This window comes from Homalodisca vitripennis, chromosome 5 (genome assembly GCF_021130785.1).
Source record: "Homalodisca vitripennis isolate AUS2020 chromosome 5, UT_GWSS_2.1, whole genome shotgun sequence".
In the NCBI taxonomy this organism is placed as follows: Eukaryota; Metazoa; Arthropoda; class Insecta; order Hemiptera; family Cicadellidae; genus Homalodisca; species Homalodisca vitripennis.
In genome coordinates this window covers 169,936,997-169,996,624 of record NC_060211.1, presented here as the reverse complement: position 1 = coordinate 169,996,624, position 59,628 = coordinate 169,936,997, and the positions used below count along the sequence as shown (strand labels likewise).

The following is a 59,628-nucleotide window of genomic DNA, read 5'->3' as shown; positions in this document are numbered from 1 at the left end:
ATTGTATTGTTGTCTGAGCATAGTATATGTTTCATTTTATATTGTTGCTGGATAGAATAGAATATATGTGATATTTACTATTTCCAGCTGCAGTAGAGCAGGTACTTCAAGAATAATTTTAAATTTTCTTAAAATTGTAAACACAAATGAAATATTGTTCCTCTGTATTACAAGAATTGAAATAATTACTCATATTAGGCCATATGATGTTCGAAACCATTTCACTTAATCATGAAATTGTATACAACGAGAAGTTACATTAATTTATAATAATACTTCTTTCCGATGCTTCTCCGACTCTGCGCAAGTTTACTAATACCCCACATTACCAGTTTAATAAACATAATTATAGAACAATAATAACATTTATTGGTTGTTGGCTGAGCGTTTTCGAAGCCTATCCACTCGAGAGCAGACAAAATTTCAATTATGTCTGTCCGTCCACACGATATCTCGAGAACTTATTAACATACGTACTTGAAACTTGGCTGAGCGTTAGTTACGTAACGAGAAAATCGCAAAAAATATATTCTTTTTTTGTAAACAAGTCGATATGACATGTAGCCTAATGAAATATCAATAGACCTCTGAAATTCTGCATACAACCTCATCGAAGCTCATTATGCGACACGTGGTGTGGCTTACTACTAGTCTACCTTGTGTATAAATTGACTCGTAAAAACAGTTACGAAAACTTTATTTATACCTTTAACCTCCTATATAAAGATTAAAATTTACATATTTTTACAAAGGGACAGTTTTAGCGTCAGTGAGATACATTCTCCTATGAAGCAAAAATATAATAGTAGTCTATTAAATATTTATTGTATAATAAATATGAAAAGTATCATACGTAAATACCAAAGTATGTGAATGTTACAGCACTCTGTACAATATAAATTGCACATAAATATATGACATTTTGACCTAAGACAATCACTATGTTAACGCGTTCACGACGAAGGCTTATTTCCGGACTTTTTATATTTGCCGTTGAATTTTTTAATAATGATGCCTAAAAACTGCAATAGTTTTTTACGTTAAATGTCTAAGTATAACGAGAAATTTGTGTCGGCTTCGAAATTTTGGACAAACAAATTTATTTCACTATATATTTGCAATGTTTTTTCGTGTATCACGAGTGGTTCCTAAACAAATCAATTAACCTTCAAAAGTAAGCAATCGTGCATCCGACGGTGTACACGAGGTAGGGAGCGTGATCGCATTTAAATAACTCCAATTCTGTTTGATTGTGAATTGTAATTTATACAATTAATTTATACCGTTATAATACCCAAAAACGTCTGTTGGTGGGTACTAACAAGGGTCGTATACAGGAAGAGTGGCCCCACTGTATGGAAAAATAATAAAATAATCATCCGTCAAATTTTACTTAACTTATTATTTAAAAACTGTACTAAATTAAATTCGGTATTTTACACATTTAGTTCAAAAATTAAACGTTTTTAAAAATATCTATTTTGGACTAAAGTGCTTCATCGATACCAATAATTACAATTAATTTTTATTGTTGTTATTTATTAGTTTTGATTGTATTAGTTACACAAGAGAGATAACTCATCTAATGCTATAAATTGAGGTAGGGAGAAGTTAGCGCTCGGACTGCCATCTGTGAAGTGAGAGGTCAGTTACCAAATATTTGAACGGTACCTAACAATCAAAGTTACGTGGCGCAGCTCTAGCGTCGGACCTCAGAACCCACTGAAATAGTACCCGGACCTCAGCACACCGCGTCCGTATGAATTTGTCATCACCTGTGTAACTAATACAATCAAAATTACTTCTGAACATTGAAACTCAATATGTGAACAATATGTTGGTGGCTCCAAAACTTGTATTTATTCACAGAATTTCTGCGCTAATGGCAACCTAATTTATTTTATTATGTACTCTTAGGATAAGAAGCTGAAATTGCATTTAGTCCTAAAAGGACTTTGCGCTGCTTCCGGAGTGACAAGATGTTCTGAAAGGGTAATGTTGGGGGTAGGGGCTTCCTTTCTTTTCAAGATCCATGAGGACGGATTTTTGGCATTAATTTCAGTCAAGTCTTTGAAGAAGGGGAGATCAGCTCTGTACCAGCCTCTCCAGTCAAAGCAGACAGGGGGTGGCAAGGTCTTGTGTCTAGGCTAGCAATATATTTAATATTTAAAAACCCCACCAACTCCAACAGTCATCCCCCGCAGTAGATCTATCGATCTACCCTTCTACCACAATAACTTGACCTTGCGGTTGGTGATGTGCTGCTCCCGAATATCCATAGGGTTGCCCAGATACTACAAGTGGTACGTAAATTTTTGTTGTACTCAGTGTAGGTTCAACTGGAAGATATAAACCAGGAAGTGAATGAACCCTCTTGGAGAATCTACACGTTCTCCGGTAAAAAAGGCCCAAAAGCCCTTTTGAAACTTATTGGTCTTTTCAGGAATCAAACTCGCGACTCTCGGTTTAGAGAGCCCTTGCCCTTCTCCGTGTTTCATAAACAGTCACGAGAACTCGCGAACTGGCAATGTCGCTCATTTTAATGGCAATCTTGATATCCTTGCTGACATTATTTTCACGGCGTCAATACGAAATTTCGTCAAAGAAAGCTAGAAAAACTTATTTTAAGTAGCTTTAGAATAAAAAAATGAATAGTCACATTGTGTACTTATGCACGCACTAATCATTTTCTCGTCATATTCAAATAATTATGTTTTTTTCATTTAAAGCAATGCAGATGTAATAAAATCATCTTTCACAATAATTCCATATTTATTCTTTCTGTCGCCATTTATTTCAACAACTTTACAAAACTCACAAATACGTTTTTGAGGGAGCGCAAACATTCTTGGCCCAAAAAGGTGATATATTCCACTGCTTCACCAGCAGAATATGTTTTATGAAAATTTTCATTTTCAGAGGTCTTCAAACATAACTCTATATTAGTATAGAGGTCTTATATAATTCTAACAGGTACTTTCATGATAAATGTTTTGCCATGCCTTTATAACCAATCACGTAAATTCGGGGAAACCCTTTGGTTCACTTTCGTGAAACCATTCGTGACTGCATTTTATCATTAATTCATCACTTGTCTATAAGTGAATTACATTCAGGTTCGAAAGTGGGACTTAGTTCTTCACAGGGGTGTAAGTGCTCGGTAAGAAACGAGTTCTAAAATCAACTTAACCGCAGAAACCCGAATACTGCTGACACTTTAAGTTAAAATGTTTTTCATATTCAGAATTCTTAAAATTTTACATCTTAACGGTTCAGTCCCACGTTATTCTTAGAGATCTGCAATGAATTTTTATTACTTTAAATAATGAATAATGATACTTTCTGGAAAACCCCTGTGATTATATTCAGATTGTAATCACATTTCACTAGATATCAGGTAAGTATTTTGAGGTTAATGCTTTGATTCTCTTATTGTTGCGTAATCTTGAACCAGCCGTGCTGAGGAAGAAGCAATTTTAAAACTTACACAAGCTCACTGTTCAACGAGTAGCACAATTGTTCATGACAGATTGCGTCAGATTGGAGCGTTTTACATTAGAATTAATCTCACATATCGGTTAAGAAAATAAATGTGGTTATATGATGAGATCATGTGCCTGCTGCTTTCATGTCCAATTGCGGTAGCTAATTTGTGTGTCAGATGGTTATGTCTCAACATCTTGCTACATTACACAATCTACTGTCACTACGAAACCTATTAACAGAAAATGTTATATTATGGGTACGTTTCACTAAACATGAAACTTGAAGCCTTTAAAGTATATAATAATAATAATAATACAGTAATACTATATAGGGTGTCCCGTAACTCTCTGGACAAAGGTATACCACATTATTGCTCGGGTCAAAACTAACATATTTCATCGTTTGTAAATGGGTTTCTGATGCATATTTTCCCATCTGTCTGTCTGTATATGCTTTTTTTAATTAATATCTTAAAAACTAATAAGTTCAATTATACCAAATTTGGTTCAAATGTTTATAATAAGGCTAATTACCCAAAAAAGTATTGTGAAATTATCTTTAGTATTTTCAAAATAGCCATTAAAACGTTTAAACTTTGAATATCTTCAAAACTAGCACTTTTTCTCAAACTTACATGGACAACAGATTGTACGGGATAATATCACAAATCTAATGATACCAACATTATTTAAATCGAATAATATATAACTGATTTAGAGCAGATTCACTGTGACGAGACAATGGCCCACATTGAGGTTCTCAGCGAATAGCCAACAATACAAAAACTGAATAAACGGCAGCTCTCAATGTGGACCATGTCTTGTCACAGTACACTCTTGTACATTTCTTGTTTGAAGGCATGCTTAATCACGAGTTGAACCTCTTGAAGGAGACAAATACATATAATGGGCGTATATAAGAAGGGGCTCATGGGTGCTCAAGTTCCTCCTACATTTTGAAAGACATACATTGAATTCGCACTAAGTCTAGTGGTTTTTTGTAAGCTAGAACACAACGGTTAAAATATTTACTGTGAAGCTTTTCTGAGCCTTTATTTGTTTATGTACATCTTAAACCACGCATTGAATAAGCCCTCTCCTCTCCTCGAAATAATTCTGTATGTACGCCATTGTTTCGTATAAAGAAGTTTCCCCTTATCCAATTTTAAGGGCTTTGCTATTATTTGAACGATAATTTTAATTTACTGGCTGTACCCTATTCGGACGTGCGTTTTTGCAACATACTCAGGGCGATCTGAGATGTAGGCCTATAGGTTATTTGGCAGTTCATGACAGTGCTAAGAAAGAAACATGATTTTTCCGGACATTTGCCATCGTTCAGTGATACAGATGTTACTGATTTTTTGTATCACTGAACGATGGCAAATGTCCGGACGAATCCTGTTTCCTTCACAATCCTTCCATCGTCAAAAACAATTTTCAAACAAAGAGTTCTAAGAAGTTTTGGTGGTGGACAGGGCTATAATCTTCAAATATTAACGTGTATTAAATAATTTCCAAATATGATGGAGATTTATATGTGATTTCATAATCTCCTAATATGAATGAGATCGATGTGTGATTTCATAATCTCCAAATATGAATGAGATCGATGTGTGATTTCATAATCTCCAAATATGAATGAGATCGATGTGTGATTTCATAAGGGTATTTCAAAATACTCATCACGCATGAACTGATCCGTCAGAATTGGACATAAATCCGACCTTGTAAGGAAGGTTAATGCTTAACAGTCGTACCGATACAAAATCCATTGGCAATACTATTAATAGCATAATCATAATAAATCCATAACCCGACGGGGCATAAATTTACTAAAAGGCTGGGAGAGGTTGTCAACGAAATTTACGACCAGTAGATCGATATACGTCATGACTGCAGTTACGCGTTGTGTGTTAAACTGGAAACCAACATTTATCCAAGTAATAAAACTGCTGCAGCATTCGGGAAAATTATGGCATTTTGGTTCCGCCCTTTGATCGGAAAAACGTGCTGAAAGAATGGATCCACAAGTTATAATACTTGCTATCTCGCCAAGAAAAGTTCTTAACTAGAACCGCTTGCCAATGGAATCATTCAAGAAGTTAACGTGTGTACTTTCATAAGTGGTTCACCTAACTATCGATGTATCGACTGGAACATCGATTCAGCCATCGGGCAAGACAGTATAGTGAGTATAAGTAAAGTATCAGTGAACTATCAGTATAAGAAAGTATAAATGTATTATGTTTTATTTAGTTGTAAACAAACTAAGTTATATTTAATACAAGGTACGTGTCGTAATAGGCTTCGCTTAGGTTGCATGGAAAATTCCAAATCTATACTCATTTTGTTCTTGATATTGCCTGCGGACAGATAGACAGACAGACAGTCATACAAAAAGAAGTTGATACAAAAACGACGCATCATAGGACTCAAGTTTCAGGAAAAAATATATATAACAAATATTTTTCGACAAATTGTAACATAATACATTCATATTTTTGTCCATTAAATTGGCTTTCATATAAGTGTTTAAATGATAAATATCAACACACCAAGTCACTATAAAATGATGTATGTGTTAGAATAGTTAGATTACATGTGTTATATAATATGTCACATGTTTGAATCTCTTATGGGAGTATTGAGTTTGTTTACAAATTTATTTATTCTACTAATTTCTCGTGGTCATCATGATTACCCATAAAAACAATGTAAAACTATTCGCTACCGCTCAGCCAAATCCCATGGAGTGACATGTATCATCATCGAACTCAGTATTCCTCGTATAGAAATGAAGCCTCATGCACAATTTCAAGTCTATAGATCAGCTCGATTTCGAGATTTCGAGCAAAGAAATTAATATTTTTCCAGCCTCACGAGTCATGGCTTCGCTAAAGCTCAGCCAATTGAGGTGTAAATGTACAATACAACTTTAAGAATGAATAATATTAAAGAATTTATACAAAAAAGAACTTCTGAAAAGAACTAATGGTACCTCAAAAAACTTACAACAATAAGAACAAACCAATGAATGGTTCTACTTGAAGCAGTTAATTGTTGCAACTCAATTTCATGACTAATTGTAGTGTAATGTATAGTTCTGGATAAAATATTACATTACAGTTGCAATGTTCCTTAACTCAAACGCCTCGCACTATGAAACATTGTTTCACGATCTTGAGGCCGATTTCACATCTTTTCGATGTATAGTGTGTAATTATGTAGGTCAGTTTCTCACAACCACTTGCCACAAGATTTATCATAATATTTTAATGAAACATAATTCTTAAACTAGTTTTATCGCCTAAACATTCGTTTTACACGGCCTAATTACCAATCGTAACACACTATTGATTCTAAAACTTTCTATCTAACCTAGAACATGATAAGTATTATTGTACATTGTACAGTATTTATTGTGTCAATAAATATAAAATGCATGTTTATCGCTTAACATTTATTTGAAGTGAATTTTGTATTTTGAATCAACGTATTATATACGATTTAATACATCGAAGAGGAAAAATCGATTGTTCATATCGGTTATATCGATTGTTACATGAACCACTCATGAAAATGTACCCAAATTGACTGGAAGAAACTTATTCTTCTTATGGAAAGAAGATAAGGATAATTTCAAAGACCAACAAAATATTTAACATCGACATGTATCGACACAGAACTACACAGGTCGTGTGTGAACGCTGAGCTTAGCTACCGTTAACCTCTCAGTGCATTGGAATATGATATGATATGACCTCTCACATAATGGAATATAATATAGACTTGACTCCTAAAATTTTGAGTCATATTCGTCTGAAGAAATTAAAAAGATCAGTGACGAAGAAGCTCAAAACGAACTCTTTACATCGTTTCGACATCAGAGACACATTTGTGTATGCGAGTAACGATCATTTGTCTTCCGATTGTATGTCGATAGTCCAAGTTATAACGCATCGATAGTAAAATGTATCGGTGTTTGCTGTCTTTTTAAGTCTAATGATGTGTGCTAGGTGACATACAGTTCGATAAGGAATCGTTTCTTTGACAAAACTATCAATCACCGACAGTTCGTCTTCTGCAGTTATCTTAAAAAGGACCAACGACCTTATAAAGTCAACCTCTATGGTAATCCCGTTACTAAATTTATATTGGAAGATGAACATTTAATTCTAAAAATGGCGTCGTTACGTGGATGACATAAATGGCATAAATAGCTCGCTGCATATTAATAGCTAAATATTTTATAGCTCGTTCATCAATACAGTACCCACAATAATTGATGTTTGGTTCTGAATGGTATGCGTTACATTCCTACATTCCATGATTACCATAAGTAATACGGTATTCCAGGAATGGTACCCATTGTGCTTGTCTCTAAACGAATTAATGGTAGTTACTTTTACCATTTTGAGAATGGCTTGGCTATTTATGGAAACCCGACCAGTAAGAAAATCTGTTTTATAAGAGAAGTTAAAGCTCCATTTGTTGGAAATTAGTCAAATTAGTTCGTGTAAGATTGTTTGGCTATAGTACGAGACATATTGAAAGCCTGAGACATATTGTTTAAACTTTGCATGAGTATAGAAGTTTAGTTTCTTTTAGTAACACTAGTATTAGAATTATTGAATGAGATCTCTTTACATTATTAATAAGTAATAAAGCCAAGCGGCCAGCTTGCAATGAAATGTCTCACACTATATAGTCTTGTGTACGTTCGCAGGCTACAGTGTGATAACAAATTGAAATATAAAAATAATATGTATCTAAAAATTAAATTAATCTATTAAATTATACGCATTACTATAACCTATAAACAAATTACACAATTCCTTATGTAAAATATGCGTGGGATGGCAAAAGGTGGGGTGTTACACCCCTTGACTGTGCAGAAGTAACTGACAATGCTACCACATACTTAAAACACGTGATTTAAATAAATACAAGGCAGGAGTACGCCACAACTCATGTCACACAGAAGTTGGATGCTGCAATGTTTCAAGTCTAAAGCTAATTTTATTCTCAATATGTCTTCTAGTAAGACAGACGATCATACAGAAAAAACTTTTTACAGCTCCTACGCAGACAAGAGAAAATTGTACCAGCCTACCACGTGAGACGCTTCAACGACGCTCAGCCACATCCTATGGAAGGACATGTATCATTATAGAACTCATTCTTGTTTATGTAGAAATAAAGTGGCTTGCAAAATGTAAAATCTAGTGATGAAATCGTATTGAGGATAGTAGTGAGAAGGTAGGCTAGTGGTTGTGGTTGTTTCATGTGATACTGCCATAATCATGCTAAAATATTAATTAATTGTACTCAGTTTGTTTAAATATTTGTTTACTCTATGATTGTCATTGTTGCCATCATGTTTACCCGTAAACTAATGTAAGAATTTTCGCTAACGCACAGCCAAGTCCTATGAAATTATATGCACTATCGACAAACTCGATGTTACCTAAAGCATTACCGCTTCATTCAAACATTCTATAGGTCAGTTCGGTCTCGGGATATCTTGTGGACAGACAGACAGAAATGCAGTGTTTGCCAGCCTCGCGAATGATAGGCTTTACTTACGCTCAGCCAACAACCATAATTTGTTTGTTACGGAACATTATCAACTGACGTCAAGGGAATAAAATGCAAAACGCTCTACCAGTTTTTTTTTTTGCTTGTGTCGTATCAAACTAACCTTGTCTCTTACGCTAATTTTGTAACTGATTTTCCCACTGACGAACAGCTCTATATTAGATTTATCGTAAACATTACAATACCACTGAAATACGATTTATACCAATGATTTATTACGCGTTTCACAATTGGCGCCAATCAGTCTGGTGTATAGTAACGTACATTCTTCTAAGAATGTATGTAGATAACGAATCAGTTAACCTTTTGACTGGCACTGGGTATTGCATTGATTATAAAAATAAAGTTACGATTGTCATGACACAATGTTCAGAGTTTTTATCTCAGTTCGGTACTGCTAAAGATTGTTAAGTATTATTGGCTGAGCGTCAGCGAAGCCTATAATTCAAGGGGTTAGAAAAATGTTTCAGTCTGTCTGTCTGTTCATATCTTGGAAACAAATTGACCTATACACCACTTGAAACTGATACGAAGCTTCATTTAGATACGTCCACCATTTAATTTGATTTAAATGTTGAATTTTGCTCTAGTCCACTTTCATTTTATTACAGCGTCTGGTATCCGACGCTGTCTCAAGCTTAACTCCTGGAGTCTGGAATCATGCTCGTCTGAAGAAATCCAAAGAACGTCGGCGAAAATAGACTCAAAGTGAACATTTACGTCGTTTCGACATCATATACACCTATAAAAAACGTGAGTTAGAAGTCCCATTGTCTCATCAGGTGCACAACTCATTTTGATAATGGTGCATGTCACTCCGTAGGATATGGCTGAGCGTTAGTTAAGATTTTTATACTGGTCTTATTTTGATGGCAAAGAGAAAATATTTTTAGTTTTCAAAAATTAGGTAATTTTTATATAAGTAAAATAAGAAATTTGTAATCGGTTTGAAAAATTCATAGATGTTGTTCTCGATTTAAGAGTGAGAAGTACTTGAATACAACATTTTATACAAATATATGTTCGGTGTTTTCACGAGATTTCATATTTCAAGTCTATGATTAAAAGGATTTGCAGTTTTGCGTATATTATTCCGCCTCCCTTAGCAGACACATAATAAGCAAGTCAAACCCGTGCACATAGTTTTATTTAAATCCCTTCAATGGTTAAAACTTAATATGGGTGAACTCAGCTTACGTTTTATACATATAGCCTAGCTATTACCCATACACATTCCAAAACATGATTCATTTTGTGGTGTATTGATAAGGTTCGATATTGGCCAAACTTCATTGTTTAAATTTTAGCTTCAACAGTGGCATCTTTGAGAACTTGCCCATACGCTAAGTCATCATATAGTACCTTCGAGGTCAGTGTAAGAAATCTTCTTGTACCAAACCTGGACGCACGCAGCCTCCAACAAGACCGCCATCGAAAATCTTTATAGGACACCGAGTTATCGTGCAGTATCTCTCAAAAGCAAAAAAATGTGTAATACATCTTGCCCACTGTACCTCTCAGGCCATAACAACTATTGTTCAATGTGGTTGAAAATACTAAAAAACTGTCCTACTTGTAAAAAGATTTGGTATCAACAGAATCATAAGTTTCCAAGTTATGAATTTTCAAAGCTGCAGTTTGGATGAAAAACGCCAAAACCTTTAGTCTTACCGACATAAAAACCTGAAGTCAGTGTTTGTAACTAGTCTCTTTAGATTTCTAAACCCAGATATAAACAAGGTAAATTTTAATGTAACTTCCATAATTTTAGCTCTTCAAGTTAGTTTGTGGTTAACGTTCAAATTCGATTATCTAGTCTTCTTTATTAGAGAGTAGAAGCTCAGCCGACAATAGAAAAACTACCGAAAACTTCCTCTGACCGGAGGTGAAAATCCCCTGAGTATAACAACCCATTAGCGTCCACGAGGTGATTTTCTTGTTTAAAAATCCTCATTAGCGAACTCATCTCTGAAACTTTCATCAGTATTAACTGAACAGGCCATGCAGTTAGTTATTCTAGCTTGATATTCAAAGGCGAAAGAGAAGGGATACTTTCGCAACGTGACAATTGTAATATATAAAGAATGGGATATTGCCAAACAGCATTAGGCCTAAACTGGTTATGTCAGTTATTCAATCATGATTTTGATAAAAATTTTTACTTTTACAATTTACACTAATGGTTTTCAATGATTTTGCGTCATTTTTAGAAACTGAACATTGTATCTGAAGTTTTATATTACTCAGGATTTTGCAGTGTATAAATAGAAATGATGATAGACTTCTAGGAATAATAATTAATAAACAAATACAATATGTTGACAAATAATCATATTCCAAGCATACGATGGTAAATTAAAATAAAGTTACTTAATAATACGCTAAATCCTAGAAATATTCCATTTCTGACAATATATAGATCCTCTATAGATGCCAGGATTGTTGAAACTAAGACTGTAGATTATTGTGATCAGAACTTGATACGAAAAGTCTTCTTTATTATGTAGCTCACACCAATAGCTAGTTGTTTCAAATGAGTCTAGACGACAATAAACAAACACAATCACTCATATGAGTCTTGGTGAACTGGAGAAAGTCTTCGTCCGGTTTCTCCCCAAAAATTCAAAACTTCTACAAACTGTCACCTTCCTTGCCAGGTTGCGATACGGGTTTGAGTCCCGACTGAGCGAGTACTTTTATCCTCTAAAATATACAAAAGGTACTAAAATATGTCTTTTAGGAAAATTGACTACTATTTAAAACATTATAATTATGGACATTGATTTGTTGCCAATTGTATCTATGGAGTAATAAGTTGGAGTCCGATGTGAAACTTATTCTGTTGGGACATACCTATATTCTCTTTACTATTTTGACAAAAATATTTCACTTCACAACCTATCCTAGTTCATGTCCGGGTATTTGCGATTTATCGCCAGAAAACGGTATTGTTAGCAGTGGACGTTGGAACGAGAGACTCCATTGTATTGTCCGTGTAATCCGAGACTGAAGATGTATGCGGGTACCCCCTGCTGCATATCATGCCTCTACTGACTACCTCTTCTCATTGTGTTAGATTATGCAGTTTTATTGTGAAGTATTTATTACATTAATCTTACATCCATTTTCTATAATCTATTTTCCAGAAATAATTAGACGTCTAAGATTACACTATTTTAGAGTGATATGTTACTAAATGTGAAACCCGTTACTTTTTATCTATACTTTATAATCGTAAGGTTTATGTTATTTGATATTTTAAAAGCTACTGCTGTACATTAAACATGTCATATTATATCAATTTGTATCTATATTTAAATTACTTATATAGTATATTAACTAGTATATATATTTTATTTTCACCTATCCACCACTATCTGCATTTAAAAATAAATGTTCAAATTATTATCGCCCATTTAAAAACCTATTCACAAATTTAATACATTTAATACGGTTGGCTATTTTAAATATTATTAGGTTTTTTTATCTTTTTGGGCTTGGTATTGGTACCATGAAGTCACAAAACTTTTATCTTAAAAATTGAATTATTGATTTCAGTTAATTGCCACATTTTCACTTAACTTTAGACCATAAATGATTAGTTAAAAAACATTTTATTTTAGGCCATTTCAATTTATATATTAAATATGTATCATTTTATATCTTTATATCCGCGTTTAATAGAAACTTCAAGATGTGTTCCTAAAGTTGATAATGATCCGTTTAAAGAACGGTTGGTAAATGTGGAGGAGTTCTGAATAGTATATTTTCTATCCATACGATTTTAATTTATAAGGAGTTGAAAGCTACTGCGCCTTGTTTAGATAAGCAGTTGCTAGTTTTGAAATTATGTGTCAATTTCCTTTGTGAAATAATATTTTATCACAACTATAGAATCACACAATTGTTAATATTTGATTATTTTTTAAATTGTACAGGCGTGATTGTCTTCTGGTTAAAATACAAGTTGTACTTACAATTATCTTTTTAATCGAAACTTAAGTTCTGAATGAAGTTGCCACAAATACAACTAAGATGCAAAATTTCGGAGACATAATGTATAGCCTTAGAAAACTCCATATTTGGTTGAAGGCTAACTTCATATCTCTAATTTTATTCACCTCCAGTATTGCATACTTTTAAAACACAAAACTATAGAACTATGTTTATTTGTATTATATAATGAACCGTAACTGGGCCTGGCGCATTTCACCAGTAAACTGGCATGCCTACATAATACAGAAACTTCACAGCTGTTCAAATGACGTTCATCTTTTTTTGTTGTTGTCAAGTTGTGGCGGTAAATTCGTTACACTGATTTATTCTGATATTTCTATTTCATGTAAACATTAAATGAGTTAGTTTTCTGTTATCAAAGGTAAAAGATTTATTCTCTTATTTTATTTTATATTTCTGTAACACAACAATGTTTGTAGAGCTGAAGTAAAATGTTTATTAAAATAACCTTGTACATTGCTAAATAGAGTTGTTAGTTTTAAAGGTTAGGCTATATACATTAGGAATTTCATCTTTGTAAAAAATCACTTTTACTAGATGTGTTTACAAAACTTAAAGTTTTTATAATTGATAAATATTTACTGTAGCCATTTCATATTACTTTTTTCTCTAAAAAGAAGAATGCTAAAAAGTAAATTAAATAAACTTCAGAAATAGATGGTAGAGTAACCTATAAGTTGATCCAGGGTTTTTATATCATATTATAAAGGAATAATATTAAATAATATAAATAACGGTATACATTAACTTAAATCAACTACACACATTCTCAGATTTTAACACCATTAGTGCATTCCATTGTTAAGTTACTAAAAGTGACTAAATAAAAAAAAGTAGTCAACTTTAAAAAACTAAAACGAGGCTGCAATATAATAAGCAGCCATCAACACAATCAAATCATGATTATCGATTATAAGTATCAAATAAAACATTTGACTTATAGATATTCATAATTTATCATTGCCAGCTGTTTTCATTTCATTTACTTACCGAGTAGGCTAGTGACACCGGCAAGAACAATGGCGATGAACATGTCTCAAAATGTATTTTTAAACACTGAATCATGTTTTAAATGGTTACAAGATAATGACCTGGCTCCTTTAAATCCGAAGTGTTGTTTGTAAAGAGGAAATGAAAACTAGAATAAAAGGTGAAAATCAAATATAGTGTTTTGCTGCAAAAAAAGTCAGAACTAACACAACGTGTCAAAAAACTCTCTAGAGAAGGCTTTTTTGAAGATTCTAAATTAGGTATATACAAAAAAATATATTGAAAATTGTGTACTGTTTTAAGTTGCAATCAAACTATGACTTTTTATTTAAGAAATGTAGTTTTGACGGCGTCAGTACCTGCAGAAATAGATTGGCTATCGTACTATCATTTTAGATTGGCTAAAGTAATAGTAAATACTATGCTGCTCAAATATCGTTTGAATAAAGTTTAGTTATTCTATTTAATCTGAAACATATACCTTTTACATACAAAAATAACAAAATTTGGGCAGACATTGTGTTTTTAGTATTTTTAGATGGTCATGAATAGTGATAATTCGATTGTGTTGGTGGTCACTTATTACACTGCAGCCCTAAACAAAATTGCATTAAAAGATTATTGAGTTTTCCTTTTGTTTATTATGGTAGGTTTTTGTTTTCTTTATTATTCAAATTACATTTTTCTTATAAAATTTCCTAATTGTTTAAATAGTTGAGGTTCCTTTATTATTCATGGTATTATATATTTGTACATGTTAAATTATTTCTTTTAATTTTAAACATATGACTTTTAGGTAGTATTTTAGATATCGATTTATAGATCTGTTTTATTTGCTGTATAAAGTACCTACGATTATATTAAGTGATGCAATAACTGGATCTATTTATGGTAGGCCTATTCTGTCTCAATTAAATTTCAGGAAATTTGAAAAATGTATTAAAATTTTGTAAAATTAACTATTAGTTGAACAGCCTGACAGTAATATCTCCAAATCCATGTTGATGGCCATGAACGAAAACATATTGTTTATATATGAGTTATGTGATAGGTACTATTGAATTGAATTGAAACATCTTTATTCATATAATATACAGTGGTATACATTGAATGGCATCGTTATGTTAAATTAAACTAGCTGCATCTAAGTAACAGTATTTACAGTTTTCTCCACAACAAATCAAACTACACCTAACTAACTACTACCAGATTCAACATAAATTAAGGATGGTTGTCAAAGTTCATCAAATTTATATCAAGGGTTGTTTATCAAATAACTTTTTCTTAAATAATTTAATATTGTCTACACTTCTTAATTCCACAGGTAGTCCACAGGTTAGTAGTCTTAGTAAAAACTTTGCACCTGCATACAATGTTTTTTTGGTATAAAATTCTAGCCTATGGGAATTAATAGCAATTTGATTTCGATTTCTTGTGAAATATGAATGACTGTCACCTAGTTTCGGAACCAATTTATTTATGCTTAGTTTTTTTTACATGGAGTATTGATCAGAAAACATATAAACTGTAAACAGTCATTATTCCTAAATCAGTAAAATGTTGACAAACAGAGTCGTCAAATTTTAGATTCAACATGGTTCGTATTGCCCTCTTTTGGAGAAGGAGAATTCTATCCAAATTCTGTTTTGACGTACCTCCATATATTTCAATACCAAAACTTATTGATGATTCTATAAGAGAGAAATAAATTATTTTTAAAGTATTTAATGAGCAAAATTTAGACATCCTATACAAAGCATACAATCCAGAAGTAACTTTATTAACTATGTGTTCAGTATGGAGATTCCATGTTAAATTTTCATCTAAGATTAAACCCAAAAATTTTGTGGAACTTACTTTTTCCAAAGAGTGGTTGTTTATTTTTATTCCCGGGTTTACTGAAGATTTCCTTTTTCCTGCATTAAAAACAATAAAATTAGTTTTGCTGGTATTTAATAATAGTTTATGATTATTAAAGAAATTATTTATGTCCAATAAACTAGAAGAAGCATTATTTTCCAAATTATTTAATGTACTGCTACTAATTTTTAAGCTTGCATCGTCAGCATACAGACAAAGTGTTTTTTTTGGACTGTTTTGAAAAGAGAGCGGAATACCTTTTACGTAACAGCAGTGGGCCAAGGATTGATCCTTGCGGAACACCATGTTGAATCTGTGCTAGTGAAGAATTATTGGTGACTATTTGATTCTTAATGCTACGTTTTATTTCAACAAATTGTTTTCTATTGATTAAGTATGAACTGAACCAATTTAGAGTAATGCCATTGATTTCCAGGCTTTCAATCTTGTTTAATATAATTTTGTGTGAAACGCTATCAAAAGGTGTGCTATCAAACTATATCAAGAGATGTTTTTTGTATGTCACCCGCAGTGTAGGCCACTACTGTAAGGTTCTGCCGAAGTCCGCAATGATGGTCAGAGGCATTTCTGATCAGAATTAAGATTTTTATATGCTACTTGATAGATACTACCTCAAGGTTTTTTATTCACTACCAATAGTATAGTACAACAGACTTCCAGAATTGTAATTTAATTACTGAAAGGCTCACTCACTCTTCCTATATGTGAACAATCATTATTTTTATATTAAAACAGCAAAACATTTAACTTGAACTGCAGCTTCTCAAAAGACATATTAAATCAAGCCTTCCCACCATGGTTACGTTACGTGTAAAAAACTCAGTTGCTCCACCGTGCTTAGAGATTGTCAGTAAGTGCTCTAAATTGTGCAGTTGATGAGACAATGAGAATGCCAATTCACCTGGATTACACTATTTTTGTAATTTAGGTCCCTCTGATGTCGAAACAGTATAATTTTTTTGTGCTTCTTCGTTCTCAACTGTTTTTTTATCTCTTCAGTCAAACATGGCACTAGATTCCAGGAGTCAACTCTGTAACAGCATCAGATTCCAGATGCTCCATTAAGAGGAAGGTGAACTGAAGCTAGACTCAGCATTCATAATAAAAGTATGTTCTGCTGAAAACAAAAGTGTCTTAAAATTGTCCTTTGAGTCAACAGATAAATAAAATTAGCATATTCAGAAATGCAAATCAGCAACTCTAGAACATTGCAAAACCTGATACACTTTGTTCAGCTTTTGATTGGCTTACACTTACATTTTTTAGTTTCGTAACCATTTGGATCAAACATAATTTTTGACAGTGATATATGACCTGGCAACTATTGATGGGAGTTTTATGCTAGAGGAACTGACCTAAAACAGGCTTAGGATGGAGCCAGTGCCCTATGACCAATATGTACAAATGGTTCAGATTGAATATCTCAGGTTTAATAAAGAAAAATGCAGTGGTTGTTTTATACCTTTAAATGTTCATTCCAGATTGATATAATCATCAATCCGTAGGCCTATAAGTCTTTTCATTGATCTCAAGGTACCCTGGGATAACAATGTCAAAGCTGTCAGTTAGATTGAATAGGAATGTCATTCTCTTTTGGAGACTTACAAGCATGCACACACAGTAGCTTACTTCTTTTCCAGTAAGAAACTCTACAGTGAATACTATACTCAGCAGGTAGACTGTATCATTGTAAGTTTCCTTTCAGTATGATTGATACTTTGACATATACAGTATTGCAGTTTATTTCCTCAGTTGCACATTTTACTTTAAAATACATTACAGTGAGGATACAGCTTTTCTCTTATTATGCATAAAGCAATGGACAACTCAATATGATAGGCTACTCACTCTCTAAGTCAAGGCACAGATTTCCTGTCCTAGGATTTTAACCAGCCAACTAGCGACTAGAACCGTTCTTCAGTCATTGCCCCATCACTCAGTCATTCTCTTCTCAGAACTTACTTGTTATGACTGACAGTTCTTCACTTACCCAGAGAAATGTTTTCTGTAATGACTGAGATGTTCTGCTTGATCTACTTTTCTCATCCGAATCCAATAAGAACGTTGTAATTTGGACACCCTGGTGGAAGAAGAGCATCACCATCCCACATTGACACATTATATAGACTTTGTCATCAACTCCTTTGGGCAACCAAGATCAGCATATGTAGCCTACCAAAAATAAACAAGTGTAAATCCTGCTAGAAGTTGATCACTGCTGGTTGATAGTCAATTTGTATGCAAGATTTGACAAACTGTCTAAAAGAGCCACTACTTCATGTTTTCCTGTGTGATTCCCCAAGGAGATAATTTAACTTAAATTCAAAATTTAGCCACCTTAAGAATAAGTGATATAATCTCGCTAAAACTCGCTGTCACAATTAAATCTGTAGTATCGACTCTGCTGTCATGTTAGCAATATAAGAAAACATCAAGCTACTCCATTTTCGTAATGCTAAATAACACAGAGGCTCTTAGCCACGGGATATGTTCCACTTGCTGCCTCTATACTTCTCTAATATCTAAGGTCCACTCTATCTCCATCTGTGATTTCTGCATAAACTTCTCATCATGTCAGGCTGGGAGATTATCCGGACTAAACAGGTCGAAGGGTTCCAGACGTGAAGAAGTCCCTCCACCGGTCCTCAAGTTCTGTGATGACATCTTAAAACCTAGCTTGATGCTCCTTTATATCACAAGAACTCTGAGTCTTTACCACTTAAAAAAGATTTTGTCATATAATTTCCCAATTTTTTTGGGCAAAAAGATTGTAGCCTACTGACCTAATGTTATACTTCCTTCTTTGGCCAAGATGTTTGAGGAGCTTGTACTCGACCAACTGGGACCTGTGTTTTTTAAGTATGGGATTTTTTAAGAGCTACATGGCTTTAGACAGGGACATTATTTGACTGACTCTGACAAACTCATTCTTTAACAAAGATACTTTCAGCTTTAATTCATGTGATACGATAAATCACTCTGTTTTACCCCAAAAAAATTATACTGAATATAAATTGTAAACTGTTACGGCCAGCAGCTGTCTAGCGTTCCCTCTAAAATGGTTAAAAATACAATTAATTTATAATACATAACAAAAATTATTTTTTTTTTATTTTTCCTTAATATTTAGGTTAATTGGATCAGTGAAACAGTAAATCAAATCAGAACAAATATATAAATCTCAATGGATTACAAAAATCTGTGTGATTAAAAAATATATATATAAGGTAGTATTGCTGAGTTTAAAACAACTGTAGTATTTTGACAAATCCATCAACCCAGAAGATCCTAAACACAAATTATTAAAAATTAAATGTTTTAGGAGCTAATAAATAATGCAACCATTTTTATTACACGTACTATGCAACATCTCTTCTACCCTCCCCGTTTAAGATGACAAAAATCATTTTTTAATTTTTTTTAATGTGTGTATCGTAACATAACAGTATATTGAAATAAAACAAATGAGGTAATTGTAAAACATTTATTATCTTAAAAAAAACTAAAATATAAATATTAAGCAGTCCATTTGAGACAGCGAGTATCAAGATGAGTACCCAAACACTTGACACTGCAGTAGCGAGCACCACACGGGATACAAGTGTAGTTGCTGGGGAACCCGCAGACTGCGCAGAAGTGTCTGTCCGGGAACTGTGAAGGCATCGCCTGCGCAGACATGTAGTTGGGTGGGTCAGGATGGTACGTGCGGTCTTCTTCTACTAACTGCATTAGTGTTTTTCTGAACCTGTTGACATCAAAAGCAATATATATTGGTACTGATTTTTAAAACGCAAAGAAAAGTTACAATACAGATGCAAAAAAATTCAATATGTGAATAGAATTTCAGGGATACAGTGAGGTTTACGGCCATCTTGATTTTAACTCTCAAGAACAATTTTAAACTTCTAACACTTTTAAAACCTTATTTCTAAGCTAAATACAGGAACACTACGTTTCGATACCAATCTGATTTCTTCTTCAGGTAGATAAATAACCTTACACTTAAAACCAAGCAATAATTCTGTAATGATTATCAAGAAAATCTGTCAATTTTTTGGGATACTAATGGTTCAGTATAAAATTTATACTCTTAACCTAATAAATACGTTTTTTAGCAACATTTGTTTATAATGAATGACTTTTGCAGAATTAACTATTGGCTATATATAGCAAAGAGGATAAAATAATAAAGATTCACGTTCAACCCTATTGATTTCTTTCAGACTTTTTTTGTAATTTAATGTAAATGTCTTTGCAGTATGTTACAAGTCTGATCTTCAATATTTAAGTCAAGATAAATAATGCTTTCCTAATAGCTTTAATGACTGTCTCTTCCCTTTTTGTGATACTGAAAAAGTATATTTAAGTAGATCACTTTTTACTTAACAGACCAATTCAAGAGCACATCAAGAGATTCCAGTAGTACATGTTTTTGTACTAACCTAATTACTCTTTATAATTTAACATTGATATGTGTATTTCAATCAACACTGAATTGGGTTTTCTTAATTGTATATTTATACTAGAAAAATTAAAAGTGGGGTGTAACAAGTAGTAATTTTATTTCAAATTTTTCTCTTGATTAAATTACAAATAAATTCATTGAAATAAACAAGGTTGAGTAATTATCAGACATAATCATGTGAAGCACTAGCTCATGAACACACAAACAGAAAAATAGTACTATAGTGAATTGAAGGGAGCATTTACCTTTGTTTGTAATACTCAGCACTTTTGGTCTTTTTCTTTCTCCCTCTTGATTCTAAAGTTTCTTGGAATTTTGGTGCTTTTTTGCTCATAACTGAAACCAACAAAGCGCAACTTCAGAACATGTCAATGTTGTGCCAACCAGAACTAAACTCATATTTACAATTTTGCTATCACTATGTACAATAATTATAATTTTTGTTAAGTCTAGTTACACATTTAATAATACTTACGTAAAAAAACTTGTTATAATCTAGATTTATTAAATGTAGACATTGTTAACAGTATATACAGGGCACTTCTAACTTACCCAGATCAGCATGAGGATCATCATGAAAATTGTCTTGCTCAAGAGCTTCTAAAGCTTTTCTAGCTCGTCTTCGCCGAGTAGCCTCATCGAGAACTCGCTTCTGATTGGCATCTTTGATACGGCCGGATTCTCGGCCAGCTGTTGTCGCCTTGCTTGCCATTGTTTACAATCCTTTCTCAGCCAATGGGAAACTGATCTGGTCCATCAAATCGTCCACTCGGGCTTGTAACACGTCCAATATATCGGCAGAGATGAACAAGTGTGTTTCGTCCAAATCTTGAATAATAAACTTTCTCCCAAGAGCAACTGTTTCGTCCAGATGAAGAAGGAATTGTTTCATTGCATGATCGCTGTAAATAAATGCAAAGAATTAAAAACATTACCCAGACAAAATATGTTATCTGGTTCTTACATTAAAGTTAACATTACATCTCAGTTCCAGGCCCTTATGTTGAGACAGCAACATCACCATCTACAACAGCACTCAGTGTGCGTATAATTACTTGTTATGTATAGTTAAAGAAAACAACTATAACATTTGGCCATAACCTGTACAAATTTAACTAATGTTTATTTTCCAGAACAAAATGTCGAAACGTAAAGGTGTCAGCGCAGATGAGAAAAGAACTAGAATGCTAAATTTATTTTATGAGAAAAAGGAGTTTTTCTCACTGAAGGTAATTACTATTATAGTGTTTGTCTATAACTTAATCTACAGAATCAGATTTAATACATATCTGTTACATATATTACAATAGTATTGATGGTTAATTTTCAATCAACTGTTATGTGTACATAGTTTTATGATAGTACAACGATATGTTTAATTAATTTAACCACAATTTTCAATTTGTTTACAATGATAGTCTTGAAAACGTAGAGTAAGCTTCATAATAACATCGCTTCTTATATCCAACATTTTTCCAACCGCTGTTTAGCATATAGTAAGAAAATATCCAGATAAGCAACCATTTTTACTGGAATATTTAAAATAGAAATAGTCCTGTTCCACACATATCCCAATTATACTGTTAGATACCACAATATCATTCAAAAGGCTTCAATTGCTAGTTTGATTAACATTTGTGATGACCATTAACAAATCTCAAGGCCAGACAGTGTCCATTTGCGGTTTAGATTTAGAAAATCCATGTTTCTCTCATGGTCAATTATATGTTGCATACTCAGTGTTAGTACACCAATTTATTTATATTAGCAAAAGACAGCTCAACTAAAAATATTGTGCACCAAATAGTGATTAATTGAATTTTAATTAATAGTTATAATTTAGAATAACATAATTGTTTGGAGTAATAATCAACCTTTTTCATACCAGATTGATAAAATTTAATTCATACATATATGTAAGAAAAAATAATTTTGATATTACTTATTATTTATTGTACTTGAATTTAATACAGCACATAATAATGCATAATTTGACATAATATTAATTGTATAATAACCAAGCCACAGCGAAGTGTGGCAGGGTCAGCTAATTTGATATAAAATGTTACCCATAGAAAAAAAATGTAACATCAATATGTAAATTGTAAGTTTTATTTATTCAATTATTACATTTGACTTTATCATTAAAATATTAGAAAGACAACTCTAATCCTAGTGTAAAACTGATATTGAAATAGCTAGTATTAGATCTGAGAAATTGAAGTGTTTACTACATATTTTTGTTACAAATATTCTAACTCACCTAATTTTTTATATAATAATTATGATTGTATATCAAATTGTTTAAAATATGATGGTTGATTTAATTTTCAACAACAGGTTTCGTTTAGCATTTAACATCATATATATTGATGTTTATACCTGATTTTGCAGTTTAAAGGCAAAGATAAACATTCCAACATAAGATGTTAGACACAGCTGTTTGCTACAAATGTTTGCTTAACTTTTGCTACAAACTCCTCTCTAATGCAATTAATGCAGTACAAACTAAGAAATAAGTCACGTATTCATATTTCCCAGTTACACGTTGTTCTTTTAATATGAATTTTCCTTTTGACTTAAAAAGTAATTTCTTTGAGATGCTTAAATAATTTACAAGGGAGAAAATGTCAGATTTTAAAGTATCTTACAAATTAGACCAGGTACCATAAATTGTTTACATAGAACTACCCGGGCACTGTATGAATTGCTTGCAGTAATGACACATACATTATCCATTAAATGCATGAGTATTAGATACAGTATCTCATATTAAATTTAAGATTGTTTTAATCTTATATATAAACACAATTATGTAGTTTTATGTATATATAGTGCAGATTATTTTCAAGGAGATCTATTGTTTCAGGAACTTGAAAAGATAGCACCTAAAGAAAAAGGAATAATTGCGCAGTCTGTTAAAGAAGTAGTCCAAAGTCTAGTCGATGATGGTTTAGTAGATACAGATAAGATAGGAACATCTATTTACTTCTGGGCTTTTCCTAGGTAAATTTGTTTTGTATTAATATTATTCATAATATATTTCCAAATAAAAGGGAATAATGACATTCTTTTTCTTTGAATCCTGATGTATTAATCATTATTGTTACAGCAAAGCCAAGCATACTAGGAAACGTAAATTTGATGAAGCCTCAGACAGATTGGAAGAAGCAGTAAAACGTTTGAAGAATGTAAAAGAACGCCTTATTGAAGCAAGGGTGTGTATATATCATTGAAATTTTATAGTATACCTTTTGTAGGAAACCTGTCATTGCACATGGTTTTAAAAGGACTTCTGCACTGCTTCCGAGTGGACACAGAATATTCAGGATGGGTAAGCTTGGTGTAAGAGTTGCCATTCAAGATTCCATGTTACACCCACAAAAAAGAGCAGGTTCTATCTTGTCATGGCACCTTAGAATTCTTCCTTGAATCCAGAGGGAACTAAATGCCAAGTTTCAAGTCTATAGAACCTTTTTATCAAGAGTTATCGCAGACAGACAGATGATGACACAATTTTAACCCCTTGTTCTAACCATACCTTTTTATTATTTGAAACCTAAGGTTTCCAATAAGTTAATTAAGGACCCATATTACTCAATTCATTTCATTTACTGCAGCATTCCAATCTTGTTACTTTGTTCGTTTAATTTTATTGATGTTCATAAAGTTTTGTAATTTGTAACATCTTTTTAAAATTACATTGTTTTACTTGTTACAAAACTAACAATATCAATAACAATAAATTTCTTGATTTTTGAGTTATCGTTCATTACGAAAAATTAAAATGTAGTTACCCTAACATAAAAGTACAATGGAATGATTAGAATTGGTGTATTACAAAAATTTATAATTTCATATGTTTTTGATAAATATATTATTTATGTTGCTCAATTATTTGGTTTGCCTCTTTCAAAAATGGTTAAAAACTTAGTTTTTTCACAAATACTTGATTTTTTTAATCATAAATTATTTCTGTCCGGTAAAATTTTACAGATGTGTGTTTCTTTTGTTTTTGTACTTACAAATTAAATTTAATGTTTAAATTTAGGAAGCAGTAGTAGTTGGCAGAATAAATACAATTTTTATCGATTTACGATTTTTGCTCTTTTTAGATTAGTTATGTTTTAATTAGTTACTGAGATAAAGTTTTAAGAAATCACAGTACTTTTTATGCTATATATAGTATTTGCCATGACTGTATTTTTTTAATTATGCCAGTTGGCATAAATTTTCTTTCAAGAGTATATAACTCAAACATTTTCTTTAGGTTGGTCGTGAAGACACAAATTCAAGACAGGAACTGTTGAAAAAACTTCAAGCAGCCAAATTGGAAGAAGGGAAGCTTTTACAAGAAATTCAGAAGTTCAAAGATTCAGACCCAGAAGTATTAGAACAAATGAAAAATGAAATGAAGGTAATTATTTACTTATAAGCTCAATATTAAAAGTTCAATACATCATTTATTAATGAGAAAACCTACAACTATAGCTGGTGATGTGAAATTACATATTCAATGTAGTCCACAACCACAGTGATCCATGGATATTTCACTTTTATTGCGAGTCACTAAAATCAAAGTTTCCTCTACTAATCAAAAGCATGATTCAGATCTCAGATTTTAAATCACTTAATAGAATGTTTGTTGTTTCTTACAAGACTGTATTGATTAAGTCATTACTATAATTGGACTGGAAAGATAAAGTTATATATGTGAAAATTGTAGAAAAATATGTTTAAACTGATTCTGATTTTCACAGGTGTTAAGAGAAGCAATCAACAGATGGACAGACAACATATTTTCACTCAAGTCCTGGTGCAAGAACAAATTTAACATAGAAGAAAACACGCTTAACAAACAATTTGGAATACCTCCTGATTTAGACTACCTTGATTAAGCTTGTAATTATTTATCACTTAATTGTACAGTTAATCATATTCATTACAGTTAGTTACGTATTCATAAATATTTTGTGACTGTAAATAAAGTTCAAGAGTTTGAAAAACTACTGGTTTGTATATTTTTTATACTTTAAATGTTGTAATAATATTTTAGTTATATCACAAAATATTTCAAAATTGCATAACTTCTAGTGTTGCTCATAAGATTGCTTTTAGATTTAAAATATTCTAATCTATATATATATATATTATATATATAAATGCGAATGTTTGTTTGTATGTTCCGTTATAACTCTGGAACCAATGCACGAAACATCGTGAAATTTTGTACAGTGATTCTACACGTGCCTGGAAGTAACATAGGCATACTTTTAGAGGGCATAGATATTGCGGATGTTTCAGATAGTATATATATATATGAATGTTTGTGTGTTTGTCTATTATGGAATCGTAAACTAATTAACCGATCATTATGAAAATTTGTATGTGTATGTATTTTTCTACGGTGAAGGTTTATATGCTATGCCCATTGATGTAACTCACCACCAGGTGGCGCTGCAAAAGATAAAAGTTTCCAAGTGCCTGTACATTATAAACTCCAATTACGTATATTAAATAGGCAAACACTATTTGAAGACGATAATTTTTTATGTATATTGGTCTTTAAAATCAATTTCTGGTTGAACTTAAAGCTTGAGTGTTAGACCACTTGATAATAAAGTACATGTACGTGTACAATGGCTATAAACACACACACACACACACACAGAGAGAGAGAGAGAATGAGAGAGGGGGGGAGATTCTGGTAATATGTACTTGAACCAGAAGTGCTCATAAACGGCAAGGCTTATGAGAAGCGTGCGAAGCCGCGGGAAACAGCTAGTTAAGTTATATTACAAAATAGAAGTAAGCCACACTGTGATGTCGAGTAACAGACTTTGGTCAAGTTTATAACTTATTTCATTCTCAAGATGCCCTGTGGATAGAATCTGACAGAAAAAAAATTTTAAGAGACCTCTGGCAGATAGGAGAACATCTATTGGCCTTCTGAATGAAATATTTCAATGACACACATTCAAATCCCATCTAATAGACATGCACCTTCATCAAAGTAATTCTTGTTTATGTAAAAACGAAATTTTATGTAAAATTTAAACTCTACAGAGGAAATTGTTCTAAACTGAAATTGTTATTCTGTGGTTTCAGTGTCCGTGAATATTCGGGGGGGGGGGGGGGTGGGGGGGGGAGACTACCTTTAAAACCACATGACCTCAGAGAGTCCGGTGTTTTATACCATTTAATCTATAGGAACTGAAAGTCAAAATCTCTAAATACTCTCCACATTTTGCACAACTTGGACTACCTTGCTGTCGGGAAGATGAGCCCTAGAAAATCTTTAGATCCCTCATCTGAGTATACTTGACTTGTTTGAGGTCTTTGGAAGTGTTTTTGTCTCTTGACTTAAGAGACAGGGCGTGCAGAAAATATTTCTACTCCTAACAATTCTTCCAATCCATATAGAAAGTTTCCCATGATCTTATAGTACATTACAGGTTAACTTTCACATAACAAACTTGTTTGTATAATATACAAACATATATTATATGTTCAAGCATACATTTTTTAAATTACAGTTACCTCTTTTAGTTTATAAATATATTATTTAAGTAAATGTTATGACGCTATTCGATGTTTACAAAATGTATATTCAATGAATAAAGAGATTTTCAATTAAATTCAGTACATCTACCCCAAACAGTATCTTGTGTTTATTTAAAAAATTTTACTTATATGAATTGTGAATTTTTTTAAAATTTGAGTTGGGTGTCAAAACCAAAATACTCTTAAAAGTAGTCATGTGGCATATAAAAATGAAGCTGTCTTGAGAGCAAGAAATAGGAATCAGAATAAACAAAGCTCAAATGGATAAAAAAATACAGAATGTTCCGTCTATTTCGACATTAAAAATCTCATTTAGAAACGGATAAGTGATATTGAAGAAGCCACTGACAATACGGGCACTCAGGCGATTGTTAATGCAGTCTCCAGACGCACTACTGATGATCAAATATGAGACTGGACAAGGGCCTTACTCACATACAGGGTGGTTGTTACCACTTATGAGAGCAAGTGTCAGTGCAAAGACTAAGAGGGGCTGTCCCCAGGGTGGTGTACTTTCTCCTCTCCTGCGAAACCTAGTTGTGGTGTCTCTGAACAGGGGTACGCAGATGAAATTGTGATTCTTGTGAGTGGCAAGCTCAACACAACATCACGGAACTGACCAATTATGGTGCTCTAAACATGGTGGGAAACTGGTGTGATGGGGTGAGCCTTACTGTCAACCCCACCAAGGCCGCTGTGGTTGCCTTTAACAGGAGGCGTCAGTTGGAGGGTATTGGTCCATTTTTTTTTTACTTTTACAGTTTACTTTTACTCTTCCATTGAATTGAAGTCCGAGGTTAAGTACCTGGGCGTGATCCTAGATAGGGTCCTAAACTAGGCTGGGGACCCCATCTAGAAAGGGTTATCGCCAGAGGGAAATGGTCTTTAATTCAATGCAGACGCGTGATAGGTAGGGCTTGGAGACTTAAGCCGAGATTTTTTTATTGGCTTTATGTTTCCATAGTCAGACCTGCACTAATGTATGGGGCTGTTGTCTGGTGGCTAAAAACGGAACTCTGGTCGAGCTGCAGCATTGGGCACTGTAGAATTAGCATCCTGATTCAGGGGGATGCTCTTCACATGATCTCTGATCAGATGCCACAAAAGTCCTCCTTTGGCAAACCCTTTAAGGATGTGATACCTCCTAGGGACGATTGGTCGGAGGGAAGGAAACCTCTTCCACCAGCGGAGCTTGAATGGTTTACAGTCAGCTCTAAAACAAAAGTGGCACAGGTGCTGGAATTGTGGGGGTGAGACCATGCAGGGAGCTGGTGGTCCCTCTGGGTCCTTGTCCTAGTTTTTCAGATGGAGGTTACAGCCATTATGGAGTGTGCTCATGATAATCTTCATCTGTGTTATAGGAGTAAGACGATCAATCTTTTCACAGATAGTCAGGCAGCACTGATGGCGCTGGACTCTTGTGTGTTCGACTCTAAACTTGTTTGGGATTGCTATAAAGTCGTTTCTTCCCTTGCCAGAATCAACAATGTGACTGTTTATTGGGTTCCTGGTCATGAGGGATCCCTGGGAATGAAAGAGCTGATGCCAACCGGGGTCAGTGTCAATTATGACAGGTCCTCAACCGTTCTGCGGTATTTCAAGGTGTCTTATGGGGCTGTCTCGAAATAGATTCATGCTGAACAAGAGAGAAAGTGGAGGTTGCGTCCGAATATTGAGAATGAGCGGAATGGTACTACAGTCGCCTTCCTCCAGAGTGGCATCTGACCTCTCACTAAGTAGATCAATGACTTCTCGGATTATAGGTCTGATTACAGGACATGGTCACCTGAGGAAGTTTGGACAGGGGTAGCCATCTTTGGTAGTTTAGACAGATTTTCCCAGGAGGACCTGATAGGTTGTTTTCGGCGATTTGTGGAACTGTTGAAAATCATAGATTGGTAGACCTCATGGTGTCCGTGGTCCGCAAAAGGCCCTTGAGGCTTAAGTGCATGGCAATAGGCCGCCCCATAGAAGAAGAAGAAGCTAGTTTGTGCTGAGCTGCAGTGACTTAAACATGGCCTCCTCTATTGGTTCTACCACCAAATGTGAATTAAGGGAGAATATGCTGTGTTTACAGAGAAAACATTATGAGTGATGGTGTTGTACGTGAATGGTGTAGAAAGTTTAAAGAAAACCAAACTGATGTGCACAATGAAGGAAGTGAGGACTCAGGTCTGTCGCTACAGACAGCCTTTTTGAACAAATTGACAGTTTTTAGAGAAAATCGTACATTCACAATAAGTGTTTTCTCTTTGCAATTTTAAAAAGTATCAAAATCTTTTTACTCTATTTTTACAGAATATTTAGGCTACAAAAATATTTGTGCTCGCTGGATGCTAAAAATATTGACTGACACCCTTAAAACTTACCCATCTTTAAACTTTGAGGCAATTCATGCACAACACCATCACACGATTTTATTCTCCTTAAACATGGCACATCATCCAATGAATTTCTCTTGGACTATTCCCTTCTTCTTGCAGGAAACGAATAACCAGCCATGTTTATGCAACTGCAGCTCAACGAAAACTAGCTTGAATTCAGCAGTGATAAATATTGCACCGGGAATATGCACCATTGACTAATGCCCACACCATGGACCTGCCACATATCTGACCGTTATGGTGTGAGATCGGAGGTTGGGAAAAAAAAAGACCCTCATATTTTAATAACAAAATCTGTTAAAACTTTGAAATGGGGATATTGTAATTTTATTATTTTAATTTATTTGTATTCATCTTTTTATTGTTCTCTATGTGCATAGGAACAACAATGTTGCAAAAAAGTATCTGTATAACTAAGTTGCAATTTTATTATATATTTGGTATTTGTGTGGTGTTCCACAAAATAATTATAAACTTTTTCAAAAATAAACATAATGGGCTCATTTTTATTTTATTAAGTAGGGGAAAAGGTTCACTATAACATATTATATTTACATAAATAATGCAATTTCTAAACACAAAAATACTACAAAATTTTAATTTTTTACATATTGATATACAAAAATTGTAGTTTTACGTTCTTAATGCACTTGCATGTACTTTTAAATATTTTTGATCCCTATGTAAATAGGAACAAGTATAACTTGCCTAGTTTCAAAAAGTAAATATCTATAATATATAGATAAATATCTCAGTACAGAGTTTTGATTTTTCTCATATACCTATTTAGCTTAGTGGAAAATGTTGAAAAACCATCATCTATAACAAATTATATCAATATAGACAATCTATGTTCATTCAATTTATTGTGTATAAAATAATACTAAGCACAATGCCATAATATGTCAACATTTAGTAACAGAATTTAAAATAGGCTAATCTAGTCAGCCCTCAGCACTATTTTGAAATACTGGTGAGCCGATCTAATCGGCCCTCTGCACTTCTCGGAAATACCCATGTGCCGACCTGATCAGCTCTTGGCACTCAAAGGGTTAGGCGTAATTGACAAGTCGTAAAAAATACAGAAACAAAATTCGGAATGTCCTGATATATGGAAATTAGTATTTTTCAACCATTATTAGTATGTTCATATAACAGAATGTTAGTATTTTTCAGTAGTTGTGTAAACATGCGGAAGTTAATACCATGTAGTCGCTGATCTTAAGATTTACCCTTAAGGGTTTAAAAGACTGGAATAGCAGAGTAAATGGGTAGACTTTAATTAGCGGCCTACACTCGTTATTCGATTACTATTATCAAATGGCTCAATTGTTTTTATCCTAAGGATAATTTGAAATTATCATTAATTTTACTTAGCATATGATCTTAACTTGTTAGTTACAGCAATTTTAATGTAAACAATAAACAACAAGAAGTAACTAATATTTTGAGACTTTAAAAATGGCGATGAATATGAGGAAAATATGTGAGCTATTTCTTATGAGTGACGAGATTTGTTTAAGTGGCTTCAAAATGTGGGTTTGGCTCCTAGTAACCGATCTTGAGAATTTTTTTCCTCCATTTCACAAAAGCAGTTAGGCCTACTCATTGATATCAATAAATAAATTAATTAATTGATATTAATTAAGTTATAAATGTTGTAAGGTTACTTTAATATCTAAGTTTAGGCCATAGTTGGTTTTGTTTCGTAATGTAAGTGTTAAATTTATGTTTTTAAATTCTTCTTGTTACGGTTATTTATTAAAACGTCATTGTGTACGAATGAATTTTACATATCGAAGTTGAATAATATAGAGTCCTTAGAGACAAAAGAGAGAAATTCTCTTTAGATAATCAAAAATATAATGTGACGTGAAGTTTGTAAACTAGAAACGAAATACACAATGTAACTGACAGCCTAATTTGTAGAGTTGGCTTAATAATATAAATTTATAACTCACCATTCAACAAGGATTCCTTTCATAACATTAACCATTGTAAGGAGTGAAAAACCATAATATTAATTATTTGATCTTCAAATCCTATTATTTATGCATATACATATTACTGTATATGCTCAATCACAAAATAAGCACATAACCTCTTCATGCGAGGACTTGCAGAATACTTGACGGCTGACCACGACGCTGCTCTGATCTGTAAGAAAAACAATACATTGGTTTTTTCTTCTTTTTGGCCTGTTGGCTGGCCTTTTATATACTTATAACGCGGCCACGTAGTACACTTGTTATAACTTCATTGTATTTATTTAAAGTTATTTGCCGTATTTACTTTTTAAACATGAAACTTGTGGTTAATCATTATTTACATATCTGTATAATGATAAACAATATGTAAACTAAGATATGGTAACAATAAATGTACATGAATAAATAATAAAAATAACAAATTCAACAATAAGTTAATGAAAGTTGAATAAATAGGTGTTGAAATTAATAAAAATTAGTAGACAACAAAAAAAAAACATGTAAAGGGAGAGAGAGTAAAAAGATAATAAAGAAAATTATACCATATTACATACTCCAAAACATGTCTGACCAGAGAACAAAAGTGTCTTAATGGCATGTAGACTATTCAACCATCGCGTAGATCTTTAGATAAACCCCAGTAGTTCACTTACTGCTCTGCAATCTTAATCAATGTAGGTTTCAAAATTGAGTGATTGTCAAAAGTAACACCGAGCTCCCTGATATTGCTAACTCATTCGAGATGCTGCCCAACTAAATTAATGAAAAAGAATCGGAAATTTTGTTTTGTAAAATGTGATATTTGAGCACTTGCTGATTTTGAGGTAGTATGTTGTTTGTGCATCACCATTCTGTAACAGAGTCTAGGCTTGACTGCAAGCGGTCATTTGGTGAGTGAGGATACAGTACTTTAACAAATATTTACATCCTCTGCGGACATTAATTTGTCTGCTTGTAGGTCTTACAAACAAGTTAAATAGATAAAAGCTAATGTGTGATAAGCTAAGGCACTCCTAAAGTATCAATAAATTCCTTAGAGCAGGAGAAGGGCAATCTTATTCTCATGAAGATATCCCTGAAACCAACTCAAGAGTGGGTGATAATTACGTACTCATGCAGCTTCGATATCAATACACCATTATCCACCTTGCCGACAGATTTTGCAAAGTCAAGATACACAGTACTGTATTTCCTTACTTGCCCGCCCTCTGTGAATGTTTAAAGAATAAGTTCTTAAAACACAAGAAGGCAAATAAAATCGTAATGGGTCAAAAGTTACATTCACTCTTTGGTATAGGGACAGCGAACCCAGCTTTAAGCCCATCCAGGAATGTTCCCTTAATTAATGATTTACTAAAGGTAACTCTCAGGGGTTGAATTGAGCAGAGTTTTATTTACTTATTTTTAATATTTTTAGTTACTAGATTATTCATGTCCACTGCTTTTCGTCTCTTGACGTCTGCATTGATTTACACACCAGTTTGTCGTTTTTAGTAATATTGTTATCTTTAGCACCATTTGTGCTTGTTATGTATGTTATTTATTACTTATTTTACTTGTGTTACTTTGTTAGTTAACTTGGTACTTGATAAAAAAACCTTATTTTGTAATTATTTTTAATTAGCTATGCCATGGAAATAAAGATATATTAAAGCTCTTGGATATTTCAATCTCACGATCCCCCCTCCACAAATTTTGCCTGACTACGCCACTGGGCAGTGGGCACTGGTACTCTACATTTACCCTAACTAGTCGGGCAAATTTAGGTTAGTACAATAAGTTTCAAATTAATAATAGTTTAGTGTATTAAATTAAACTATTTTTGTCCTGGATTGTGGATTTGGCTTATTTTCTGTCTGTGGCAGTTGTCTTGTCCTCTTCTGGGCGATTTTGTCACTAACCAGTTGTTTTAGTTCAATTAATGCGGTTAGTGATTGACTGGATTGAGTCAATTGAATTCAGCAAACCCAGTAAAGAAAGAGCCTTGTTTATGTTGTGTGGTTTTGTTAGAGGTTAGTTGTATTGAAAAATGTATCATTTTATTATAAATTCTATTTTTTAATACTTATGTCCATGGTATCTTAGGCTTAAAAGTTCATGTCTTACAAGTTATTTAGTTCTTGATCGGTTTCTTATGAACTTTAGGCATATGTTAGTTTTTGTATTCTTTTATTCTCTTTCAGTTTTTCATAATTAAATTATCATTGAAATTGGGGTGCAGTAAGAATTAAAACTATGGAGGAGGAACGCATGGTCATTGAGTTAGAACATTATTACCACAAATTTTTGGGTAGGGTACAATAAGCGGACCCGGTTTTTTATATATTGATATTGACAAACAATATTACTCAATTATAACTTTTGATATAACTAATTGATACTGATTTTGAACAATAACTAACTTGTATGAACTATAAACACAAAGTTTAAAAAAGTGGTATATCTGCCGACCTGCTTGCAGATCATTTGAGTATTTGTGCAGAAGAGAAGTACGGTTTTCTAGAAAAGATGATTCAACGACTTCTCGAAAATGGTTAATAACTGCTATACAGGAGAAAACATGTAAATAATTACGCATATTTCGTATTTCCTGTTATAAATGTTATTATATTGTTATCATTTAATTATTATTTATGAGTTTTTCATATTTCCAGTTCTAATAGTTTGTTTGATCGTTAGAGCACATTTATTATCTATATGATTATCACTATGTGCGTTGTATTAGTTATTAAAATTTAAATTATGATTGTGATTATGGCTATAGATAAGTTGATATGATTTATAAACGTGTATTCGATAAATGAATATTAAGTATTGATGATTGTACTAATCTATATAAAAAAACCGGGTCCGCTTATCGTACTCTTCCCCAAATTTTCTTCTTTCAGGGAAAAAAATGAAAAATTATCCGAATTAAAAAGTATATACCCAATCAAAAAACGAGGAACTGTGAATTTGGTTTTAGGTTGAGGATTAACAAGGATGGATATTACGGTTTGAACAATATGAATGCTGCCAACACAAAAAATACAGTAATGAAAACATGCATAACCTACTATTTGATTGTCTGACCTACCTGAGAGTTGAGCACGAGACATTTTACAGGTGTTTATCAGAATGTCTGGAAAAAATTATAAGTCCAGATATCAGAACCATTGTTGTGGGCGACTTCAATGTCGACTTGTCTGTGTCTGATGGTAAAGTTGATGACTTGATTTACACCATGGCTTCTCATGACCTTAAAAATAAGGTAAAATCTTATACCAGTGAATTTAAAAACTCCAAGTCCCTGATTGACCATGTTTACACCGATCTCTCTGATGACGTTTGTAGTTGTTCCGTTTTTAATTACTGCATTGTCCGATCACCATGCACTAAGTGATCAGTGTCAAACTACCCACTTCAAGTGACTCAAGTCATCCTAAGTATTATCTCAAGCGATCGTTTTCTGATGATAATATCCGTATTTTCAAATATCTAATTGACAAGGAAACGTGGTCTAATGTTTTATGAGGCTGGGACTATAAATGATAAAATGCGTCTATTCCAATCTTCAATCTCCTTTTATTTTGAACAGGCTTTTCCTGAAAAGAAAAGAAGAGTTTCGCAAAGGTGCCTCACGCAGCAAAGTGTCCTTGAGTGATCACCAATTGAAACTTAGAGATATGGTTTTCTCCAGTGGTATTGCTTCACACTAAAGATTTGGATTCTTCTGATCGGAGGAGAAAGCATTACTTATCATTGAAGAAAGAATACAAGTCTTGTGTTAGGCTTACTAAGTCATCTAAGGTTGCTTGATGTTATATACAAAAATCTTCTAATAAAGTCCAAAACTATGTGGGAGATCGTTAATGAAAGTAGAGGGAAGAATCAGTCTCCATGTAATGTCCCCCCGCACCATCAAGATGACAAGGGAGTTGATATCAGTGATCCAAAACTGGTCTCAAACATGTTTAACAAATTCTTTATTGATGTGTCTAATAGTGCATCAACCTCATCCAGTATTCCTCTCATTCTTATGTGCAGCCTGGATTGTGTACATCTTCATTTTTCTTATCACCAGTTACTAGGAGAGAGATAACAGATATCATCAGGTCTTTGAAGCCAAAGACGTCTTCTGGCTGCGACAGGATATCATCTAAATTGCTTATGTCATGTAGTGAATGTTTTGTTGACCCACTAGTTCACCTTATTAACTGTTCATTCGAAGGTGGAGTTTTTCCCAGATTTGTTGAAGCTTTCTGTTGTGAAGCCCTTGCTTAAAAAAGGAAGAGTGGATGAACTCGATAATTTTAGACCAATATCTATCACATCAACATTTTCAAAGATATTTGAAAGGGCAGTCTTAAATAGATTATGGTCTTTTATTAATCACAACAGTATTTTGTTTGAGAATCAGTTTGGGTTTGTTAAAGGACGGTCAACTGTCAATGCAATGTTTACGCTCATCAACAAAATAGTAAATGCCTTGATAGAGGTAGGTCTGCTTCCGGTGTCTTTTTCGATCTTCGGAAGGCTTTCGATGTGGTTTCCCATGACATCATGTTGGGAAAAGCTCGAAGGCATTGGAGTTCGAGGAGTGGCGAACCAATGGCTTTCATCTTATTTGAGGATCGTCGACAGGCCGTAGAAGTGTCCTTCATCGATGCTGCAGGCACTGTGAGGCGATGCTACTCGGATGTGCTGAGCGTTAAGGCGGGGGTGCCACAGGGCTCCATACTCGGCCCTCTTCTGTTTATTATATATGTAAACGACCTCAGGAGTTGTAATGCGGAGGCCCAGTTGTGTTTGTTTGCAGACGACACGTCCATCGTAATGGAAAACCAATGTCGTGAGGCCATGGAGGTTAGCACTTTTGTGGAGTCTAATAAGATTGGTTCAATGGTTTTTAGGGAAAATGGTCTAGTGGTAAATGCTGCTAAAACCGCAATTGTTGAATTCGCAATCTCATCTAATAGCATTAATAATCTCAGCGTTTGGGTCGATGATATGGAAATCCTTTCTGAACAGCATGTTAGGTTTTTTGGGATTGTCTATAGACAGAAACCTGAATTTTTCATCCCACATCGATTATGTAGCACGTAAGCTTTGTTCTGGAGTCCTTTGTGCTTCGTAGACTGGCACCTTTTACAAACGCTGCGATCCTCTTAACAACCTACTACGCTCTAATTTTCCCTTATCTTTCGTATGCGGTGACAATCTGGGGATCGGAAAGTTGTCGTACAAAACGGCTTTTTGTCTTGCAGAAGAAGGCAGTGAGAATAGTAGCTGGCATCCGTCGAATGGAGACTTGCAGGCCTGTTTTTAAGGAACTTAAATTGCTTACCTTCCCAAGCATTTATGTTTTTCAGACCTTGATTTTCTTACAGCAGAACCATGGTGTTTTTCCGGTCCCTTGTTCCTCAGTCGGGATACAGTCTTCGACAAAAAAACATAAACTGAATATTCCTTACCAATTCCACTACTTTTTTTAAACATCACACCTTTTTACAATGCCACGTCCCTTTTTAACGGCTCTTCCTGATGCTCTTAGAGCTGAAAAGGATTTATTTTGTTTTTAAAAGAATGCTTAAAGCTTATCTTATTGAACACTGTTTCTATTCTGTAGGATGACTACATTAATAGCAATACGTAATTTATTTAGTCCTTCCTATGTATTTTGTTCCTATGTAATATTGTTCTCTACACATGATTGTACTAAGTTGACGCAAACCAATGCATTGTAATATGTTATATGGAATAAAGGATGTTTTGATTTGATTTGATTTGACCGGCCTATTCGTGGGTTTGCTAAACAGCGTACATAAGGGCCAACTGGGTTAACCTAGAGCTAACTGCCATTGCTTTAGCTTTTTTATTTCATGTCTCCTCACCCTCCATGTTCCTTTGTAATTTTGCAGCACAAAAAATTTTGTTATATCTATTTTTTATAGCATATTTAGGCTATATTGTAGCATAGCTATTATTTGGCTACATCATATTAAAATTTTTTGTAAGATATTTTAAGTATTCAATATAGCCACACTGTAAGAAGTTCAGTTGTAAACACTAAAACATATAGAATTAAATTGGGTTCAGAAAAAAAATCAATTTTTACGTTTATACAAAAAAAATTGCAGAGTGGGAAATTATGTGTGTATCTATTTTTAGTTACTAATAAAAATAATGAAATTAACTTTCATGTAAATTAATGTTTTTCTTTCATTTTTATGAAGTTAGCTGATGTAATTAGAACACTGAGGAAGTTAGTGTATTTACTTCAAAATTAAAAAAAATCCAATAACCTAAGTAGACTCAACAGTCACTGGCATCAGATTGCATTATAAATTCATGAATATCACTTGATCTACTCACATCACCCATTCTGAAGTATTATAATCAACAGTGTATGATAAAACTTACACGATTTGAATAAACAAATTTCCAAACGGAGAACAAAACTATTTGTTAGCAAACAACAATCTCCACTGCACACAAGTTAATAAAAAATTATAGGCTGTCTAGGAAAATCACACAGATTTGTAACGTAAAACAGAAATTACGAAAATCAAATGCTAATAAACATTAAAACCCATTCATAGAGTTACAATTGAAGTATAATTTAAAGCTCTTGCCTTGGAATGATTAGGACACTTTGGCAGTTAACTAATCAGCACCAAACGGGTTGCCCAACATTTCCGGGGTTAATGGCAATGCTTTGCTTGGACTAATTTGACATTTTTATTTTAATTACATGTGTTTGTTTTCTTATAGTAATATCATAACTTACTTTCTTTGGGTAGAAGAAACTTGTTCAAAACTTTTGTTTCAATCCATTCCTGATTTTCCTTGAATTTCCGATGCACGGTCATCAAACCAATTCTGTCAGTCTGCCCTTTCCTATTATTTTTCTGAGCCATATCTTTATCCCTTAAAGGGGTATGTATTGACAGATTGTTCAACTTTATTATGTTGGATGGGAAAATAACTAAAAATAAAGAGTGCTTGCATTGTTGCAGGGTAAATGTGTAGCCTTCTAGTAAATTGTAGCTCTTCAATATCATTTTATTTGCCTTCTAAGTCTTTCTTTTTTCACAGATTATACCACAAATACAATTCTGCAGACATATCACCCAGAACTCATAAAACTCAATAAAAGACTGCAATTTTTTCCAAATATTTTAAAGCCATTTTTTATTATTTGTGAAGGATTAAGATAAGTCTGAAGCAGGTGTATTTTCGTGAGAATCTAACATTCAAAGATAAATTTAGGTGATCAAGATAAGGGATGATCAACAACTATTTTCAGTATATATTTCCTCCATGTATATGTATTTTTATATGTTATATTCTTTTTGTTACGGTTTGGGGTGGTTTGAAATTTTTCTAATATTTTAACTGTAAAATACATTTTTTGAGTAATACAAATATGAGCCTATATGTTTTGCAGATAAAAGGAATTTATTCTGAAAGTATATTTGTTAGAGGATATGGAATTAGTTCTTAAAATATATCCTTAAAATTGATAGCCATTTCCGTGAACCTCTGCAAATCCCTTTTACAGTTAAACATCATGGACGCTGTTGTTCATTTTTATTTTCATTTACTTTGAGCAAAAATACATGGCTTTAACAAGTTGACTTTGACAGACTCCAATTGCACAGTGTTCGACTACTTAAGATCGCAGTTTTAGCTATGTAATTGGAATTTTGCATGCAACTTCATTTTTACCTAGACAACATTGTGTTTAATGGTGGTGTACTAGTATTTATATCGCTGTAAGGAATTCAGCTGAACATGAGCATAGCCTAACTATTCACAGAATATTTCAAGAATGATTTCATCTGAAGATGTTAAATTTTGTAAGAAACTTAATTTCTACATGGACAAGATTGAGTTCACTGATTGTGCATGTTCCTGCTTGATTTTTGTATGAACATCGTTGAAACCTATCACTCAGGGGCTGGCAAATTCCTGTTTGTCTTCGGAATGTTTCTAGAATTAGACTTGAAATTTTGAATGCAACTTCAGTGAAGCTTGTTATGGGCCATGTGGTCTGGCATACTCCTACATCTTTTATGCAGATAGCAGCACACTATGAAACTGGTTATTTATAAGCTTTATGTAAACCTGTTAGTTAAGCTGAAAATTTAATCAATAGATAATGTAGCTGAAATGCAAATTAAAAGTTAAATCATTGGTTACAGGATTCTCGAAGAATAACAATAATAATAACATATCCAGATTCCTATTTTTTTTTCTAAACAATAATTGTTAGTTTTTGAAAATGCTTTGTTTTGTTTTACCTTATATATTTGTGAAAGGTTTACATTAGTTGTAAATGATAAAATAAAGTTCTGTAGAATTTTATATCTTATATATATAAAAATCTTGAGTCACGATGTATGTTGCCAATAAACTCCAAAACGACTGAACCAATTTCAATCAAATTTCACATGTATCCGTAATTTAGTCTAACTTAGAAGATAGGATAGTTATTATCTGAATTATTCGCTTATGTCGTGAATATAAACGAATAAAATGAAGAAAAGTTTTCAAAGCGCCTGCACATTATAACCTGCAATTACGAGATAGATACGTATATTAAACAGTGAAACACTATTTGAAGGCGCTAAGTTATGATGTATAATTGTCTAAACTAAATTTTTGGTTGAACTTAAAGGTTGAGTGGTAGACCACTTTGTAATAAAATACATTATGCATGTACAATACATTTTTGACATATTTTCTTGATCGTGACATCAAGGTAAAATCTACATCGGGGTTGGAAATATAATTTACTTCAACCAGAAAATGCTCATACGCGGGCAAAACTTACGAAAAGCGTGCGAAGCCGCGGGAAACAGCTAGTAGATTAATAAAATATTTGTCTTTTTTTATATTTGGTAACAATGTTTTTTGAAAAATAGATAACTTTTAAAAATGAGAACTCTAGATTCCCTCTAAAAGGGGAGTCCTGGAAGTACTCAAGATAGCTGTTTATTTTTCCTGGACAAATCAACAAAACAAATTTGTTTAGTACAGGTTTTCTTGCAAATTGTAAATCTTTGATACTAATATATTTCTGCTTAACATTTTTAATAATTTGATGAGATTAACTTTGCCTTTATTGCTTGTGAGGGTAACTACAAGTGGAATGTATTTAAAATAAGTCTAGTCATTAGTTCAATATGTAGCAGAACAAATTGATGTTTGAACTTTGATAATAGCTCAAGATAGTGAACTGAACGTTTTTATTCTAAACAAACATTGAACCTTAGTATTTGAAATGTTATTATCAGTCAGTGTTAACTGTGGATATTTTTATCATGGAATAAATCATGGATCAATTAAACTTGTTAATCGAATTAGTAGTCATATTAAGTAAAATTGCTATACAATTTTGACAAAAAACTAATTATAACAAAACAACACAAATATGAGGAAGTGGTATTACTCTTATAAATTACTCACTTGTAACTTTGAACATTGAACTCTATCTGGTTATCTCATGATTACATGTTTGATTTTTGTTTCAGAATTTCTTCCACTGGGATTTTAAACACATCTAACCAGAGTTTGTGCCATGGCTCTCCAATTTTCCACTTGTGTGCGAAGATTTTCTAAATCTGCTGCCTTTTCTGCAGCCATAAACAATGTTACAGTTATTGGAGGAGGGCTTATGGGATCTGGTATTGCACAGGTATTTGGTTTTTTGTTAGACTTTTATAAAGATTAATCATTTAGAACATCAGTAGTGCATTTTAACGTAATTACCTTCTCACCTCAGATGTTTATTTACAAATACATATATCATCAATACAACAGTTTTTAGCAATTTATATTTGTGCTAAAAATACATCATCCCCGAAATATGTGGTCACCCATAGATTTCTAGGCGCTTTGAGTATTTCTTGAAGTCATAATTCAAAAACTAGTTAAGGTGTAAAAAAGACAAATTGCTGAAATCTGTGTTTTCTTATTTATTGCAACGTACAAATTAATATTTCTTTTTTTTTCAAATTATTATAAGCATACAAAACAATTAAATACCACATTTTTTTAAATGTCAGCAAATTTTTTTATATACAAGTAAAATAACTATCTCTTCTTAAAATATTTTTTAAATGTTTATTTACACACAAGACAGTATACATAATGGCATATAAGTACAGTTTTATTGAAGTTTGAAACTTTTTAGTAAGAACAGACGAAAATAAACAAACCATGCACGCTGTCATATGTTACTTTTTAAACAAGCTCATATAATACAGCATGTGTATTCTAGTGGAGAGTTGTGTTACTAACAACACAATAGACATTACAGAGTGAGTGTAGTCTGTTAAGTTAGTGTTTACGTAGTACACTAATGTTAAAATGTCAATTCTGTAAATTATGTGATCCTCATTCTTTGGGAGTTTCAGCGTTCCATGAAATTGTGGGATCCTCACTGAAAAGTACTAAACATGTAAAAATATATTTATGTTATAAAATACTAGTTTTATGTGTATTTAAGTCTTAGGACATTTGCCGTCATTCAGTGTTACAAAAAAAATCAGTAACACTACGGTTCGAGATCGGCAATCTGATCTTTTACCCAGATGAATAACTAACCTAACATAATTACAGTATAAGTTTTTTTGCCACCATCATGTTTGCGGCCATTTACTATTGGCCTCCGGTCAGTTCTATGTGGTTGGTCAGTGAGTGCAGACCTATTGTGACCTGTATTCTGCAGTTCAGTTTAAAAAATTAGTATTGTGTTTTTGTTTCTATTAAATGCATGTTTTAGAGTTAGTGTACATAGGATTGACACACAACATGGTTGTGATTCCTGAACATTCTGGTATGATTTGTTTATTTTAACCTGAAAACATTATTTTTTTATCACTAAACTGTGGCAAATGTCCTAAAAAATATCCTGTTTCCTTCACGACTCTTCGATCATAAAAAACAAACAATTTAAGCCTTAGTTTTATTAAAACCTATTATATTGATCTTTAAGATCAGTGAACTTATACAGAGAAAACCCTCTTTAATACAATTTAACTTTGTCCTAGGTGGCAGCACAGGCCGGCAACAAAGTAACCCTAGTAGAGGTAAATGATGCTGCCTTGCAGAAGGCCACGAGTGGTATCGAAAACAGCCTCAAGAGGGTTGCTAAAAAGATCTACAAAGTAAGTTATTTTATAGTTTCTTAAAACATGTTATATGTTTAACTAAAGTGCCACATTTTATTTGAATTTGTTTGATTTTTTTATAGGTCTCTGAAATAAGTTGAATTGATGACTATATAGCAGTTATTTAAATATTTCTAACCTTAAAACCTTTATGTGATTTTGCACACCAATTTTGTTATAATTTTACCTTGAATAAATGTTATGTTAAATAATACGTACTGTAATTTTCAAATAGACATATTTTATATTGGTAGGAAGGATATTTTGATGTATCAGACCATCAATATACAGTACTTATACTTGTTTTTATAATGTTATATTATAACTTATCAAACACTTACCTAATTTTTTTAATGTCCAGTTTTGTGGAGGTAAGTAATGTAGTAGGAAGATTGCCCACTCTTGCCAAACAGTGTAACCAATGTTTACTCATGAAGATGGAAGTGTACTTGTGGAGTAGGTGGTTTTTTTAAACATATCACACAGTTATGGTGATAATATGTTTTGTTAGTAGAAAAATATATCTATTGTTTTAAGTTTCATAAAATAATATTATATATGTTATATTGTTTATATTTAATTTAATTTTAAATTCATACTAATATATGCCTAATATGTTAAGAAATTCATACAATATATGACTAAAGACAAATAGGATGATCACAAATGTGATCAAGTAGTTTAATAATTTTTTTTTAGTAATTTGTTTATTACTAATGTCTTCTTGTTTTTAGGAAAAGCCAGCAGAAGCAGAAAACTTTATCAAGGATATAACAAGTAGGATTACATACACCAAGGACTTGCCCGCTTCTGTCAAACAGAGTGATCTTGTGCTAGAAGCTATTGTTGAAAAAATGGCAGTCAAACATGAACTCTTCTCGAAAATTGATCCGGTTAGTAAATAACAATTTGAAAATAGTTTTTAATGTTTTAGTTTAATCAGCTTGCCTTGTCAACAAATATGTGTATGGTCCAAAAAACACTTATACCACAAATGTAAGTTCCATATATTTTTATTTTCTACACATTTATCTTTGTAGTAAAAGAATACTACATTTTTTACACAGCAAAATTACTTTTACAGCCAAAGTTTCCAATCCACAGGACAGAACAAATTAATTAAAATCCCAATATTCTGTTATTAGACTGTTTAACAAATTGCCTAAGAACTTTTAAGTTGTTATATAAATTTAAGCCTTCAAAGTCTTAAAATATCCCACAAAAACCAATGTTTTACTCTGATGATAAATATCTTGAAAACATAAAATATATTTATACTTATTAGAATTAAGTTTAGAATCTTAATAATTTATTTTAGATGTAGAGAATTTTACTTTAATTTTATTTTACAAATTGCTATAGATTGAGTTCTATCGGACATATAATTATGAAACCACCAAATTACACTGTAAGTTTTCGGCAAGCAGCAATGAAAGAAAAAGAAGTATTTTACAAAACTATGCTGACCGAACATTAAATTTAACCATTTGATTGCTGTGGCACCAGCATATCAGAGGCAATGTAAAAACCTGATAAATTGCTGACGTTGATTGGCTCGAAATCTGTATTTAGACAATATTTATTATAGTACACAGTTAAAATATCAGTGTAATGATATAGCTGCATCCAATATGTTTCAATTAATTGATTAACCCATTGAGGAAGCAATTAACCTAGCCTCTCTAGGACTGAATGTTTGAATTGATTTTGGCAAAAATGCATGTGTGTACTAAAATATTAATAGAATGAGTTTGGTTATAGATAAATTATTACATTTTTCAGGATATTTTAGTCTATTTAGTTGCTCTACAATAGTGTTTTTTTGTTTTCTCCAAATAACTTTTATTTTTTTAGTATATATTTACATATTTTTTAATTGAAAAAACAACAAAAAAATCAAAAGAAACTATTTTATCACTTTTTGTTTATCTGTTTACTTCAATAATTTTTTGTTCAGAACAGCACAGTGTTTTTTTAAATGGAAACCCAGTTTTTATTGGATTAATTAATTATAAAGCATGATTTTACAAAACAATCAAAATTCATTTTTATTTTTTCACTTTTTGATGATTTTATAATATGCTCCTGAATTAGTTTTCTGGGAGATGAGATAAAACTGTTTGTTACATTCAATTGTTATTATTATTAAAATGATAATTAAAATCAATTATTTACATTGCACAATGACCATTCATTGACTTTGTATAATTCACTTTTGTGTCAGTCTTTGAGTATCTTTGATATCTCAATATCACTGTCCAAGTATCTGTCTACTTCTGAAGTACGCAAATTGTCTTGATCCATGAGGTAGCAGAAGAACTGAAAACTCATTCAACAACTATAAACAGTTAAACACTAAACATTGAGAACACAATACATAGAATGTAAACAGAACATTAAAGCGACAAAAATTGAGGATATGGCAAAATGTAAACAATAACAAAACAAGCTATTAGTTGTGGTTCCAGTGTGCAAACATAACGAATTGAAACGGAATGATTGCTCATAAGGATGCAAGAGGGCACAAAACTGCGATATAGTGGTAAAACAAATGAATACATGATGGTTAACGTCTAGAAAGAGCACAAGTGCCGCTCGGGCAAGATTATTCAGTTCCGCTTGGCCGCAACGAGTGGCACTCGGGCAAGATCCCCAATGGGTTAATGCCTGGTTTTTTGTTTTCTTTCTCGTAGGCCTTTGGAATGATTTAAATATCCCGCGAGAACTCGCGCTACAAGAAGTTATGCAAGAACTCGCGTTGTTAGATCGAATCTAACATCCAACCAACTAAGAACGGATATTTCATGGTCTTCATTCATTGCAATAATTTATTGTAAAGTCATAAAAGAGCAATCTACGAAATATAACTCAAAAGCAAACAAAAAAACAAGAAAAATCACTAAACTGATGGATTTAAACTGGCAGTTACGCGATCACTTGCGCCGTTAGATCGCTCCTAACATTGGGCTGACGCGATCACTCGCGCTGTTAGGTTAAAACTAATAACCCGCGAGGAGCGTCCACCCCACCCACCATGACGCCCCACCCCAGCAACTTCTAATGTCTAAACATGATGCAATACGCAGCAGACATACCCATAGAAGCATAAATTAAGGGTTCAGTGTTGTAAGATAACAAATAAAAAAAATGTTATATAACACAAAAATTATGTTAGATTCAATCTAATAGCGCAAGTGCTCCCGGGCTATGATGTAATGGTTTGTCAACCGATGAATTCATCAAATGCGAATTGGCTAGTAGTACTGTTTACCGTAATTGTGTTTTGATATAAAAACAATCATAGCAGTGTAATTTTATCAAATATTTTTGGCTATAGCAATGAGTTATTGTTGACATTAGTTTACTGTGGGAAAAAAAATTGTTCAAAAATCTTGTTTATAATTTCATGGTCTTTCCTGTGGTATAGCTAATCAATTTATCAATAAATGCCTGGTTTTTTTCTTTTCTTTCTTTCTTGTAGTTGTTTGAAATGATAGGCTAATTAACCCTAGAGCTGGCAGTGGTGTCACTGTACTGGCGGCTCTATTTTAAACAGCCTCACAGATGTTTTTTATAATGTATCACATTTCATAACTGTTAGTCCAAATATAAACTATTATAATAATATGTCAATGTATTCACAACTATATTGAGAGCATTATAATAACAATAACTTATTGTTTCCATGTAATTCGTTTCATACCAGCTGGAGGGTTAACTACGATATTATGGTTTGTCAAATGATGAATTCGTCAAATGCGAATTATGCATTTGGCTAGTAGCACTGTGTACTTTGTTCCATAACTGTGTTTTGATGTAAAAACAATCATAAAACAGTGTAATTCATATTTATTATTGTATTTTTCAAAATTGATATTTGGATGTTTCCATAGCAATGAGCTATTGTTGAAATGAGTTTACTTTGGAAAAATATAATATTGTGCAAGAATCTAAATATATAATACATTATATGGACAATTTTGAATGAAACTCAAAAGCTTATAAAAAAGTTACAACAAAATTTGTACTAACACATATCCTGGAGCCGGCAGCTAAAAATCCTGTAATGGCTATATTTGGCTATATTAATTAGGCTATATGTGTTCTATTTACAAGGACTTATTCTAAATTATCTCTACTCTTATAACTTGATTTTAAATGTTATAACAAATGAATCATTTGATGATGTCATGACGTTTAATTTTGAACAACTGCCAACTCCAGGGTTAAAATTATTGTATTTTATTTTTATCAGACAAAATTTGTTGTATATTCTTAACCCTTCTCACGCGGAATTTATCTTTCAATTTTGACTCATAACGCATAATTAACTTTAAATTTTTTTTTTTACACTTTACCAACTCTAATTTTTTTTAGTTAGTGGTGGCTACTAGGAATAAAAAATAATACAGTATCACAAAATAATCAGACCCCTATATTTTTTAACCCCCTATAAATTTTACGAAAAATTTAAAAAACAACCTTTTTAATTGAATTTCTAAAAATATTTTCAACAACTAAAGTAATAACAGCAAAATAAAAAGATAATATAATGCTAAATATAACAGGAACACGAACAGTAAATTAATAAGGAAATATGGCAAAACAGCGTTAAACACTAAAATATGCCGTGCCAGGATATATCCGTTTACCGCGTAATGGTCGCCGCAGACTGAGGCTAAATCACCCCACGAGGGACAAAGCCACGCCCTCCCACCACTGCGATGCGCCAATGAGGTTCAAACTGTAACATCTGCTTTTCGGAACAAGTATTCAACACTCCCTTGAACTCTAGCAGATTCCACGGCAACTACAATTTATTAAATACCACAAAATATACTTTGAAGGATATGTCCGTTTACCGCGTTTCGGTCAAAATTAGGCCTAATGGATATATCCGTTTGCCACTTGGGAAGGGTTAATTATATTGGCAAAAAAAATTATGAAAATCTGTCAAGTTGTTATTGAACAACAATTTTTTTCTGAAAAGCTTACAAGTATACAACAATTAGGATACCAATTAATGAGGAACATAGCAAAATAGATATGTCACTCAAATAATAATACTGTATATGATGGATAAGGTTAAGAAGAGTTCACCTGTTCAATACTGCTATCTAACAGGCAACAATACAGCTAAGCAGTCACGTTTCATAACGAGATTGTAGTACCACTTAATCTGGCATTTAACACTCATCGTAGCATGCCTAAGAGTGGTGTAATTGACAATGCATGTTTGCCCAATATTAGTATTATTTCAGTACTTTGGTATCATACAGAAGCTACTATTATATTCTGTCCTATCTACTACTTATTATTATGGGATATAATTAGGTAAATATATATGTACATGTTATAAATAGGACTAAAGTTAAATTTTAACCTTTATGAGCACTTACGTGATCTGAGCTTGAATTTAAGTACTATCTCGAGGGATTACTTTTTCCAAAAGTACAGGGTGGCACCACTGAAGGCCGCACTGACGGTCATTTACGATCAGTACTTTTCCGATGTCTGACTATGTTGGAGGTCGGGAAAGTACCGATCGGAAATGCCCCTGGCCATTAGTGCGGGGGTCGGTTTTACACCATCCTGCACTTCTGGTGGAGAAAGACAAACATCCCTCGAGGTAGTACCCAAATTCAAGCTCAGATCACTAGTAACATTTTTATGATAATCTAATCTAACTTATCCACCTCAAAGCGCTGTACAATAGTGGCCTCCGTTTAACACCATAGTACCATTACTTCAAGTGTTTTGTGCAATAAAGACGTTCATTGTAATTTTATTTGATAATCAGTTTCTTGAGATAGCATTCAATGGTCAATCAAGTACTGTAATCATAGTATTTCCCATTGATGTGAAAATATGAGATAGATGATGTGTACTATGACCTGCTACTATAAAGTGTTAACTTTTTTCAGTTACAATACATCATATTGTTTTAGATTGCTCCAGAAAGTACAATATTTGCTTCAAACACGTCATCTTTGTCTATTGGGGAAATAGCTTCTGTGACTAAACGGAAAGACAGGTTTGCTGGACTGCATTTCTTCAACCCTGTTCCAGTCATGAAACTACTGGAGGTAAGTAATTGACCAGAGTATCTTCAGTAGGGTAATTTTCAATGTAAGTGCAGAACCAACAAAGCCAGCTTGTCGTGAGCACTGAATATGTAAACTACTGATGTGATTCTTTGGAATAATTTATGAATGTTTGATATGTGAATGTGACATATTGCCACTAATCAAACTCCACGTACATGGGGACTTCCATACTGCCGTCATTATTTTGTGTTCCTTCTTTTTGTTTGATAAACATTTATAAGATGACTAAAATTTGTGTACACATATCCTTTGTCGTCTGAAATCCTTTGGTGTAGAGTAATATGTGACACTATTGTTAGCTTTTAACCGATGATATACATTGTCCGTCATCAGTTAGCACTGCCCGTCACATTGAGTTCATTATTTCGTAGTAAAAATATTTCTGATATCAATAATTTTGGTATTTGTCTATAGGTATACTATTACATTGATGGTCTTTCTGTTAAAAAACATGACATGTTCGGTTTTTGAAGCTGGTCAACTTTTTTGAAATTAATAGTTGTTTACCGTTTCAACTGTTTGTTTTAATTAGAAGCCGTTTTAGATAGCTTTGCGGCATGATGCATTCTGTGACCCTAATCACCCACACAATGATTTGCATCGAAAAAATCCGTACTGAGGGTAAAAATATTTAAATTTTAATTGGTAGCCAATGGGTTAAAATGATGGGCAGCTCTAATGATTAAAAATTCCTAAATGCTTTTTTTAGTCTTCAGTTAAATAATTAACAAAGGACTCATCAGGAACAAGACATTTATAAATAGTTTACTTGTAATGAGCATGCATGCACAGGAAGAATCACTGTATTATGCATCTACTAATAATTTCCTCTCGTCAGGGTATAGATGAGAGAGAGATCAAGAGTTGCATATATTGTTTAAAACTCTTTGCTTCTCTTCCCCGATAAAGGTAGAACCCAACGAGTTTATCTGTGCCAATGATGTTTAGAAGATTTTTGCTGGCTTCAATCTGCATCTGTCATAAGGTATATTGACTGTGTGATTCAGGTGATCAGGATCCCAGAAACATCAGATGAGACGTATACGAAGCTGATGGAATGGGGGAAGCAGATAGGCAAGGTGACAATAACGTGCAAGGACACGCCAGGATTTGTTGTCAACAGACTGCTGGTGCCCCTCATGTGTGAAGCCGTCAGGATGATGGAAAGAGGTAAAATTCCTAGCTTCAATATAAGATCTCTTTAGTGTGAAAGAACTGCTTCTAATAGGGCTAGAAGTTCAAAACGTAAAACTCAACTGATGAGGTTTAAGTATGCTTTGTACCATATCAACGTAAAGCCTTCGAAGTTACGCATGAAGCCACATAACTGGTAGTAAATATATAATTTGGTTGGAAAGACTGAAAAAACCCTTTTTTATCTGAGAAAATAGGACTTTTTGTATCTATTTCATATCTTTTTACAAGCAAAAAAGCAAGGTTTTAAATTTTTTATTTATCCTAAATAATATTTAGTCACATAATAATTATATTACAAACAGTTTAATTCTGTTTTTCAAATTTGTCTCACATGGAATGTAGAAGTATATCTCCATCTCTACTTTGATTGTTCAAAATCACATAAATAATAATTTCATTGTTGTAATTGTTTGAAAATAGAACCAATTAAAATACAACAAATATGTTCAGATTTCACCATGATTTCTTTCTTTCATTCTTTAATCCATTGCATAACAACTCACTAAACACGGATTATTTTAGAAACTTGACAAGAAATCTGAACATTCAACATAGCATAGATGGAAGCAAGGAATCAGGAAGCAACAAAGCTCATTGATGGGATATAACAGGAGTGAAGCGGCTAACAATGTCAGTTTTGAGTTTCTTGACAGTCACAAATCAATACATTTATGCTTTCCTACACCTTTGTGAGTTTACAATGTACACAATAAAGTAAAATAAGACAATACAGATATTCCTGTTTGCCGCATTTACCACAATTCCAATGGTACGAAAATATCTGTATGCCACGCTTCAACGGTTAAAACCAAGTTTCTGAATCATATACGTGATATTAAATTCTTATGTAAGTTAAAATAGCACAAGTAAATATTGATTTTATGAATTGTGACTTTGATTTGATTCATTGTAAGTTAATGTTTGAATTGTGATGTAGGGGATGCTTCTGCCAGAGATATTGATATCGCCATGAAGCTAGGTGCTGGCCACCCAATGGGACCGTTCGAACTGGCCGACTATGTGGGACACGACACAACAAACTCTATAGTTACTGGTGAGAATAATCAAAATGTTTTAAAGAGCTCTTCAACAGTGGACTGTAAATACTCTTGTCCATTTTTCATAGTCGATTATAGCTATATTTTATCATTCATTGGTTGGGTTGGATAACGCACTCCATTTTTATGAAACAACTGTAAAAATGACTCTGGATGAAAAAGTTGAGACGTTTCATAGGCCAGAACCATTTAAGCCTAAAAACCCTGGTCTTCTACCTTGAACGCTTCCCTCCATTCCCCTGTGAGGAAATAGCTCATGGCACTTTTTGTCGTTAAATCTGGACGTAGAACAATTTCCAAAAAGAAAATTTTCCTCAACGCGTATCATGTCCGAGATCCACAAACTCCACGGGGCCACCATCTTGAATTGTGACGACCTACTGAAAGTCTATAAACGTCAAGTCACCTTACACGTCTGTACTAGTTAGGGCAAAAAGTGTAATCAATCTGCAAGTATTAGGCTAACTTACTGACCGTTGTATCCCTTCATTTCATAAACATATTTCCTTTTTGTAAAGTTTGTTATTGACGATGGATGGTTTGTAAGGTTAACATGATTATATACATTTGCCATTGTTATATGCCATAACAATGGAAACACAATGCTTCGAGAACTGGTGTATGCCCTTTTCTTCAGTTGTAAGATCTTATAAGGTTAAACTTGTGGAAAAAAGAAAAAAGAAAATCAATTCAAATAGCAGTCAGACTGATCTGAAACCACCATTTGAAGTATAAAGAAACCAACATAATTTTCTCATAGCAATTTAGCGATTTTGGTGTTGGATGTTAGATACAACTCTGTCCTATCATTTCGCTTATTTATTATTACTTACTATCAGTTACTTAAAATTTATTTATTTAATCTTAAAACTCAGTATTTAAAAATAATTTACCATAAGCCATTAGTTTGATCACCAGTTTAAAAAACGCTAAGCATTGTCTTAATTGTTTAATATATTTTAGTCTGTTTATGTCTTTAAGTCTGAAATACCATCTTTAACAACATTTTCTAAATCACTTCTAGGTTTTTATCTTAACAATAGTTATATATTATTTAAATCTCATCCAAAGAATTTTCTTTTTCCAATAGTTATTTATTTGTTCATCATGATTTCTGTCCATTTTTACTTAGATTGGGAAATACAGGTTGTCATTTCTTTACAAAGATCCCTTTTATGTTGACAATTTCCCGTTTTTGGCTGTATTGCTCCCATTAATTTTTTTGATTTTGTTCCTTCAAAGACTCAGATATATTAAATTAAGTTAAAATTGTTGTGTGCATAGGAAGCCATTAATGTTATATCAGGATGGATTTCTCCAATGGGTTTGATATAAAAATTGTATCCGAAGTTGAAGGAATGCAAAACAGCAAATCAAGAAAACTGCCAACCATTTCTTTGACTATATAAACATTGCAGTTAGTATGACCCAACAGTACTGTAGTGCAAGTTCTTAATGAAAGGAACTGACTCAAGAACTTTGTTCTTACGTACTTTTTAATAATTGTAATTTTTAATTTATTTATTTATGGATAGCTGCCTTTGTCCCCCATACGATATATAATATAATGAAAGGAAAAGTCAACAGATTGTTTTTGGAAGAAGGTAAAACGAAGGAATCTGAAATACGTGAAGAGATTAGCGTGTACTAGGCAAAATATCTTGGAGTACTGATAAAAGACTAACTATCCTGGAACCCACATGTAGACCGGATTTGTAAAAAACTACGTTCCTCTCTATATAAATTAAAAAGGCATAAGCAGTTCCAAAACAGTTATAAACAGTCTACCATGCTTTGTTCAAAACCCATTTAAAATATGATCTTACTGCTTGGGGAGCTCCTCTAAAGGAAACCTGCATACTCCAGAAAAAGTCAATACGCTTTCTCTCTTACCTAGACCTATATATCAATATCCTAACTGTTATTGGTTTCATCCTGGAGATAGTTACTTTTGCAAACAAGCTAAATCTAACAAGAGTAGCATAAATCCACAATCATCAGACAAGGAAAGCTAACAATTATGCCATTCCAATCGAACACCTAACTATCTTGGAAACATAACTTATTTGGTACCAATACTGGATCATCCTTCCTGATGAAATCAAAGCTCATTCCTCCCACCAGCAATTGAGGAAGAGCATTTACCAACGGCCGCTGAACTGGCCATACTACAGTCTGGTGGAGTTTGTACACGGATACCATGAATTTGGCACTTTAAATTAATTGTATGCATATGACGTACCTTCAATATTGTATTGCCTCACGAACAGACTAAAGTCACTTATGTTAAGCTGACTCATCTGTTCTCAATGAATATGTGAATAAAGATTTAAAGTTATGACTACATTTTGGGGGTTTGTCATTGTTTACCATTGGTGTATCTAAGACTCTTAACCCATTGCGGATCACTGACGAGTTGGGCTCGTCACGCAGCGGCCGGGCCTAACGATGACGAGCTCAGGTCGCAAAAGCAGTCTGCTTTCAAGTTTCCCTCCAAATAGTTCTTTTAATGTCTGATAGATCGGGCGATCGTCTTCGCTTGTCAACTAAGAGTGTTTAACAACGGTCTACATTTAGAGTTTTCAAAAGTTTTATAAATATCCTACAGATCGCAGTTGTATGTCGAAGTTGAAAAATCATTCATATGAGTTTACTCTGCTTTTTAGCGCTTCTGATTGGGTGTTTTCCTCAGTTGTTATTATAATACATTTGAGGTTAGTGACACAACGAAAAGACGCAGACGTAAATGTTGGCGAGTTTAGTCTAGACAATGGGCCCGGATGTTGCAATCGCTTCGCCCGAGCCGCTTTATTTAGACTATGATTCAGACATCATCCCTGCCACCCTGGAACCTTGCTCGCGTGTTATCGTTCCTACATCACGGATACCCCAGCAGGCCCATGTTCCATCTGAATGAATACCTTCACAGCTGAATTTTCTAGTATACAATAGCGAGCGATACGATGTGGCGCACCATTGCTGTTCGTGCGGCTGCTGACCGTAAATTAATTCGTGCCCGCTGGTGCACGCGCGCCAAAACAACACGATCCGCAATGGGTTAAGGTAGTGTCATCAGTTTTGAGTTTGGGTTGTATTTTTATGTTAAATTCGTAGTTTTTAAGACAACTTCTCTGAATACAGAAAAATTTGAAACTTTCCACGTGAAACTAAAGACTTTTTGGAAGATTAGGAATTTTGTAATCAATCTCAAATAAAATCGGCTGAAGATATAAATGTGAAATGTACATTTGAATGTACATTCGCTATAGCTTCAGAGAATATGTTTTTATATATAAACAATTTAATTCCATTTAGAAAAAAATATTTGAAAATGTGTGATTTTCTTAAATTATATTTAATTAACAAAATATAATTTCTCTAAGATATACATAAAAAACATGTTACTCCCTGAATCTAACTCATCTACACACTGAACATATTTCACATTTTTATCTTCAGCCATTTTGATTTGAGCCTGATTACAAAAGCTCCTACTTCAGATATTAATTTAACATATTGTGATTTCATGTGATGTGATGAAATAAATTGTTTCTATTTTTTGTATTCAGAAAAGTTAACTTGAACTAAAAATTTAACATAACAAATATTTTTGATACTCTGTGCTCAACAGCGTTGTTGTCAGTATCAAGCTAACTCTATGCTTTGACTATAAATGTAAACAAATTGAAAATAGTGGTTACATTAATTAAACATATGGTTGTACTGTCATAAAACAATATTTACACATAACAGTTGATTACATTTAACAGGCTCTTTCAATTAACATTTCACAACTTTAGAGACCAAGATGGGATTTTTCACTACTTTAGAGACCAGTGGAGCGTAGCCCGTTGGGATTTTCGAAATAAAAACATGCCTATATTCATACCAGGGACCCTAAGAATGTAAAATTTCAGTACAATCAGTTAAATAGATTACGTGTGAAAGCAAAATGAACAAACAAAGACACTTTCCCACTCATAATATTATTAGGATTATTACTATGCATACATTTTATTTTAAAATTATAAGCCTTTTATTGTATATCTGTCAGGTTGTGTCTCTATTGACCACTGACAAGAGAGATAAATTTTAAAGATTGTTATTTTTTTGTAACAAAAGTAAAATCTAAAACCAGCACAAACAATTACATAGTGAGATAAAAGATGAATTCCTGAAATACCAGATCTTTGCTGAAAGCATTTTGTCAAGGTCTGAACTTTTCCTTAAGGCATGTGTTAATTCCCATTTTTCCAGGAAGTGGGGAGTAGACTATAACACTATAATACTTATTTAATAAACCGATACAGTATAGTATCTAATGACCTGACAGAACCTAACAAGTCTTGCCAACTAATGCAACAAAATTAATTGGATCACTTAAATTACTATATCGCAAAATAAAATATTGATATATGCATAATATGATTATACTCAATTTGTTCACAAAATCATTTATTCTTAAATTCTCTTTTTTGTTGTTGCTATCATGATTACCAGTATAAAAATATTAAAATTTGATTTTTTGTTTAACATTTAGGTGCCAAAATCAATAGTTTTTTCTTGGGACCATGAGGAACCTATGTCAGTTTTCCTTGGACCTTTCTAGCCTCACATAGATGATTATAACGTTATGTAAATAACTTAATTCAAAATATTAACATTTTATAAATTTTAAACATTTTTTATCTTTTATCATTTGGATATCTCCAAAACTATTCTTATTTATATTAAATTTTTATTGTATTAAATATTGACATTGATAACTCAACTTAACATTGTTATATATATATCAATAAAATTTTTGTTATTGTTTTGTTTGTTAGACATACAGACAGACAAACACACGATTTTAGAATTCCCCGTCAGGAATTAATAGTGGAAATACAGAAAACATGATATATTGTACACTAACGGTACTACTGGCTTGTGTGACAGGTTGGCACGAGAAGTACCCGGACAACGCTCTGTTCGAACCTCTCAAGTCGATGCAGGAGTTGGTGAAGCAGGGGAAGCTGGGAGTCAAGACGGGGGAGGGCTACTACAAGTATGACAAGAAATGAGTCACTCATCAACAATATCAAGATGTGTAAAAATATAAGACTGATACTGCTGCACGGAAATGTTCTAAACACAGTTACCTGTTACATACAAATTGGAACAGTTTTAGTAACATTGGTCACTGTTCATAACTAGGTATGGGGTAATTGTGAGTATTGTATTGTACATTTTTAAAGTTATTGAAGGGATGTTTTATTGTTTTTTTCGGTGCTATTCTAAATTTTTAATAGATTTCAATTCTCCTCCGCTGTCAGTCCATTGCCTTTCACTCATGAATTGTTTGTAGTTTGTTTAGGTAGCATTAGTTTATTGTAATATTTTTTTTTATTTACTTATATTATATTTAATTATTAAGTGGAGTATTGTGTCTGTTTTTACAACATTTATATTAGGTATTTTAATGAAAGAGTTTTCTACAGCAGTTCACATTTACAGCTAAATAATATTGTAATACATTAATAATTTACTATCAGGTAATTAATTATTATTAACATTATTATATAGTATTTACGATTTTGTTATTATGCTTATATTTTATATTACTGTTTATGATCATTACTGAATTTTGGTCCGGAGTTGCGGTTTTGTACCAAATATTTTTCTATAAATAAAGGTTATTTTGAATTATTGATGGTTTAAGTTTTCCCAACCTCGTGCCCTAGGGGTACACTAACCCCAGTGTTATTGTCCTGAGACTGAGATATGAGATACAGGAAGATTGTTAACGACTTGGGTTGTCCATTGCCCTGGTGAGACAAACAAAGCACTCACAGTTGTAGTCCAGTGCGCTCAGAGTTGTAGTCCAGTGCACTCACTGTCCTCACCATGGACTGGCTGCTCCACCTCCTGCTGGTCGTCTTTCTTGGTAAGATTCACTTTACAAGAAAATAGTTTATTGTTGACAGTAATGTAATTGACAACTACTCATCGTACAATATCAATTTGGACATAATTATAAAAATTGTATTGTATTGAAAATCGCTATTCATTGAATATACATTTTGTATACATTGAATACCATCATAAAAATTACTTACCTAATATACTTGGGACCATAAGAAACCTATGTACCAAGTTTCTCTAGATCTTTCTTACCTCACATGGATGATTATAACGTTATATTAATAGCTTAATTCAAAAGAGTAACATTTTATAAATGTTGAAAATTTTTTTTATATTTAATTTTATTGTATTAAATATTGACATTGATGACACAACTTAACGTTGTTATATACCTATACAATTTATGTTTATTGTTTCGTTTGTTTATACATACAGACAGACATCACGATAAACTGATAAACTAAGAGGTTATAATGTGATAAAGTACCCCAATCCTATAGTAAATCTAATCACAAATGCTGTAATAATTGCAGCTTTAGGCATAACACAGATTGATTATTAAAAATACATAAAAAGTTAACAATATTATAAATAATTAAAGAGAATAATTTTTAAACAATGGAACTATAACAATAACAATATATTTTAGTAATCAACAAGTTAGCAACAATGATTTAAATAAATACGCAAAATAATCCAAATAATACATAAACACAAACTGATATGTTGCAAATGTTTTAAAAAAACTCAGCTCTAACCAGAATTAAAAAACTTGTCAAATAAATATAAAGATTAAAATATAAGTATGAATTCAATTTTTTCTTATTCTTTCTTGCATGAGGGGTGCAAACAATATTGTAAACCAAAAAGCTGACTTCTATTCATTAGCAACATTATCTCTTGGACCAAAATTATGAAACGTATAACAATAATTTAAGATCTGCCATTTGTTATATTCAAAAAACAAATTGGCTTTTTTTTGGAACTCCTATTTTATGAAATGAATGAATTTTTTGGAACTACTGATGAATTAAACAATTATTGGTAATCTTAGGCAATTCTTTTATCAATGTTGTAAAGAGGTTTAAATTAATTTATTGTTTTCTTTTAATTTTTTTTTTTAATTTAGTGAATTGCTTCTTTTAGAAGTTTGGACAAACTGGTGGATTACATTGAAATCGTGTACCAATTTGTTCTCAATGTGACAACGTATGGACAAATTACCATGTGATCTTTACCAGTAATAACGAGTATCATTGAAAAAAAAACAATAGCCACTGTTTTGTTTAGAAATCTTGCTTGCACACCATTTAAATTACAACTGTAACCCACGCCTACTTTATAATATAATTAATTGCATTAATAACGTAGGATTTATAAAATAACTAGGACACAATCTTAGTTGTAGATCCAAATGTACAGACACCCATGTTCACTGTTCAAAATTTAACAATGTCCAAACGTACATTTTGAGCAACATTCAATAACTAATAGACAATTTTTATGAATAAATAACACAAGTTTTGTAGTGTCAATAAAAAAGGAGATTCTAATGTCAGGTTGAGCATGTCAACCCCGCAGTTAATGAACACAGTATATAAAAAGAAACAAAGAATGAATGTTTTGCAGAAGTCATTGATACAGCATAATCTGTGATTGGCTCAATTTGCAAAGCTATAATGTAGAACTGAATCATTAATACTAAACAACATAAAGATAAGTTCCACATAATTGTAGGATATGTCCTCATTTTAAAGATTATAATCAATATACTTTCAAAATGCTTTTTAGTTTTTTCGATATTTTTATAGTTATTTTAGAAAAAATCCCATACATTTTTGAGATTCATTATTTAAATATTAAAAAAGTATACACCTTACAAAAAAACTCAAATTTGTAAGCGTATAAATAGTATCTTTAAAATAAGAAATCCAAACACAGTGGACTTGACTAAAGAAAGGCATCATCATAATGTATAATTTTGGAATATATTGAATTGTATAGTTTCTACATATTTCACACAATTCCCTGTACTTGATGTTCCAAAATAAAGCATTATTCTATTTTAGCACAATGCTAATATTAAAACCTTAAAATTGCTCAAGGTTAGAATATTTTTCTTATGGAGAAAAACTCAGTCGTTTGACTACAGCTGGTTCTTCCACTGATACATGCAATAATATTTTATTTATTGCTTTGTTACACAATGCTCATAAATCTTTTTTATAAGCTATCATTCCTATTCACTCTCAATGCCTATTTTAAGAATTTTATTATAGAGTCACATTGCAGCCTTCATACTCTCAATTTTATTTATTAAATCCATTAAAAAGTACAAGTTTTTTTGCATACATGTATAATATGAGAAAAAGAAAATAATATGGAATGTATTTTAAAAAATACCATAGTAAAATAATTAAAACAATGTTGATAATCATTTATTTTTAAATAAAAAATATTTAAAAGGTAAGTATTTTTATTTGTTATTTTACGAGTTTTTATGTTGTAATTTAATCTTGGTTTTTGGAAGTTTTTAAAAGAAATACAAGAGTTTAAATTTATTCACCCTTAATTTGTCAACATGGGGCTCATTGACTAACATTCTTTGTTTGATGATGAAAGGATTGTGAGGGAAACAGGAATTTTCCGGACATTTTACCATAGTTTAGTGGCACAAAAAATCAGTAACACTACATTTCGAGATCTGCAATCTGATCTCTTCCTAAGATGAATGACTAACCAATACAATTCAGGTTAAAGTAAACAACATATCAGAGCGTTTTGACACGCATGAGGTGGGGGGTGGGGGGGGGGGGGGGTGGGGGGGG

General features: G+C 32.6%; 4 protein-coding genes across 5 annotated transcripts; 2 read left to right on the top strand and 2 right to left on the bottom strand.

Annotated features, from left to right (window-relative positions):
- The first annotated feature begins 13,367 nt into the window (after positions 1-13,367).
- On the top strand, positions 13,368-25,448 carry LOC124363133 (meiotic nuclear division protein 1 homolog). The gene is made up of 6 exons (XM_046818272.1): positions 13,368-13,464; positions 21,573-21,668; positions 23,309-23,445; positions 23,552-23,657; positions 24,710-24,856; positions 25,200-25,448. Exons 2-6 carry the CDS (start codon positions 21,579-21,581, stop codon positions 25,335-25,337), a joined length of 618 nt encoding a protein of 205 aa, XP_046674228.1. The 5' UTR covers positions 13,368-13,464; positions 21,573-21,578; the 3' UTR covers positions 25,338-25,448.
- On the bottom strand, positions 19,445-21,151 carry LOC124363134 (zinc finger HIT domain-containing protein 1-like). Its single transcript, XM_046818273.1, has 3 exons — positions 20,992-21,151; positions 20,685-20,775; positions 19,445-19,719 (listed from the first exon to the last, which is right to left on the bottom strand). The coding sequence occupies exons 1-3, from the start codon at positions 21,149-21,151 to the stop codon at positions 19,491-19,493; spliced, it is 480 nt and encodes a 159-aa protein (XP_046674229.1). The 3' UTR covers positions 19,445-19,490.
- Positions 21,155-31,538, bottom strand: LOC124363135 (general transcription factor IIH subunit 5-like). Its single transcript, XM_046818274.1, has 2 exons — positions 31,349-31,538; positions 21,155-21,341 (listed from the first exon to the last, which is right to left on the bottom strand). Exons 1-2 carry the CDS (start codon positions 31,381-31,383, stop codon positions 21,155-21,157), a joined length of 222 nt encoding a protein of 73 aa, XP_046674230.1. The 5' UTR covers positions 31,384-31,538.
- Positions 31,539-33,081: 1,543 nt separating this feature from the next.
- On the top strand, positions 33,082-56,586 carry LOC124363132 (hydroxyacyl-coenzyme A dehydrogenase, mitochondrial-like). Of its 2 annotated transcripts, none has more exons than XM_046818271.1 (8): positions 33,082-33,141; positions 40,894-41,057; positions 42,415-42,531; positions 43,269-43,427; positions 48,483-48,620; positions 49,649-49,811; positions 50,776-50,892; positions 55,835-56,586. In XM_046818271.1, the coding sequence occupies exons 2-8, from the start codon at positions 40,941-40,943 to the stop codon at positions 55,957-55,959; spliced, it is 936 nt and encodes a 311-aa protein (XP_046674227.1). In that variant the 5' UTR covers positions 33,082-33,141; positions 40,894-40,940; the 3' UTR covers positions 55,960-56,586. The 2 variants fall into 2 exon arrangements, with proteins under 2 accessions (XP_046674227.1, XP_046674226.1); XM_046818270.1 differs by lacking the exon at positions 33,082-33,141 and adding an exon at positions 33,240-33,387.
- Positions 56,587-59,628: the final 3,042 nt, after the last annotated feature.

Coding starts and splice junctions, on each gene's coding strand:
- LOC124363134 (XM_046818273.1), bottom strand. CDS start 21,151: ATGGCAAGCAAGGCGACAACAGCTGGCCGAGAATCCGGCCGTATCAAA. Junction 20,776..20,991: donor TGATCCTCATGCTGATCTGG/GTAAGTTAGAAG, acceptor TGTTGGTTTCAG/TTATGAGCAAAAAAGCACCA. Junction 19,720..20,684: donor GCTGAGTATTACAAACAAAG/GTAAATGCTCCC, acceptor TGATGTCAACAG/GTTCAGAAAAACACTAATGC.
- LOC124363132 (XM_046818271.1), top strand. CDS start 40,941: ATGGCTCTCCAATTTTCCACTTGTGTGCGAAGATTTTCTAAATCTGCT. Junction 43,428..48,482: donor TCTTCTCGAAAATTGATCCG/GTTAGTAAATAA, acceptor ATATTGTTTTAG/ATTGCTCCAGAAAGTACAAT. Junction 48,621..49,648: donor CAGTCATGAAACTACTGGAG/GTAAGTAATTGA, acceptor TGTGTGATTCAG/GTGATCAGGATCCCAGAAAC.
- LOC124363135 (XM_046818274.1), bottom strand. CDS start 31,383: ATGGTTAATGTTATGAAAGGAATCCTTGTTGAATG. Junction 21,342..31,348: donor AAAGGAATCCTTGTTGAATG/GTGAGTTATAAA, acceptor ATTTATTTACAG/CGATCATGCAATGAAACAAT.
- LOC124363133 (XM_046818272.1), top strand. CDS start 21,579: ATGTCGAAACGTAAAGGTGTCAGCGCAGATGAGAAAAGAACTAGAATG. Junction 21,669..23,308: donor AGGAGTTTTTCTCACTGAAG/GTAATTACTATT, acceptor CTATTGTTTCAG/GAACTTGAAAAGATAGCACC. Junction 23,446..23,551: donor TACTTCTGGGCTTTTCCTAG/GTAAATTTGTTT, acceptor TTATTGTTACAG/CAAAGCCAAGCATACTAGGA.